The 72,089-nt window shown below is 47.3% G+C and overlaps 1 protein-coding gene across 1 annotated transcript; it reads left to right on the top strand.

Moving 5' to 3' along the window:
- Positions 1–15,613: 15,613 nt before the first annotated feature.
- Positions 15,614–37,517, top strand: LOC135897746 (glutathione S-transferase D7-like). The gene is made up of 7 exons (XM_065426461.2): positions 15,614–15,635; positions 16,737–16,882; positions 19,934–20,030; positions 23,072–23,130; positions 24,778–24,919; positions 36,230–36,400; positions 37,286–37,517. Exons 2-7 carry the CDS (start codon positions 16,839–16,841, stop codon positions 37,418–37,420), a joined length of 648 nt encoding a protein of 215 aa, XP_065282533.2. The 5' UTR covers positions 15,614–15,635; positions 16,737–16,838; the 3' UTR covers positions 37,421–37,517.
- Positions 37,518–72,089: the final 34,572 nt, after the last annotated feature.

The following is a 72,089-nucleotide window of genomic DNA, read 5'->3' on the forward strand; positions in this document are numbered from 1 at the left end:
CTGTATGCGTTCGGACGGGCAGCCCGAGGGCTCTCTTGAAGAATTTTCTAATGAGGGCATTAAGCTTTTCCCGCTCGGCTCTGAGCCAGTTGTGCATGGCCACCGTGTAGGTGAAGTGACACAGCACAAAGGCGTTGATGAGCCGAAGCAGGTTGTCCTCCTTGAGGCCACGATGTCTGTTCGTGACCCTTCGGACAAGGCGAAAAGCATTGTCGGTTTTCGCAATTATCTTGCGTAACGCAGTGCCGTTGCCGCCGCGTGATTCTATAAACATACCCAGGACTCTGATGGTGTCGACCCGGGGTATCGGGTCACCGCTCCGAGTGAACAGGTGAATGTCACTTTCCGAGACCGGTTTCCAGCCCTTGGGTCTGCGCCCTTTTTCTTTTCTATAAAGGAGAAGCTCAGATTTGGTCGGGGAGCATCTGAGTCCGGTGCGTAGCAGGTACTGCTCCGTGACGTCTACCGCCTCTTGCATGGCGCTTTCCACTTGCCCTTCGCTGCCGCCGGTGCACCAGATGGTGATGTCGTCTGCGTAGATGGTGTGTTTGACACCTTCAACTTGGGCCAGATTCCTCGAGAGGCCGATCATGCAGATGTTGAAGAGTGCAGGAGAAATGACTGAGCCTTGCGGCGTGCCCCGTGGGCCCAGGAGCAACTCGTCGGAGACAAAGTCGCCGATCCGCAGCTTCGCTTTCCTCCCCGTCAGGAACGAACGGACGTAGTTATATAGTCTGGGGCCCAGCTCGAGGTCTGCCACGGAGGCCAGAATGTATTTGTGGAGAACGTTGTCAAAGGCTTTCTCGAGGTCGAGTCCGAGCAGGGCCCTGGTGTCTCTGGAACTGCCGTCGATGATTTGAGGTTTGATCATCTTCATGGCGTCCTGCGACGAGAGGCCGGCACGAAAGCCAATCATGTTGTGAGTATAGATGTTGTTCTCTTCGAGATATCTGTTTAGTCTGTTGAGGACGACATGCTCCGCCACTTTCCCAACGCAGGAGGTGAGAGAGATCGGTCGGAGGTTGTCCACGTTCGGAGCCTTGCCGGGTTTGGGGATCAGGACGACGTTGGCGGTCTTCCATTGCTCTGGGACGCTGCCGTTTTTCCAGGTCTCGTTGATCTTCTCGGTGAGGTATGCGATCGAACCGTCGTCAAGATTCCGCAGCATCTTGTTGGTGATTCTGTCGGCACCTGGCGCACACTTCCCCTTGAGCGCGAAAATGGCTTGCCTAATTTCCCCCACGGTAAAGTCTTCGTCCACTTCCGGACGGCTTGGGCCGAGGTAGTCAGGAAACCGGTCTTCCTCGTTTCCACGCTTTATGGGAAGGTATTTCTCCATGAGCTTGGCAACCAGCTCGTCCCCGGAACAGGATGTGGTAGCTTCGTGCAGGGCTCTGGCGAGCGTGTGTCTCTGACTGGATCTGGTGCTGCCCTCGTCGAGGAGATGTTTAAGCATGCCCCAGGACTTGCCGTTACGCATCTGCCCGTCTATCGAGTCACAGACCTCGTCCCATTGCTGCTTGCCGAGGGTCCGACAGTGATCTTCGATGGCCTTGTTAAGCTCGGAGATCTTTTTCCTCAATCTTCGGTTAAACCTTTGTCCCTTCCATCTTAGAAGCAGCGCCTGCTTGGCGTCGATCAGATGGGCCAGCCTACTGTCCATCTTTTCTACCTCCAGGTCGCTGATGATCTTCTTAGTGGATGACTCGGCGTCACTCTTGATTCGCTCGCACCAATCTTCCAGGTCTTTGGGGACGGGTGCGCTGTCGTTGCCGCGGAGCTTGCGAAAAAGGTCCCAGTCCGTGACAGTGAATTCCCTGGATTTACTTCGGGTGACTTCGAAGCGGGTCTCGAGCACATAATGGTCGCTGCCAAAATTTATTGCGGTGTTGCTCCACTCGGCTCCCTCGACGTTCTTCACGAACGCCAGATCGGGGGTGGTGTCCCGGCTCACCGAGTTGCCGATTCGGGTGGGGAACGCCTTGTCCGTGATGAGCGTGAGGTCCATTTCGTTGGCGTTCTGCCACAGACCCCGGCCCTTGCTCGTGTCGTAGACGTACCCCCACACGCCGTACGGTGCGTTGAAATCTCCGACGACGCCCAAGGGATGGGTGCCGGCCAGGTCGACGGACTTCTTGAGTATCGTTTTGAACTGCTGTTGCGAGTGCCTGGGATTGCTCTAGATGTTGAGAATAAAGACGCTGTTTCTTCGCTGGTTGCGTTGTCTCGTGTTGAGCAGAACCTCCGACATGACGTATTCGACCTTGCAACTCGCCAGCTTCAGGTCGTGAGACAAGTGTGCAAGCCTCCTGTCAATTAACGTGCACACTCCCCGACCTTCGCCCTGCACGGAGACGGCACGATAACCAGACAGGGATGCGGCAGAGACGAGGGTTTCCTGTAATGCTATTACTTGCGGTTTGTTAGGTAGCGATCTTAAATATTGCTGCAAAGGAGCCCTCTTATTGGAGTACCCCCTGCAGTTCCACTGCCAAATTTTGAACTCCTCTTTGGAACTATCCATGATTAGATAAAGTGTCCGGGGTACCCGCTGTAAGCACAGGTGCACGCAAGAAGTTCCCCCCACTCTGACGTGCCAATGTGCTCGTAGCCCTGATCTGAGTCCCCGACGCGTTCGGAACAACAACCTGCATCGGAGTTACGGACGTATTATTATTCGGGATCACCAGACGCTCGAGGGCGTCCATGCGATCGGCCAGCGCGCCTAGGCCTCTCCGCGGGTCTCCAAGGGCGACTTGCACCTGTGCTAAGCCTTGTTGTAACTGTTGCACACTCTTAGTGAGCGTAGCCAGCATGCCTTTGATCTCATATGTTTGCGAGTTTGAATCGTCCTTACTGGAAACTGCCCTACGCTTGGCGGCGCCGGCCGAGTCGCAGGCCGGAACTGGTGCTTCTGTGGCGGTCGGCGCCGACGCGTTGGATGTAGCACTCTGACTGATTACCAATTTCTTAATCTCTATCATTTCACTAGCCATCTTTCTGATCATTTCTTTTAAGTCCGCGTTTTCCTTCATAAGGCGCGCTACCTCGGCGTCCCTGGATTGCTCTGGAAGCGGGTCGCGTGGGCCCCGGTAGGATCTCGCGTGGGCGCCGCCAGCAACCATATCTGCCCACGATAGCGTCGACTTTCTCTTCCTCTGCTGGCCGGCACTGGACTCATACCGGGCGCTCGAGACAGAGCGGCTCCTGGAGCGGCTTCCGGATCTGCCCCTGGACATAGATCTGCCCCTGGACCGGGATCTTCCCCTGGACCTGGAACGGCGTCCGGAAGGCGGAGAGGGGCTCCTGGATCTAGAGCTCCCGCGAGCCGCGGAGCGACCGGCGGCGGCCGGGAGTTGTCGCTCGCCTATGGCGAGGGCCGGAGACTTGCTTCTATTGGCTCGGGATCGGTCCCCGCGCCTGCGTCTGACGAGGTACGGCGTCTGGTACCTCTGCTTGCATTCCTTGGCAGCGGTGAAGTGTCGGCCTCCGCACAGCCTGCATTTGGGGTCGCACTTGTGTTGTTAGTCCGGGTTGGCGATGCCGCATCCCCTGCACATAGTTTCGTCCGGCGAGGGGCAGACGTCCGCTCGATGCCCGAGGCGGCCACAGGCGTAGCGCACCTCCAATTGCTTCCTATATAATGCACACCTGACAAGTGTTCCGCCGTACGACACGTAGTTTGGCACCTTGTAGCCGTCGAAGACCACAACCACGGTGCCCGTGCTCTTGATTCGTTTGGCTCCCAAGGCCAGCGGGTTCTTCGAGTTGACAATCTTGCGATCGAGCTCCTCCGGGCCTTCACTCGGTGCGATGCCGCGGATGACGCCTTTGCACGTAGAGTTGGGCGCTGCCTCGTACGCATTCACCTCGTGCTGCTGGCCGCCAACAGCGATGCACTCGACCCTGACGTAGAGGGTCGCATTTTCTCTGCTGGGGGTGCTGATGACCATGATATTTTGTTGGAAATTCGGGCACATCGTGTCCCAGTCCCGCTTCGCCTGGTCGAAACCGACTGCGTTCCATATGGCCTCGGCCACAACTGTCGGCCCCACCTTGCTGATGTTCAGACCTCCCTTCGGCCTGACGATGATCTTCGCGTCTTCTTTGGGCACCGGAGGCATCCTTCCACCCCGAATAATTTTGGCTTTAGCGCTGCTGCGGTCTCGGTGACCCTTTGCGGTCGCGTTGTCATTTGGTTTAGCGCTGGTAGAAATGGCACTAACTCGCTCGACGGGCGCCGGTTTGGCTCCGGAGCGCCTGGCAGCAACTGTTTGCCATCCGAGATCCTTGGAAAATTCCTCGGGAGTCAGAAGCTCCCCTTCCACTTCGCATTCCATCACGGCAGACACTGACGAGAAGAGCTGGCGCCGCAGCAGCACTTCGCCGCGCTAACACAAGCGCGGCAAGGGTTAGCGTCGCAGCGGCGTAGCCTGGACGGAAAAGGCCGATAATATCGCAACAAGGCCACCCACCTTCAAGAGTCGGGTGTCTACGGGATCGCCACAACTTAAAGAGTCCGTTGGCACTAAAATAGTCGAACTGGGCTCAAATTAAATCACCGAAATCATTTCAGAAGCGGGAGCTGGTCTTCGCCGCCTACTGGCACGTTCGTCGTCGTCGTCTTCGTCGTCGTGCGACAGTGCGTATTCGTCTTTCAGCATGCATGCCTGCGGACAAAAGTGCGTGTTTGTGCGCGCATGGATATATGTGCGTGCGATGGAGAGAGCGTGCGAGTGCTTGTGAGGAAGAGAGTGTGTGCTTGTGCGAGGGAGAGAGAGTGCGTATGTGTGCGTGCAAGGGTGTTTGTATGTTTTCGGGTGTGAGTGAACATTTTCCTGCTTACACCTACTCTTGGAAACAAACGCGGTGTGGAGAGCATTAAAACCTGTGTTTAAATCCTCGAGACAAGAACGAATGACACTACATTTGTAGCATTATCTCTTTGTTAAAGCGAAACCGACAAAAAAAATGCGCCTGTGACGTCAGTATTGCCGCCCTTGGCTGGCGCGGCCCCGTAAGAAGCAGCCAAGCAGTTCAACTTCGTTATCTTGCTTCCGTTGGCGGCAGTGCAATGCCTTGAGAGCAATGACGCACTAATTCTGCACTATCATTCAATCGTGCATCGTTTCTGCGACCAAGCACGCTTTCGGCAGCGCGCGTTCGTTTCTATATTGACATTTCAACTTTAAACGGCTTGCCTTCGGAAAAACGATGTGAATAAATATCGACAGTCGCCTGGCCGCAAGGAACATGCTCACGGAGCCGCGTCATTCATCGCAATATATCGAAAGGCTGGAAGCGGTCAGGTCGATGCTACCCACGATCGTTTTCCGCGTCAGTTAGACTTTCAGAGAACGCTTAATTACAAAATATTTGTTCTTAGTTCTTACAGAAGCATGATTATTAAGCATATATTCGCTCAACTACAATATGTCGATTACAGGCTCCAGACTGCTAATTTGCTTTAGCCACCCAAAACAATTATTTAAATGGTAATTAACATACATTCGTAAATTCCGCACACAACTGCTCAACTTGATCCGTATCCGGAGGTTACTATCTGAACACTCGAATGATAACAATAATGTCAGGAAGATTTACATTGATCTATTCCTTAATATTGGGTGCCGTTAAAGCAGACCGCCTGTATATTGTTGGTGCAGTAGGCACCTAATAAAGCAGGTGCGAATACTCGGACAGGTTTTCTTGACGCAATTCAAGTTGAACTTAGAACAGATGCACCCAACCGTGCACCTCTGTCTTTACAATGTTTTCTCCTACATTGTACAAGAAACGCCTCCGCGCCATGGTACATCAAAAAAGGTGTGCGAGAGCATTATTTGCGCTAATAGATTTCTGAGCATTGGTGGCATCAGGCTTGGTTCCCTTGCGTCATCAGGAATGAAAGGATCACATAGCTAGGGGCCCAAGCAGGTAGACTACTTCCGCCACTGGGTCGGCGTAAGATTACAGACAGACAGATGGACGGACGGACGGACAGATATGTTCGAAATGGCTGAATAAAGGCAAATAATGCTATTTACCTTAATAGCAACTCTCTGGGGGAAAGCATTGAATAATGTTTTTCCGTAATTCGTAACAGATGGGGCAGTGCGGACGCGATTATATCTGGGTTGGGACGGAAAATATCGGAATCTTAAGTTGAGTGCTTTGCCGCGAATAGATTGATTGTTTAAAGTGAATTATAATAAATCCTTCGGTTTTACGAGCAAAAACGACGATATAATTATCAGGCACATCGTAGTCGCAGACTCCCGATTAATTTTGCCTACCTGGGCGTTCTTTCAACTTCCACACAATGCATGGTACGCTACACTTCTTGCATTTCGTTGCCGTGGAAATGCGCTTGCCTCGGCAGGCATTCCAACCCACACCCTCTGACTTAGCGGCGCGACGCCGAAGTCACAGCTTTAGGGTGGCTGGAAATGGGAGGCGTGAAAACCGACCTCGCCAAGCTTGTCGCTATGCGCGATCACTTCAATGTGGCACTGTTGTCGGGGGCGGGGGGGGGGGGCGACTGGAAAACAGTTATTTAGGGTCTGATTTATCTTGCATGCGTAATAGACAAATCGCGCAACAGAAGGTCCCTGGACTGATGTAGGATGACGACATTCTGCCACTAACGGACAACGCATGTGATTTAGACACTTGTGAATATTTGTGGCAAGGCAGCGACGAACCTAGACCTTAAGTTTACACAGAGAAATCGGGACTTATAATCTGTAATGAAAGGACGAATAATTACATGGTGTCAATTCAACAGCAAGTCATACGCACAGTCAAGCACGGTATATACCTGTGCGTATATACAGGGTGTCCCACGTAACTTGAGAGAAACATTTAAAATATGCAAATGCAACGTAGCTTAACAGACTCAAGGTAATGTTGTTTGCCATCGCTTGGAGATACTCAGATTATGTTTTTTATTTGGCGTAATTAAATAACTAGCCCTAATTAATTATTCAACTTCTCAAATATTATAATTCGGTTAAAGTGTCAATGAAAAAACTGTATAGCAACACGAATACTCCCAATCAAACAAAAAATGAAATGCCTCATAGCCCCCTAAGACAGAGGCTACGAGCCCTCATTAAAGTCAAGCGAACAGTACTTAAATTCTTTCTAATCACGCATACAACATACAAAGCAGCATGTCGAAGAATGTCATAATCAATGGCTCATACCCCAGTAAGCAAGCAAAAAATGCAATGACTCACAGTCCCGCAAGTTTCATGGCTACTCACTTTGCGTGAATTAGCTGCGATGACACTATCTCTGTTGTTGTCGGTGATTTCAATGTGTATGTGTGGGTATCGAAAAGGGAGCGGTTTACGCGTTCCGTGTTGCAGACATACCCCTTGCGATGCCACACTGATCCGGCCCAACCGTCCATCCAGCGGCGTACGTGCATCGATTTGAAATTCTAAGAATGTGATTGCAGTTGCGAGTGAAATAATGACGACCCTCAGGACAATAAATGAGTTTGTACCTTTTATTCAAAATTATGTGTCACCTCCGAGTCATGTGCTAAATAGCTTCGCTCGTCAACCACCTTCACGGAGTGGAATGGCTCATGATTTTTTTTTACTTTCTCTTTGTCTTTCTTTTTTCGTTTCTTTCTTTGTTCTCTCTTTCATTCTTTTGTTCCTTCTTTCTTTCCTTCGTTCTTTTTTTCCTTTGGTTTCTTCATTCATATTCAGCCACTGCATCTTTGCTTCCTTACGAAGGTATCAGCCATTCCTGATTATGTCGTTCTTTTTTCGGGAAGGAGCCATTGCTGCTGGTATTTTTTGTACCATTCCTCTACTTTTCTTGTATCACTCTTCTTTTTTGTATCATTGGACTAGACACCGCTTATTGGGGGAGGGGGTGGGTGTATGAGCAATTGCTACGAGCCACTTGAGCTCTTCGCCTTAATAAACCGTGTGCCAATGTAGCCGTGCGGTTTGGGGCTGCTTCCACCTCGGGCACTAGGCTCGGAACTCATGTTTCCCTTGACTAGCATACTTATGTCAACATTAATTCTTTAAAAAATCCGGTATTTTCTTTGTTTATATGTTCACAATAGACACTTAAAATATATTCCGCAAGGAACTCACCCCAATACTTCAGTACTTTTTGTTCTAACACACACGTGCGCGCTACACACATATGTGCACAGTTACAGGGGTCCCACAAGGGTCAGTACTAGGGCCAATATTTTTTTCTTTATTTGTAAACGATCTTCCTGATACCTTAGGAAACTTCTCTGCTGTGATGTATGCAGACGACACTGTTCTACTTTGTGCGCTAGACTCCTTGGACAAAACATTTCAAATGGCTAATAATGAACTTCGGAGTGTTAACCAGTGGTTCGCGTCAAATAAGCTAACTCTGAATATCAAGAAAACTAAATATATTCTCTTTACTTCTTCGTGGAAAGCACCACTAAAAGACTGTCATTCGCTTTCTCTAAACCATAATATCCTTGAGCGGGTGAGTTCAATTCTATACTTGGGTGTCACACTAGACGAGCATCTTCATTGGAAGCCTCACATTGCATTGCTGTGTAAAAAGTTGAGCAAGGCTTGTTTTATGCTGTATAAATGCCGTTATTACTTCGACACTGCCACTCTGAGAACAATTTACTTTAGCATATTCCATAGCCATCTATCCTACTGTATTGCATCTTGGGGTAATACGTACGTTTCATACGTTGAACCTATCATACTTCTTCAAAAAAGGGCCTTGCGATTTATAACTTTTTCGGACTACAATGCTAAATCAATGCGCTGTTTCAAAGTTTAAATATACTGCCTTTTAATTTATTACTGAATCTTAAAACTATATTGCATACTCATAACAGCATAACCACTAACTGTCCTTTGAGCGTATCACATTTTTTACATTCCAGAAGCAATACACGCAGCGCACTTAAGGGAAATTTTCTCTTGCCAAAAATGCATAATGTATATGGTAGGCGAAGGTTAAGCAACACTGGAGCACTCCTATGGAACAGCTTGCCAACAGAAGTAAAACAAACAAAAAGTTTTTCACTATCAGTGAAAACCCATTATCACTCATTACTATTATCTGCATAGTTTTCATCTGGATTGTGTACACATGTTTACCCTTTTCACTTGCAGTGTATAATTTACTAAATACAAATTCCTTTCTGTCGATTTCTCGTAGCTAATACACGTACCCTGCCTTGTGTTCTAATTGAATGTTTATGTATATATGACTTACTTATACTTCTTCGTATTGATGTTAAGATTGTGAATTATTAACTAGCATGGATCCCAACTAGCCTTGAGCTAGGGATCCAGATGTCCTGTACAACATTTCCTGTGTAATTTCCATTTTTGAATAAACTTCAATTTCTTTCAATTTCTTTCTTACTCTATTTGATACAATGTACTAAAAATTATCCGTTGCTCTCCACCCGGCAGCTTAATGACGCCAGAAAACCGACCCTGATGCCACCAACGCTTATATAGTAATCGGGAGCACGCACAATGTTCTCACACACCTTGTGTGATATACCGTAGCGCTGAAGTGTTTCTTGTATAGCGTAGGAGCAGAAGCAGACGTGCACTGTTGGGCACAGGTGCTTAAGTTGATGAAGTTGAATTGCGCCAAGAAGACCCATCGAAGCAATCGCACCTGCTTTTAAGAAGCCTACTGCAACATGAATATCAAGGCAGGTATTTTTTAACGGCGCCAAACTTTAATAGAGCAATATAAATCTTGCTGACATTATTGTTATCATTCGAGTGTTGAAATTGCTAGCCTCTAGATACGGTGTAAGTTGATTGGTTGTTTGCGTAATAAACGAAGGTACGATAATTAAATTGTCAATAATTGATCTTAGGCAGCTAACGGACATGATTAGCTTGGAGCCAGTCCTCGAGATTATCTAGCTGAGCGAATAATTATTAAACGTGCGTCTGTATTGCACAAATATTTTAGAAGTAATCTATTTGAAAGCATAACTGATGCTGAAAAAGAACGTTTATAAGAGCGACCTGACCGAGCCCAGTCTTTTGTGATAATCTGATCAATGGCATCGCTCCGTGAGTACTGTACATTCCTTGCGGCCCATCCGCTTTCGATGTACATTCGTTTTTTCTCTCGAAATCCAGCAGTTTAAAGCTTTAAGGTGCGATCTTGTACGCGTTCCAAAATAGAACGGAGGCGGTCCGGTCTTTCCGTCGCGAAAGTGGCGGTCCGTTCCGTTGCGTTCGTCCGATAGCAGACAACACGGAATGATTGACAGCAGATATCACTTCACAATTGACGTCATGGCGTTCTTCACCGTTCAAACTGACCAAGCGTGTGCGGCTCGGTGGAACGGACCGCCTCCGTTCTATTTTGGAACGCGTACAAGATCGCACCCCTAGGGTGCGATCTTGTACGCGTTCCAAACTCGAACGGAGGCGGTCCGTTCTTTCCGTCGCGAAATTGGCGGTCCGTTCCGTTGCGTTCGTCCGATAGCAGACAACACGGAATGATTGATAGCAGATATCACTTCACAATTGACGTCATGGCGTTATTCACCGTTCAAACTGACCAACCGTGTGCGGCTCGGTGGAACGGACCGCCTCCGTTCTATTTTGGAACGCCTACAAGATCGCACCCCTAATGTCAATACAAAAGCGAACGTGTGCCACCGAAAACTTGCTTTGTCGAAGGAGGGATGCACGACGCAATGATGGTGCAGATTTAGCGCGTCATCGCCGTCAAGAGGCAAGGAAGAAAATGAACGCGAACCGCTAGCAGCTCCTCGCGAGACCGTGCCGATGGTGATAGTACCATCGAGACAAAATACAGGGCGGCAGTACTAACTGCACAGGCGCGTTCACAGCGAAGCTATGTACCTTTGGCCCGAAATGCATTTGTCGTGTCAGGGAGCAAAAATGCCGGCCGATCCCGGAGGTTGCGGAGTATCGGACTGTCGTGCGGCGGAGGTGAAGCAGGCTTCGAGTGCTCCGCCAATAATAATAATAATAATAATAATAATAATAATAATAATAATAATAATAATAATAATAATAATAATAATAATAATAATAATAATAATAATAATGAAGATGCATTGTTTTCCGTCGATGGGTATGCTGGAATCGCACATGGCTTCACGCGCAGAAGGCATTGCCATATATGCAGAGGAGGAAATGTATGTATACTACCATACAACCTTAACTCGTAAGAGGAGAGGGGCACCGACTGTGGAGTTGTGTTTGCTGTACGAACGAAAGACGGAATTATGATATCCACTGTCTATATATATACAGGCACACCCAACTGTGGTATTAAGAAGTTCATGACCACGCACTTTGCATTGGTTAGCCGCGATGACACTACCCTTGTGATCACCATTGGAGGCTTCAATGTGGGCATTTCAAAACCAGAAAAGAAATGGTTCACTGAGCTTGTGCATTAAGAATTCGGTTTGAAGTGCTTGACCAATCGAAGTAACTCAATTAGGTAGCAACGGTCGTGCATAGATACTACTTTGGCCTAGATTCTCTCTAAGGTTGTAACCGGGCCAACCCGCATATATCACAGTAACCACAAGGCTATCGTCACTACCATTACCAAATGGTGAAAATAAATACATGACCCCTTGTCTAATCCTGTCTGATGTGCTACAGCTTAACTGGTCATCCATCTCCACAGAGTGGAATTGCTCCTAATATATATTTTTTTCTTTGTGCGTTGGTTTCGCTTTCAGAAAGTGATAATGGTATAAAGGCAGTGCCATTCAATCTTGTCTCTGTGGATATAAATAAGATTCAAGTAAACTCTATATCCGCGCCGTGCTTGCTTAGTGTGTGTGGTGTTGCGCTGCTAACCCTTACAAAAATGACTTTAGAGTGTCTATAGAAAGTCTATAGACTTTTTATAGACGACCTTGCCTTTAATATAGAATCTATAGATTTGGACTTTTGTTGATACAAAGTCTATAGACTGTCTATAGACAATAGTCGATAAAGTTTCTATTTCTTTTTGTCTATGCGCAGTCTATACACAGTGTATAGAAAAAAGTCGGTATGGTGTTTGTTTCTTTTTTGTCTGCTTTCCCACAACAGACACCTATAGACAAAAGTCGATACTGCCTCTATTTATTTTTCTCTATCATTTGTCTATAGACTTTCTATAGACAAAAGTCAATAAGATTTTTATTTCGTTTTGTCTATTCGCAGTCTATAGACAGTCTATAGAAAAAAGTTGATACGGTGTTCCTTCTTTTTTTGTCTACTTCCTCTCTATACACTACATATAGACGAAAGTCTATACAGCCTCTATTTATTTTTCTCTGTTATTTGTCTATAGACATTCAATAGACGGATGTCGATAAGAATTCTATTTCTTTTTATTTATTCGCAGTCTATAGACAGTCTATAGAAAAAAGTCGATACAGTCTCTCTTTATTGTTGTTCATTCTTCGTCTTTAGACTGTCTATAGACGAGAGTCAATAAGGTGTATATTCCTTCGTGTCTATTCCCACTCTACGTAGTTCTTCAAACATGCACATGCACACACACACACACACACGCACACACATACACATACACACATATACACACATACATACACACATACACATACATGCACACACATACATACACACACATACATACATACATATATACACACGCATACATACACACATACACACATACATACACACACATACACATACACACACATAAACATACACACACATTCACACACACATACACACACACACACACATATATATATATATATATATATATATATATAATGCTGCGCGACCAGCTGCTTGAGTCACATTCCTTATTACGTCCTTATTCTACCAAGCACAAATTTACTAATGCATGTCATCCGCAGACCAATGGTCTTACGGAGCGGCTTCATCGAATAATAACAGACATGCTCTTCATATATGTTTCTGATGACTATCGTGACTGGGATACTGCTCGCCCGTTTCTCATATTAAAGTACAATTCATCACGCCACGACACTGCACGTTACTCGCCGTTTCATTTGTTGTGCGGCCGAGATTCAGTATTGCTTTTTAATACAATACTGTCTACCCCTCAAGAGTCCGTGTCTTAGTATGCAAGCGATGTCATTGCTCGAGCCCAAGAAACACGCCAAGTTGCTCACCGTCGCCTTTGTGCTTCTCAGAACAAGAGTAAAATCATTTGCGACAGTAGTCACCGGGACGCCGATTATATTCTCGGGGATCTTGTCCCTCTTCGATCTCCCACCCGCCGTTTCGGCCTCTCGGAAAAACTAATATCCCGCTACTCCGGCGCTTACCGGCTCCTCTATCAGGTAACCTACGTAACCTACGATATGTCTCCGGTCACACCTACTACTCGCTTCATCCAGACTTCCCATGACGTCTTTCAGGTCAGCCGCCTAAAACGCTACCAGTACTTTTCTGCCTAAAAAGCAGCGGGACGGCGCTTCCACGCCAAGTGGAAATATGTTACGCAGCTCTGCACAAATCTGAGGAACATGAGCACGAGCTTAGGTCTGAAGAAGTGAACGGTTTAATGACTAGCCTGCTTTGTCAATTACTGTAAAAAACTGTACATTCTGTAAATAAAAAAATATGCGGTATTACGTGACAAGACCATGATCTGATTGTGAGGCATGGCGCAGTTGGGGAATCTGGAAAATTTAGACCACCTGGGCATCCTTAGCGTACACCTAAATCTAAGTACACGTGTGTCTTCGCATTTCGCCCCCATCGAACTGCGGCCGCCACAATGTTTATGCGCTACTCGTCTTGCTTCTCTACAAATACAAGTTTAGACTAATACAAAAGTATTAGTCTAAACCTAACTTAACGGGAAGCTTTAGCTCCTACCTGGGAAATCATCAATCCTTTCTTCTTACGACCACTGCACCGCAATTCATGAGTATGTTGAACTTAAAAGAAACAGTTAAAATTACATTTCAGAAACCCAATTTTTATTTACCTTCCAGTTTTCTAAATTCAAAAAAATTGCGAAATCTCAAGAAACAATACTCGAAGTATATGACTCTGTACCTCAGCAACTAAAGATGATGTCGGAATTCGCTAAGCTGCACCTAATATTTCATTTATTTGCAGACAAAAATGATATATCATATGCCACCCTGAAATACACCACCAACTCCTGAATATGGTATTCGCAAAATCTTAACAGGCACTGTAACTTCACATAAGTTATAAATTCATACATTGAATTTGTCCGATTGAAATGCTCCAAAGGATGCAGTTTAGAGGGATGCGATATCAGTTTTCATCCGCACTAACGGATTTGTAAATTTCGTACTTCTTTTTCAACTTTGCCGATTTCCGATAATTCTTGTCAGTAATGCCATGGCCTAGATCAAAATTACTATTGCAGCGATCACTGTGATGTAACGTTCTCTCTTGAATGCAACAATTCTCATTCATATCGGTTGAGCGATTTTCTCATAAAATCATTTATGCGTTTTACATGTAATTGAGCAGCCGGCATCGAAGAAGGGCCCGGGCTAAAGCTTCCTCTTATTGAATCACACTGGTTCTTAGAAAACACAAGAAAAATAACGCTGACTATACCGAAGCCCGCGGCCGCAGTTGTGCACAAATAAACAGAAAAACAACGAAGAAAGGGAACCCAACGCAAGCTTTGCGGGAGCTGTTATCTCGGCCAGACATCTCACCCGGAATGTCGACGAACTGTCTGGCAAGGTGACTAGAAAATCGTGGATTCATTGCAAGTCGAGCAAGTAGCAGGTTGTCTTCAAGATAACGCTGATACATAAGCGCGCTCGTTTCCAAGTGCCGAGGGGAAGCAACAGTCTCAGGGTGTGCTTCTTTTTATTGTGTTTTCTTTAGTTGTGCGTCATTGCATACGTCACGGCGCGAATTTCAAATCTTTAAGGTTGATACGCCACGTGGTGGCGAAAAAAGAAACTAAACGCATGTCCAGAATTCCTGGGTATGTCTCTCTCGCGGCCCATTCTGTTCATGAGACAAGTTAAGTTTGGAGTGTGGTGTGTAAACTTGAAACTTGTGTTTTTAGCGGGTGAATCTGATTGTCAACCTGCAACAGAGACACTCAAGTAATCACGATGCCCGTCTTCGTCGTTTTCTTAAGAGCGCGTCTGCTTCACCAAAACTGTTGCACAAGTTTCGTAGGCTTTGTTCTGACGCGCGTCCGCCGCACACACTTCCGGCGGCTCGAAGCAATGAAAGTTGAGAGCTCGAGCCCATCTGCTCCGGCGAGCTTATTAGAGGCGCGAAGTCAAATGGCACACCAACATGGTTATATTTCAGGCTTCGAAAACGTGACGTCAGGGCCTCTCGTATTTAGCTTTTTTTACATCCACAATAAAGGCAGGCAAAGCGTAATAAACGAAGTTGCAAGACCACCTGAAGCCACAAGCACGAAGATCAGACATATCCGTGCACTTCCCATCAGTCCTGCGGTGGCTGAACAATCGCAGCCCCAGAGTTCCCTCTATTAGTTATGGTAGAAAACTCTTGGGGCCGCCACAGCGCGACGCCTTCGCGGTGTTACGGGACGAGCGCCGGCGTCTCCGCTAACTCCTACGGAGTTTGTTTGAGGACGCTGCTTTTTCATGCGGGCAGACGGTTAGTCAGGCGATGTTTCCCGTTTCTTTCCGGGCTTTCTTTGTCAGACGGAGAAAAAAATACGAGCAAAAGGTTCCTTGCTGAAAATATGCTGGCTATGAGTTTCTTTCAATTCCTTAGCAATCTTCACTTACAGCACGGCATTCAGAGCTGTAACTAAATATTAGCTATGTGCAAATAAATATAAAATTCAATGATATCAACAAAAGATGACTGACGCCTGCTCTGTTCGATTGTGAACAATATGCACTTGGTTATCTTCGCGTAGAATAGCCCGTCTATTTTCATAATGCGATGCAGAATAGCTGGGGCACATTGAACGTATACAGCATTCCTACTATACAAGCAACGCCTCGTGTACGACGGTGCGTACGTGCTTTCCCTAGCTGGTCTTTATATTATTCGTGTTATACCATGGGAATAATGGACTACGCGTAGGAAAAGCACAAAGGAGCCGCACACACATAGCCAGAGCGAGGCTTTGTGTGGTCTGGCTATGTGAAGTCTGGGTATTCACAGACCATGACCAAAGCGGAACGAGGTATTCCGGTTCAGAACAAATCTTGTTTTGGATCACACGTTTCCGAAAGCACCTGCGGATATATTTGCATATCGGTAAATGGCAGAGGGCTCCTGCCACTCATCATGGACATCTTCTCGCACAATAAATTTCCATATCTCGTCGTTGCACTCCGTATTCACGCTGTTTCTTTTGTTCTCTTTGAATGAAAGAAAACTCGACGCCAAGGATACGTAATGGCCAAAACGCGACTTCTAAAATAAATGAAAAGGGCATGCATCCCTTCCCAGTAGAAATCTGTCACTCGAACCGACGTTCGCGAAACGCCGTGAGGGCCCCCTCAGCGACTTCAATGCCAAAAATCACAGTGGCAGCGCCATTCATACTTGGGAGCCTTTCCACTGCGCGCCCCACGGCCGCGCGAGACAGCTTTTGCCTGCAAAGCAGATCGCTGACGATACGAGAGTCGCGTGGTCCCCTCGCTATCGCCGACATGCCCGGATGCCACTGCCGAGAGAAGGCGAATGTAACATCCTGTTCCGGGCCCCGTGTTCTCCACATGATACGTCGCTTCGTCGCAGGGGCACGCGCGGTGCAACTCGAGGCCGCCGCAGTTCTCCTGCCACCGCCATAACCAAAACCAGTCTACGCGTGAGCGAAAAGGTTGTGGCCATTGACCAACCATGTCTATCGTGCTGTACCAGCTGAACGCTAGTCCGCCATGCAGGTAAGCACATGATCAAACTAGCGACGCCGCGAAATTGACTGCTTAAGGTTTTGGGAAGTAAGGAAAAAAACTGTCACAGATCATGAAATTGAAAACATGGGTAGCCTACTAAGAAGCGAAATACAGGTATTGATGTTCGGATAAGAGTATAAACGTTGTTGTTGCTTGTGAAATGATGTTGGAATGGGAAAATGAACTATCGTAGAGGTGGCTATCTGTATCATAACAATAAACTGAAGCGAGTAAGAAATGTAGAAAAAATAAATATACAGTACTAAAAGAATGTTCCATGTTAAAAGAGGAATAAAGAAAAGAAGAACACATGAGTAGTCATTATTCAAAAGACTAGCGCAAAATAGCAGGGACAAACACAGAGAAGACGACAGGTCGAGCACTAAATTGCCTTGGTCACATGAATAGACCATAACCTTAACTGAGCGATCACCTTCTATACAGTATACATAGTATAGAGCGAACTGTATGAGGTCGTGCTGTGAAAACATGTAGCAGCGCATTAAAAAACCATTCAGAAAGCGGAATATAGCTACACAAAATGCCACAATATACGTATCATCAGTTGTGATTAAAAGTGGGCAACCATGAGAAGCCTAAAATCCACGTGACGACAAAGGGAGACGATTTCTCTCGAAGCACTGGCGGGCCTTGTTTCACCACTGTTGATGATTTAACATCTAGGCGTTCATGCGAACTGTTGGTCTTGTTTAGACATCAGTGGTAAATATTACATATATATGTGTAAACGGGAGGCACGTTTGCGCCAGCAGGCCCCGCTGATCACTCTTTCTGCCGCAGAAGTGATTTTTCTCGACGTCTCCCTCGCACTTGCGTTGCGTGGGAACTACTTCATTCCCTGGCATCGCTCACCACCAGACAGCACACACGTAATGTCATTGAGTGCGTATGACCAACTGTGCTACCTCTGCAGATTCGCCGATTGCGAGCTTGTTCACTACGCAATTAGGCAACTCAAGAACAAACACTACCTAAATATCATCACTGCAACATGTGTGCGCTTTCAAGAACATGATTCTTTAATAAACCGAAGTCATTTCTTTGACTCTTTCTACCATTGTAAAGTGAATAGCTTTCTTCGATTTGTTTTCGACAATTTTTCTACCCGTACCGGGGCGTTTGTGACCGAACACCAGCTAGCATTTTTGAGACGCAGGGTCTGTCGTGTGAGAACTCTGTGCGGCGATTCCAGAGGGCTAGACACCATGGGCGGTGCTAGCAGTGCGTCACACTTGTCCACAGAGAAAAATTTTCTTCCCTCCTTTGGGACTCGGCGCGAAGAGCTTCTGCGGTAACCCAAGTTGGTTCAGAAATCGTACTGCTAAAATTTTGCAATGCTTAGTAGCAGAGTCGAACCAACGTTCAATGCGCATAATTACATTATCTTCGCTCATTTATTGGTGCGGTAAATCTTAATTTATGGAGACCCTGAAGCCCCCTTCCTCTTCGTGACAATCGTATGGTTTATGCTGTAGCTACTTAAAGTATTCTTGAGCTATTACCGAGAGACTAATGTGGAAAGCTTGAAGTCTAATATAATAGAGGCAACAAAGTGGAATGAGCAATATTGCTATTTTCTCATGCCGCCTTGCTTTTAGGGCACATGAATTTTGGCATCAGGCAACTATAATAGGAATAAAGAACTTCTTATTGCAGTATTCTTGCACAAGGGCGTTTTAAGTTCCTGCTGTGGGAAAAATCCAAGAAGGAAAGTATACATTTTGACGGGTGTGCCACATCTGAGTTATCCTTTCTGGTAGTGCAAACAGAAGAACCTGGTATGTAGCAACGTCACCACAGTGTGTTGTTATGCAATGTAAACAAGACGTCGATTATCAGCAGACTGTTAGCGGAGAGCACGTAGCCGAACCTTGTGGCAGACTTGGACGACTCATAGGAGCCCTAAAAAAATATTACCAGATTTCAAAGTCCTAAACGAGAGCGATAAACGGACATCTGTGGAACACTCAGGTTCGATGTAGCTACAATTGAGCGATGAATGTTGATAGTAAATATCTTGAACTAGCTGCAATGTCAATGATTAAAAATGGTAATGCATTAGAATGTGACAGCTTCAGCACCATGTTTACAATGTGGTCATGTATTGTGGAATGCAAAAATCACAAACTTTGAAAAAAAAATGCTACATAACTAGCCGCAAGGTCCCTGTAAAATTATTAATTACGACAATTTCTTAATTCTCTTGCGAAAGAAGCATGTCCGCTTTCCACAGCAACTCTCAAAGACATCGCGTTCGGAACGCGGATAGCATTTTTTATAAAAATTTGTATCCTTAAAGAAAAACCTAGGTTATCAGTGTCCAAATGAAAGCGTGCAGGTGTGAGTGAGCATTATCGCAAGCTCTTGAGCCACTTGGTGCATGATGAACTTGAAAAACAAGGGGGTACCAGCGAAACACAAAGGACGCGTGCACAAGGAAAAGGCGTTAGACACGGACGGACGCTGGACTTTCAACTGTACAGTTCAGTTAAAAGTCCAGCGTCCGCCCGTGTCTAACACCTTTTCCTTGTGCGCGCGTCCTTTGTATTTCGCTGGTACCCCCTTGTTTTTCAAGTTCATGTGAGCAAACACTCTGCGCTTGATGTTCAGTTACAAACTTTAGTTTCAGGCGACGCTAGCTACTGCGTTCATCGAAGGCACGACAAGTGTGTTTTGTTTTCCGTATTTTCCTTCTCCTGTGTTGGTTTGCCGAAAAGCAGGAGGAGGCGGAATGCGCGCAGTCCTTTCCCCTCGGCGAGCCTGACAGGTGGGCATAGGGTGGTCTCATTCGAACACGCTGAGAAGTCGGTGCGATGCGTCATTTTGTGTCTTACGGAGACATGAACGCAAACAGGGTGTTGAGCTGTGCTGCGAATGCAGCTTCGAAAATTTAGAACACATGAGGATTACGAAAATTTGCACTTGTATGCCACGCTTTTGATTAACACCAACGCCGCCGAAACGAGCGTTGGTGTCAAGGGCAAATATCTCATGCAAACGATGTTTATGAGTTTTCAGGGCTGTTAGAATCGTCGCCAGGTTGGTTGGTATCGTGCTTGAACTGAAAGACGTCAATGTCCTGGCCAAAGAACAGATGGAAGATTATTTTTTAAAGGTAAGCTGGCTTAGTCTTGCCGTTCTTTGATAAACGCTCACGACTTTTCACTAATGAACATGAGCAGTGGCACGCCTCTTGAAATTAATTAAAGTGCCAATCGCCACATTACAAAAAAAAGAATGTGTGTTATTTTGCACATGTGCTGGTTATAGTGACATTTTCAACTTCATTTGTGGAGGCGATGTACTACATTTCCTTCTCGCTTTTAGTATCGCGGTAATTATTATGTTGAAATATAGGCAATTTAGAACACATTTCACGTTTGAAGAGAAGGAGTAACTTATTATTTTAAGAAAACGATGCACGTTTTGCAAAAGCACACCCCAATTACACTTTCTTTTCGCTTGCCAGAAGTACATGGATTGAAATCAGCATTGGCTGTTAGCACGTCCTGTGTGGCATGCCTTCCAGCGCCTGAAGTGTCATAAAACAGCAGAGAACGGAAGAAAAGCAACGTGAAACCAGCAGTACAAGGTGGAACGCAGGTGCGACAGTAACAATAACAAGTGTATCACAAAGGTGGTGAGCACTAGTGTGAAAGCCGACATGTACTTGTTCTCACAGGGGCCAATCTTCTCACCAGCAATGACGACAGCCACAGGTATCACCTGTCGGTTGACAGGTCCCGTGCACATCGCACAAATATTCAGCAGCAGTACTTACAACACCCAGGTAGCCATGAAGTGCAGAACCTGCAAAGCCGCTACAGGAAATTCGACGTTTAGTCAAAAGGGAACAGAAAAAAAAAATGTCAGTCCTTCCACTCTGTGAAGAAGGACGACCAGCGAAGCTGTGGTTTGTTTTACCTCAATCGAAGCACCTATGTATATATAGGTAGTACTATTGCGACTATAATTATTATTATGATTATTATTGAAAAACCACAGCCGATAATTACACGTGTTGTTTGTAGAGTGATTTAGTCTTATTCTTTTAAGAGTAGTGACGTGTGCAAATAACACTGCATGGCAGATGGGAATTCCAGAATATTTAAAACTTCACTATGAACTACGTTATTAAAAACAATAGATGAAACTCAGCGTAAACTTAGGGTCGTCTTAGAGGCTAGTTGCCATATATATTTTTTCGGAATATTGTTGATATAACAAGAGTTACAGCCGTTTTTTAAAACCATACTCCCTCCGTACACGGCCATATATTGACAGCAGATGGGAATTCTGCAACGTTGACAACTTCAATGTGAACTCATTAATCATGACAAGTAAATGAAACTCGGCGCAGTGATAAAGACGTCTTAGCGGCCAACATCAGTATAACTTTTGAGAGCTACAGAGCATTAGCGAGAAACTGGAAACGAAAATTTATCGTGTTGACGCGACGCGTAGGCGGACGGACATCGACCACCGCCGGAGGGTAGCTATATACGGTACATGCAGGGTGTCATGGCTAACTTTAGCCAGAGTTTAAAAATATGCGAATGCCAGGTAGCTGGACAGAACAATGGTAATGTTGTTTGCCTTCGCTTGGAGATACTCAAATTACTTTTTGTCGTTCCGCCTAATTAGATAATTAGTTATAATTCATGGGCAGGACATTTAATGAAGAGGGAAGATAACCGATGGTCATTAAGGGTTACGGACTGGATCCCAAGGGAAGGGAAGCGTCGCAGGGGGCGGCAGAAAGTTAAGTGGGCGGCTGAGATTAAGAAGTTTGCAGGGACAACATGGCCTCAATTAGTACATGACAGGGGTTGTTGGAGAAGTATGGAAGAGGCCTTTGCCTGGCAGCGGGCGTAAGCAGGCTAATGATGATGATCATGAATTATTCAATTTATCAATTAGTGTAATTAGATGACAAGTGTCCATAAAAAAATTGTAGAGCGACATAAAAAACTCCTGATACAGCTTTGTGTTGCTCAATACGTGCCATACATAAAAGTCTTTTTCCGAGCTTCAAAGAAGTCTGGTAGTTACGCAACATTACGGCGCAACTGGCCGCTCGAGACCTTTTGCATCTACTCACGGGTTTCTTTAACGCTCTGAACATACTTTTGTGTAGCACATATGGAGCGACAGAAAGCCGTATCGGGAGTTTTTGATGTTGCTCTGCAATATCCTCTACAATTTCTGAGGGCAGCACAGAAAAATGAAAAAGGTGGATAACAGCCTTGCCACTCTTCGCTCGCAGTTTTCATATAAGAGGTGGGGAGGGAAGGGATAGGGAAAAGGTTACGTGAGTAGGCAAGTAAACGCTGCTACTATAGACACGACTGCGGTTGCGGGCAAACAGGATAACATTAAGTTGAAGGTACGGTACGGTACGTTTCTCCTGTTTCTGAAAATTAAACACCATGCACATTTGTTAAGCGGGCAACTTACGCAGGGCATGCAGAAGCAGAGCCGCCATAAAGCACGCCTTAGGGTCAAGGCGACACTACGGGAACGATCACATGTCCAATCAACACTTCTCTGCCCGCGACGGTAGCTTTGCTGCTATGGCGTTGCTCAAGCTCGCGGCTTTGATCCTGATCGCGGCAGCCGTATTTTCACATTGTGAAATAAAAAAAAAACGCTTGCGCACTTAGATTTAGAGACACATCAAAAACACGACGTTGTCAGAATTAATCTGGAGTCCGCCACTAGGGCATGTCTCATAATCTGATTGTGGTTTTGGCTTGCACAGCCTCATGATCCAATTCGAGTTGAATACTTGTGCCACGATGCGATGTGCCATGTGAGGCAATGACAATGTCCAACGCTCTCAGCGGTTATGAAATATGGAGCACAACAATGCCTCAAGCGAACATTACCATGTATGTTCTGTGTACTAGGCAAACAAACAGCAGTGGTGCACCCAAGGTAACGTTTAACATCAATTCATCACTCTAATGTAGGATTAAACATCGAAGAAACATTCGCCGTCAACATCACCGCTTATTATTGTGAATCAACGCAAACAGCACAGAAACCTTCGCTTACATCGATTCCCACAGTGCTTGTGATCTGCATATTTTTTTTTCAGTCGTAACGCTTCATGACTACCTGTGTCGTTTTTTTGTTTTTTGTTTTACTTTGCAGCTAAACCCTATGCACACTATACCAACATTGCAAGACGACAACTTCGTGCTGTGGGAAAGGTGAGATGATCACATTTAAGTTCAGGAGGCCCGATGGTAGACATAAATATTTAAAATAAATACTGTTTTTGGAGTGAAAGAAATAAGACGTTCGGCTTACATTGACATAGCTTGAAATGCAATGAAGCGGTTCAAATCGAATTACAGCAGGTACGTATGCCGACAAGCGCTTCTAGCCCGAAAACCGGGCTACTAAAATTTTGCAACGCATATAATTATTTTGCAACCTGCGTTGCATGATTTTTCAACGTGCGTTGCATAATTTCGCAACGCACGGAAGTGTAGCATGTTCAATGAGCTATGCAACGTTCCAGCATAGAGAAAACGAACGAGCTAGGAAAAGACAACGTGTAGTTCCAGCAAATGTAGTGGCGTGTCGCTAGTGGGATAGAAATCGCGAAATTCGAGCGGAATATGCAAGAACAAGTGAATGAAGGGATTCGGCAATGTGTACACGATGGCAGTCTTGAATCTTTGGCACACACTGGATGCATCTGCCAAGATGAAACGAGCCTTACCCCACATACCCCCACATACCCCACACATAACGAGTGTTATGTGGGGTAATGCTGTAGATGGGGGTTGTGATCATACAGTATGCAATATTTATTTATATGTGCATGTGGAGTACGAGCAGACAAATAGATTTATTTACACTGCCTAACGCCTATTTTTCAAGGTTCCCATTGAGGGAGCTACCGCCTAATTCATTTGCGCGAAACGCGGCGCAGCCTAATCAACGCGTTATTTTTTATTTACTGTTTTATTTTTTAATACTGCAGGCCAATTATATGGCCCAAGCAGCCGTGAGCCCGACAATAATGAGTACAGTTAGTAAAATTTCGTAGAGGCTCAACAAAAAGATTGATACTAGTTAGAGAAAACACCTATTCACAGTGTGTAAAACAAATAATTGTAATTTTGAAATTATGCATCTACAACAATAACCAATAACACTGAATGCCGACAAAGCAGCGGAGGGGGATAGCGGCGCGTGCATGCATAATTAATACACAAGCGGTGTATCCTCTCGTTTTGGGTCGCCTTTAGTCACCTTCCAACCCCCTGGCCGGGCTTTCAGCAGTGCGTCCTATAGTGCTTGCTATCCCCATTTTCTTGCCTAGGCATTTCTGGCCTAGGCTTAACGCCTCGTTTCTACGTACGGCCTTTGGCGAACAGCGAAAGCAGGTAGGCTCGTAGGGATGTGTTGCGCTGGCACGCCTGCTGTTATCGCGGGCAAGGACTCGTTCGTCACTGTACTCCAGATGGCAGCTCACAACCACGCACGCAGTGGACTTAAACTTCGCAATCTGGCTTTGTATTGAGAAAGAGGTTTTCTGGCTTCATATGGAATTTTGACCGACACGCTAGAGTCGGTCAATACATTAACCTGGTTATTTACAGCTCATCGACGTCTGCTCTACAGGTATATTGTTTATTGCTGCTTGGCCGTGAAAGAAGAAATTTTCGGACTAACGCAGGGGAGGACGAAATGATTGTCCTATAGCAGGGGACGCTAGAGCACACTGATCCAATACTACGAGCCCATTATTAATAACGGCAGAGCAGGCTACTCGTGGTCATTCATTTCCTATATACGCTCAGCGCTGTTACCACCTGACCGGATCGTGGTTCAATTCTTTCCAGCCGCGCAATCATGCGGTACCTGGTGGACATGTATGCACCTGACCACTCGCTCTACCCCAAGGACATCCGGAAGAGAGCCCTGATTGACCAGTTCCTCGACTACGACCTTGGGACATTTTATCGCACAGTTGCCGATTACTTTGTGAGTGTTCATTGGACTGGTTCTACTTCCATCACACGATCCGTACACATGCTTAAGCAGGTGAAGCTTTGACAGGCAGCAATGAATAACTGAGGGGAGGTGAGGAGCCTACAGCAAGTGCATTTCTCAGTTTCACAAGGTGTGTTGAAAGTGAGCATGCATACCACAAGAAACAGAAAGTGAATGCAATTATATACGGGAGTTGAAGGCAAGCGCACCTGACTTGTGAGCCGACGATTCCAAACCACACGCGTATTTTCTAACCTCTTGGCAAAAACAAGGAACAATTGTTAAACAAGCAGTAAGGTCACCCAATATTGTTTTTTTTAGCTTCTAGTGTTAGCGCATATTTGTGCAATTCTTTTTTTTTCTCTTAGCTCCCCAGCCACCAACACTAACATTTGTGCAGTTATTCTAATGCAGGGTTAATAACACTCTGTAAAGGCGAACAAGGTTTTCATTTCACCTTGTCTTTTACGAGAGGCGCAGTTATGTACATGTCATATCGCTCATTTTGAATATTACTTATCGATGGCTGTGGCAAGGATGGCTACGGTGCAATGAGAGTGCTGCGTTTTGATATTGTAACTTCCAAACTGATTACGATAAAGGCGCTTAGTTCAGTATCTCTACCGAAGCGCTTCGGTACGAAGATCATTCACTCCCTTTGTTTTGCAAGTATTCTTAAAGCGAAAAATGAAGGTCACTTACGAAAACCTAATTATAGTCCACAAAGCATGTGCAATTATTGAAGCGCATGGAGAAAGTTTCAAGGCGTTATTTCTGTGAAGGACTATTCTTGTTAAGCTAGGGTGCCATGAAAGGTTCTTGTTTACGCTGTATAGTTTGCAACATTGCCAGTATAATAACATAAATTCACTGTGGTTATGTAGAACTTTTTACACTCGTGAATACGTACGTTCCCCCACCGAATATATATATATGTATATATATATATATATATATATATATATATATATATATGTGTGTGTGTGTGTGTGTGTGCGTGTGTGTGTGTGTGTGTGTGTGTGTGTGTGTGTGTGTGTGTGTGTGTGTGTGTGTGTGTGTGTACACACATAGGGGTGTTTCTTCAAAGTTCGGCGCGCAAGACCTGACGTAACATACGCAGGAAGGAGACGATGAACCTTTTGGAACACGTATTTACTTAACGTTTTCGGCTGCTTGACCAGCCTTCGTCAGAGTACCGTAACGCATGCACAACACATACACAGCTTTAAAGGCCCCGCATCAAGAGCAGAGGGCACCCTAACTGCGCTGACTAGAACTTACACTGTAGATTATAAATCATTATCAATGACATGCAGTTTGGAATACAAAAAAATCAAATTTAGATGTGTTCAGCACACAATATATATAAAAATGACTCTCAGGTAACTGCCAGCGGTTACCATGATTATACGTGGTGAAAACAAAATTACGTACAGTCACCAGCAAAATTTTGCGGGGCGCGGGTCTAATGACAAATTCGGATTTCTGCTCTGTTATTGCGTAGCGCTTCTAATTTATTGGATCACAGTGTAGTGTGCAAGAAATGCTACGGATCAAAGCGTCTAATTAGAGGCTTCTTGCACAGGCTTCGCGGAAATTTGACTCTCTCGCAAATCCCGCGTCTAGTAAACTTTTGCGGGTGACTGTACATATGGAGATGCAAAGGCGTGATGTTTAGTACATGGCATCTCTAAATGCAACCTCGAAATTAAAAATACAATGAGCTGTTCTGCGTAAAACTTCAAGCCACATACGTCAAAAAACTATTTGTAAAAAAGCCTTGAAATCCTGCATGTACACTGTGTGGGAAGTGTATATTTATGCTCAATCTAAAGTTAGACAGATAAGTTTTCCTTTGTTTTCATTTATTTCGGACGAGATAGTGTTAAAATTATGAGAGAGAGAGAGAAACGTTTATTAGACGAAACAGTGTCCCGAGCGAGGCCGGGTATCACCCTAAGGTGGGAGGGCTCCTTAGTCCAGGAACCCTCTGGCTTCGACTGCCCTCTTAGCCCTGGCGACGAGTTGTCGTTGGTCTTCCAGGTCCCCGAGGGTTAGCTTGGCCTCCCACGTTTCGAACAGGTCGTTTGCCTGCGTTTCTGGTTGCATTTCGCTGCCTTCCTGCCACGGGCATTCCAGGAGCAAGTGTGCCAGAGTGTCGGGTACGTTGCACAGTGGGCAGAGGTAGCCGTGGAGTGTCGGGTAGAGGCGATGCATCATCATTCCGTGCGTGTATGTGTTACTTTGCAGGCGTCCAAGGATTAGGCTTTCTTCTCTGTCGAGTTTAGGGTGCGGTGGAGGGTACACTCGACGCTCGAGCCTGTAATGCTGCAATATGGCCGAATAGTTGGTGGGTACGGCCTCCGCCTCTTCTGTCACGGGTCCGAGAGCGCGTGGGGAGTGGGGAGCCCGGCTGACGTGCTCGCGGGCAGCGGCGTGGGCCGCTTCGTTCCCCTCTAGTCCCTCGTGTCCGGGTACCCACGTTACGCAGGTGTACGGGAGCGGAGTGCTTCGTCTTTTTAGTATCTTGAGTGCATCGGCCGAGATGCGGCCCCTCAAGAAGTTTCTGCAGGCGGCCTGAGAGTCGGTGAATATAATTGCTGCGTCTGTGCATGTGGTGGTGGCGAGAGCGATTGCCGCTTCTTCAGCCGTTTCCGGGTTGCGTGCCTTGATGGTTGCCGATGCAAGCTCGGAGCCTTGGGAGTCGACGACGCTCAGAGCGTACGCGTTTCGATGCGGATACTTGGCCGCATCGGTGTAGCGGGCATTCGGGTCATGCTTGAAACTTCTTTTGATGGCGTTGGCTCTAGCCTGTCTTCTACTCTTGTGATATATGGGATGCATGTTACGCGGGACACGTGCGATGGAAATGCACTCTCGAACGTCCGGTGGTATTCGCTCTTTCTTGTCCGTGTCTGCGACATACGTCTCGCTGTAGTTTAGGTTTCGGAGTACTGATCTCCCTGTGGGCGTGAGCTTGAGTCGTTCCAGCTGGCTGTTCTTGTGCGCTTCGGCGAGCTCTTGCCACGTGTTGTGGACGCCCATCTTAAGGAGACGTGATGTAGAGGCCATGGCGGGGAGTCCCAGGGCGGCTTTGATTGCCTTCCTTATCATGATGTTCAGTTTTTCTATTTCAGCATTCTTTAAAGCCAGGTACGGCGTGCCGTATGTGATGCGGCTGGTGAGGAGCGCTTGTACTATTCTTAGAGTGTCTTGCTCCTTGAGCCCGCTTCTTTGGCTTGAGATCCGTTTGATGAGGTGCGTTAGTTGCGAAAGGGTGCGTTCTAGTCTCGGTAGGCTGGCAGCTCCCGATCCGTCTTTGTGGATGTGGAGTCCAAGTATTCGCACGCTGTCGACTTTCGGGATTGTTGTCCCGTTGAGTGTGATGCTGGGGTCGGGCTCTTCGTAGTTGGGTGGTCGGCCTCTCGTTCTTGCTTTCAGGACGAGGTGTTCAGACTTCTCCGGGGCGCAGCGGAGGCCGCAGTTTCGGAGATAGCTTTCGATGGTGTCGACAGCTTCTTGTAAGCTACTTTCTTGCCTTCCAACGTTCGTAGCTCTGGTCCAGAGCGTGATGTCATCAGCATACATCGCGTGACGCAGATCTGGTATGGTCTCGAGTAGTGGGGGTAGCTTGATCATAGCTACGTTAAAGAGTAGCGGTGAAATGACCGACCCTTGCGGGGTGCCTCTGTTTGGAAGTAGGAAGCTTTCACTGCGGATGTTGCAGATTCCGACTGTTGCCGTGCGGTCCATCAGAAAGTTTCTGACGTATGCGTAGGTCCTAGTGCCGCAGCCGGTGCTTTCGAGATTGTTGAGGATCGCGTCGTGGCTAACGTTATCAAAGGCTCCCTTGACGTCTATTGCCACTATGGAGTATTTGCTTCGATTGTTTAGGTGATCTAGAAGGCCTTCTTTTAGTTGTAAGAGTACATCCTGCGTTGAGAGGTGCTGCCTGAAACCGAACATGGTGTCTGGTAGGTGGTCGTTGTCTTCTAGGTACTGGGTAATGCGGTCATGCACCATATGTTCGAAAAGCTTTCCCGCGCACGAGGTGAGGGAGATCGGGCGTAGGTTCTCCAAGCTGAGAGGTTTGTTGGCCTTGGGGATCATGGTGATGTCCGAGTGTTTCCACACAGCAGGCAGTTCTCCTTTCTCCCAGCACTCATTGTAGTAACAGAGGAGAGCCTCGGTGGCCTGCTGCGGTAGGTTGCGTAGGTGTTTGTTAACGATCCTGTCTTTACCTGGGCTGGTATTTCTAGTCAGCTTGGATAGGGCTACGTGGATTTCGGCCTCCGTGAAGGGTCGGTCGAGTTCTGGGTTCGGTTTTCCAGAGTATTCTTTGCAGCGAGTTGACGCGGTAGAGGGTGCATCTCCGCATAGTTTCTTTTGTAGTTCTCGCAGGAGGTGTTCTTCTGATCCGGCGTGGTTGTGGATAAGACTGTGAAGATGTTGCTTCTGTTTCGTTTTGGTGGGTTCAGTGGCGAGGAGTGCGCGTAGGAGGTGCCAGGTCCTCTTCGTGCTCAAAGTCCCCTGTAGCTTGTCACAGAAAGCGTGCCAGTTCTGCCTGACGAGGTGTTCCGCATAGTCTTGAGCCTGCTTGGTAAGGAGAGCGATGCGTGTTTTTAGCTTTCTGTTAAGCTTTTGTCGCTTCCATCTCTTCAGGAGGCCACTTCTTGCCTCCCAGAGATGTAGGAGGTGCGCGTCGACCACGGGTGTATCGGCATCGAGTCGTATGATCTTGGTGTGACGTTCTGCTGCGTCTAATACATTTTTGAGCCACTCGTCAATGTCACTTATGCTTGCTCCGGAATCTAGCTTGTCCCTGAAGGATTTCCAATCGGTTAGCCGTGCAATTCCGGTCTTGGTCTGTTTACGGGTGTGTGCTACATCTAATTGGAGGATATGGTGATCGTTGCCTAAGGTTTCCAGGAGTCGACTCCACTCTGCCCAGGGGACGTCCGCAGTAAAGGTAAGATCGGGGTTTGTGTCCCTGGAGACGCTGTTTCCAATTCTCGTGGTCTGGAAGGGATCATTCCAGAGGGTGAGTCTGTGTTGCTGTGCGGTAAGATTCGCGAAGCTCGCGGTCATGGCTGGTGCGGAATCCAGATTCGAGTATGATTACCTTGAGATTGTTAAATGAGTGGCCCGGCATATTGACATGTTTCGATAGTGGTAGCTTTGGTTGGAATTTCGCATGCGATCTGTGGTTGTTAAAGGGATCCTGAAAGGTGCTTCAGTATGGCCGATGTATTGCAAGTGGCAAGTGTAATCGAGCAAGTACACTACATTACATGAATCACAGTTGAAACAGTCTTTAATTGTGAACATGAATTGGCTGGCTATTCTGGGGGCAGTCAATGTAGGTATTATATGAGGGTAGACGTTGCAACGTGGTTTATTGCAGCGGTTGCAACCAGTCGGGTTAAAAGTGGCAATTTTTGAAGACGTTAGTATGTTACCCATGTTTTTCGAACGCCTATACACGACACGAGGTGGCTCAGGAAATACGGCCTTTAACCTGTCGCTTTCCTAGAGAATGCTGTAGTGTTTGCGGAGTATGCCTGAGACCTTAGGGTTAGACGCGGAATGTGTGAGCATCAAATTAGCCGACTGGGAGCCAGTGGGTTTGTTTCTGCCCTTTAGAAAGCCCATCCTGTCATGTCCTGCCACTCGGTGTATCGCGTCATCCGTCAACTTTTCTGGATATTTACGGTTCAGAGGTTTCTCTTTGAGTTCCTTCGTCTTCTTCGAAATCGTCTTTTTCGGAACATATGCGCTTAAAGCGCTGTGCCTGGCTGTGTGGAACGCAGCCTTGAAATGACGCACGTGGCTGCTTTGAAAATGAAAAAATTGATGATTATCAGTTGACTTGTTGTAGAGTTTGATGGTCAGGCGTCCGTTGGAAATAGCAATAGTGACAAGTCTACAAACGATGGTGAGTAATGATATGTGAATTTGATAACGGGGTGTGCCTGGTTGAATGCCGCAATGAAGCTTAAAAGTCCGGTTTGGCTATCTGGTCCAAACACAATGTATATTGACCCGTGAAGTTATCTTTATCGGGCGACCACGTTTCGCCGCTTACCAACTGTAATCGCACAGCGAGTGACGCGCCTGCATGTATACGACGTTTCTGGAAAGTTATCGATGCTTCTACCCGGCTGTCTGTTGTCGCCGAACCTTGTGTTATCTGATTTCATCGCGTAACGCGAATGGTGTAGAACTTTGTGGAAGGCACGCGGGCACGCGGGTCCGAACGATTAGTCTGGAACATTCGACGACTGCTCTATAAAAGCCGACGCGCTTGACCCGCTGATCAGATTTACGACGATCGCCGAATGTGTTCGCCGCTCCCGTTGTGCTTTAAGTGTAGCCTGTTTTGTGGGCACAGGTTCGCCCAATAAAAGCTAGTTTTTGCCTTTCACAGTATTGCTACTGTGTTCTTTGACGTCACGACCCCGTGACAATATCGTCGATGTAACGTTTAAAGTAAATAGGTTTTAATCGTACACTCTTGAGGAATACGTCTTCATGCACTGCCATGAAGACGTTTGCGTAGTTAGGGCCTATTTTCGTTCCCATCGATGTTTCACTAATTGGTACATAATGTGAATTTAGGGCCTATTTTCGTTGCTATCGACGTTCCACTAATTTGTAAATAATTAATTTATAATTCTCATTATGTACAAATTAGTGAAACGTCGATGGGAACGAAAATAGGCCCTAACTACGCAAACGTCTTCATGGGAGCGCTCGAAGGCGCGTTCATTAAGAGCGTACGATTAAAACCTATCTACTTTAAACGCTACACCGACGATATGTATTTGGACACATCACATCACGCCTTTGCATCTGCATGTGTACGTCATTTTGTATTCACTAAGGACAATCACAGTAACCGCTGGCACTTACCTGAGAGTTATATTTGTAGATATTGTATCCTGAACACATCTGCATGTCATTTCTTGTATTCCAAAATGCGTGTCATTGATAATCATTTATGATGCGCAGTGTAAGCTTTAGTCAGCTCAGATAGTGCACCCACTGCTCTTGATACGGTGCTTTTAAAGTTGTGTGTATGTTGTCGATGCGTTACTATAATGCATGTGTGTGTGTGTGTGTGTGTGTGTGTGTGTTGGCACGCGGTATATTACAGTTATTTAGGTTTATACCAATGCGCACACGAAACCTACATACATGTTTATTGCGTATGTTGCATTTTTCTTTTACTTTGACACATCAAATTTATTGGTGTTAACTTGTTTATTGTGAGACACGTATAAAGAAACAACTTACAAGGCACGGTGGCGTACTCGTGGTATAGTTTTATCTCACGCCAGAAATGTCAACTGCATTAAGAATTGTCGTTATGGATAAAGAGTGCTTTTGGAAGTTTGCAGATAATAATGACAAGCCTGTTTAACCGCAACGTAGACGTACCTTTTACTGCGCTGAGACAGGCTGTGTGTCTCTGACTGCTGATGCCAAAGTTTATTTAATAAGGTAATTAGTTTCACGTCATCAGGAGTTTCAGCCAACGTGGTCGGTCGACTGGTCTTTCTCCATATTGTGGCCCACATCTTACAATATATCGGAAGCTTTAACCCACCAATTTAGCTGACGGTGACGAGAACCCTCACAAAGGCTAACACCCCCCTAAAGCAGCACTTGCATGTAGGCCCCTACTCGTGACCACCATGTTGGTTGTTACTGTGGCTGACGAAGAGAGGCGCTCTTTTGTTGTGAGGCGTCGCCGTTCGTACCGCCATGGCGCTACGTGCGCTACCAACGTAGGGAACCTACATGCAAGCCCTGTGAATAGCATTTGCAAGTGGGCTCCCTGTACCAAAGTGGACGCACCGCCGTGACGCTGCTGCTGCAGGCGCTGGCTTTAAAATGTGCCGCACAGATGCTATGCGGCGACGGTGGCAATGCTAAGATATGCCATGGCGGAGTGCTCAAATAGTGTTGTGGCTCTTGGCCGCAGCACTGCAACATTCCGGGAGAGGCAGTGAAACTATATGGCAAGATTAAGAAATGAGATGTTAGTAAGAAATTATTCACACGTAGTAGGCACGGACAACTAAAGAAACAGACGGGACACTGCGCTTCGTCGTCCGTGTGCGTCTGCACTACTGTGTAAACAATGCCATAGCAGCTTGCCCACCAGTCTGTGTTTTTGAGTAATAATTTGTGTGGAAGTAGCGTTTGGCGTGACTCAAGTAACCAAGCCCAAGAATGGATAGACTTAAAACAAAACCTGAGTGAGAATCGATGTCGTTTCACTGCTGCGGAGAAAACAGCTTGCCAATGTCTCGGACCGCACCATGTACTCGTGCGAAATGATTTTCATCAACATGAGTGCCACTAAACCCGTACGTTACGACATACAGCGCTTTATACGTACAGCGAGAGACAGCACTCAGAGCAAGGAACGCTGCGAACGCGAACAAGCCTATCGTAAGATGCCTGGATGCTAATCGGTCGATACAGCGAGCGCCGCTCCAGTTTTATGCAAACGCAAAGTGCGCCGCACCGTGGATGGAGAGACAGAGCTACAAAGGAAAGGGTATAAAGGATAGAGATATTCATGATGACGTGGGGGGGGAGGGGGAAGGTGGGGCTAAGCGCCATGCGGTTACTGTCTCTCAATAGAGGACACCGCAACCGCACTGCACAAGGGGCAAGGGAGAAAAAGGTGGGGTGGCAGCAACAACGACAACAGAGGAAGAAACCCGAGAGATGCGTTACATAGAGGAGGGAGACCAGATCATCTACGACTTCACTACCGGAATGGCAGCGGCGAGCGCTCAGGCGCATGTGCGACGCATTAGGGTTGGTAGCATCGATGAACGAATAATGGATTATTTGAATGAATATATCCCACAACAGAATTAATCTTCATCAATTTCCACCTTCCATTGAATCGACTTAATCTATTAGGCCTGTTCAAATAATCGTTTTCGAGAGTTGGACAAGAGTGGCACGAAAATTTTGGGATTGTACTGGAATGGCGGCGCACCAGTAGTGGCGGTGCGGCTGTAGTACAGCGACTGTCGGCTGTATTTCTGAGTCTCCAGTGATGCCGAGCCGAGCGCTTCCCCTCTTTTCCCCGAGACACCACCCGAAGTCAGAGGCTTGAAATGTCCTCGCAATTCAAGGCGTACTATAGCGAGCCAGGCGTTGATCGTCATTGCCACACCCAGTCCACTCAAGACATGGCATAGCAACGCGCCAGTTTGGAGCACTTAATTTTTTTTTTTGCAAGTGCAAGGGGTTTATTTTTTTTCACACAATCATGATTATACTCACATCATCATTATTTGATATTGAAATGGAGTTCGTGTCGATTCCAGCATATGTATAGCGTGCGGGCATCTATTCTCGCACGCTGCTTGGGTGGCCATTCAAAGAAGGTGCCGGTTTCGCCCAAACATCCCGCCTGTTGGCATTCCTTCGCTATGTAGAAAAGAGCGTGTGGTTTAAAAACCTAAACCAGTAATTTTCTCTTATCCAGTGCATATTGCCATTTCTGGCAGGGTGTGGTTCTTAGTACTTTGTTCAACCTTCCAATCCGTGGACTGACCGACGTTCTACCACATAGAGTCAACCTGTCCATATAGGGTAACGACAAATGCATATGCGCCTCGGCAGTTACACGTCTCTAGGTGCGTGCACAGCTCCAAAAAGCAGTGACACTAACACCATCGTACCTGCCTGCTCAAGGCCTCAGCATTTTGACCGAGAAGTGCGCTTTAGTCGCCTTTACCCGCAAGCCCATGACCTGGTACCCCATTTCGATCGAACACCAAACATTTTTATACGCAAAATCTCACCATTTCCTAGGCGTTATTATCGACAGAGACCTTTCATGGAGCCTCCACATCTCATACTTGCAGAAGAGGCTTACCTCTATTGCACATATACTGAGGTTTCTTGCCGGTAAAATGTGGGGCACGTCCATGGCACCTATGCTTCAACTATACAGGACGCTCTTACTAGGATAGTTGCGATATAGCACACCAGTGCTGTCCAATGCTAACAAAACTAACGTCTATCTCCTACAGAGCACTCAAGGCCAAGCCCTTCGAACATGTCTGGGGCAACATCGAAGTGCTTCAACCGTAGCAACAATTGGCATCGCGAGAGGCCAGGCAATAATGACGTATATAGTTATGGACGCATCCCGGGCGCATGATCGCCATATATTCAGTGTCGTTAACCACCATCTCGCTCGCTTGCCTGAGAAAAGACCCACGGCAGTGTTTTCCAGATCAGTTGCGGCTAACCAGTACTATTTCTCATTGAGGCACTCGCCCGCAACAAGAACGCCATCCCCTCTGTGGTGCTTGAAAAAGCCCCTTGTGTAATTTGCTGTTCCAGGAATAATGAAGAAAGCTATCCTGACCACCGCGGCTCTCAAGCACATCACATTGGAACTCGTGCATTGTTCGTACGCTAACCGAATCCGTGCTAACCGAATCCTCGATCATTGAACTCGTTTAAGGGGAAGGTCACGCCATCTATGATTGGTGCAGCGAAGAAGTAGCTTACAAGCCCAAATAAGTAACACAAAGAGGCACCAGCGTTTAACTTGAAGACAGTAGAACCGCCGCTTACTGCGCGTGGCTCTTGTGAACTGCCCCCGAGAAATGCACCCTACGTATGCCTTCTTCCAATATCTACACGCGCCCGCTGGTCAGTGTATGTGACAGGATCGCTTCGGTTCTCTTTCATGTCACGCCGATGCCTCGACTGAAGAAAGTGCTCACTGCTGCTGAGCTTGCAGAATGCTGGCGCAAGCAGGCCGAAGTCGAACGTAGTCCTTACGCCGCCAAGACAGTCTAAGCTCGTACCGCTGTCTTAGAGCAGACGAGGTTAGCCGCCCGCAAAGAACGCTCCACCCAGACGAAGGAACACAGGGAGGCCATCTTGGAGCAGTGACGCACCTCTGCTATTCAACAGCGAGTGACGGCCAAGACGGCTGAATGATTACTGTCGGTTTTTCATACTGAAAATATTAATTATTTAGACAAGGTGAAAAGGAAACATATTGCAATTGTGCAACTGAGGCCAGCCACTGAGTCGCATGCTGTGCAACTCCAGCGGTGCTAACATTTTCAGCTTATCGGGTCAGTGCCTACCAATGTAGTGCAAACTAGAGGTATCTGTTTGCACCAACCACTTTCTACGACAATAAAATTATACCTACACAACAACCAAACGTACCCCCTTTCTGACTTAGTATGTTCCTTTTATGTTTTCAAACATCGCAGCTGGTGACTCGTAAATTCTTTGCAGTACTCTTACCTGCTCAAGGGTGAACCTAAGTGTGAGAAGAAGGAAGGGGCCTTCCGCAACAGCCTGCGTTCTGTGGAGCATTTGCTCGGAGACAAGCCGAGGCGCTTCCTCACTGGGTCGCAAATGACCCTTGCAGATGTGGCACTCATGGAGTCCCTCACAGTTCCTGAGGTATGAAAATTGTCTGGCCGGATTACATAACGCAAAAAGCTGGAAATCTGGGATGAGTAATATGATTGGGATAGGTCTGGTAGAAACAAAGGGCTTATGTTAACCTTTGGCGTGCGAAAACGTTCAGCTGCTAGTTGCAGGTTTGACTCTTCTTGTTCTACATATTTGTGTGCTGTGCTTACTGTGTAATAATGCAGAGTCGGACCGTGCGGATTTGTCTTGCCATAACCGTGACTGGGCGCGGCTGGTGGTGAAAGCAGTGAAAACGGTGTCGATAATTATCATAAAGCCCAAATTATTAGGGAATTACCGCATCATGAAAACAAAGCAGAAAATGCAATAGCGGAGAAGGTAATTTTATTAAGCAGTGGACGGAACGTAAAAGAAGCCCTATTGTTGAAACTTTAATTGCGACACTGTTTCAAACAGGGAGTGAAACATTAGTCAGTATGTCATTTGTCATGACATGTTTGTACCATGGTAATTCACCTATAAACGAATTTGTGTGCTCTCTCAGTGCACTAACTAACGGTATAAAAGTTGTACTTATGGTTGTGATGGTCCAGACGTGTCTTACTTCAGGAACATTCCGGATGTTGTGAAAATCTTACGGCTGCTATTCATATATTTTAACGTTGAATTACCATGTCCATGCAAATCTAAACATTAATTGCGAGAAACTGCCTTATTGGCAAAGCGGCAGTCAACATTTCTTTGTTGGGCACTAATCCCCACGCCATCTGCGTATTTCGTGCTCAAGATGTTTCATTAACAAAGCCATCGGCTCGCGTGGCTAGACCTCCTAGACTTACTCAAATATTGGCTCAAAATTGTCTTCAAGATATATTTTACTTTCTGTGTTTAATTGTAATGTTTTCCCGACAGACGATGAACTACGACCTGTCGTCCTTTCCAAGCGTTAAAGCATGGTATGATTGGATGCAATCTAAACTGTGCACCGTCAATGAAGTCAACGTGGAAGGCATAGCACAGTTCCGGGCTTGCATCGGCATGCAGTGACAACATGGTCTTGCGCGTGCCCTTCTGCAAGTATGCTGCTTCCTGTTCCAGCAAGTGTGGTTCAATAAAATTTCTCCGACTTTATGTACATAACAGACGATGGTTGTTCAACTTCCTGATTGGCAAGGAATGCTTGGCAGCGCTGCTGTATGATTACCAAAGCAGCACAAGTCACGTGCTATTGTCGTGCGAATGGAAAGCAAGCATTACAGAGGCTGGAAAATAAATACATGCTCAAGACATAGACACCAAGCGTGCTTGGTGCTTCAAGACATGTGCCCTTGGGACTATGACCCCGTACAGCTTCACTGGAATGACAGTCACTGAGATTGGCACGATGGCAATGCTTCAGTTATGTTTTGTCAAAAGACTCAACATGCCAAACCACTGCCTCAGTAGTATTGATTCTGCGAATACTGAGGACCAATGGAGGACGGGAAACAGTGGGCGTATGATCCAATAGGAACGTAGCAAGAGCATGAATCAGCTGTGAACGTCTGACGTTGTACAAATGCACGCTGTCATTAGAAGAGCGCCAGTTAAAGATCCTCAGGTGGTCAAATTTTCAGCACTTCCTAACTACGACTCGCCTCATAATCAGATCGTGGTTGTCGCATTTAAAACTCCAAAATTTGTCTTTCACTAATTTGGAAAGGTTAAGTATGAATTTGGGAAGCGACGTACTGTCACTTGTGGTGCACGAGCGCAACACAGCCTATAAAGTGAGGAACTATTTGAAAGATGTAACCATTAACACGGCAAGCTTGCTGCAGCGTACCAAAAGTGCAGCTTGGTAGCAGTGGCATCGGTAATTCCAGCAAGATGGGCGGTGGTCGAACGAAAGACGGGGTTTACAATATGTGCATTGCAAAATGTCCCTCCACTCAGCACACAGCACTTCCGCAGCAGTTCTCTTAGAAGGACAGTCAAGGAGTGGCGCTGTGCTTGGAGCTGATGATGTTTGTGGTAAACAGACGTGTTTTGCCAGGGCCTCGTGGAGCCAGAAAATGAAAACAAGGTTTTACTACATGCTTTGAGCTTGCTTCTGTTTTTGATTTGCTGATTTTTTAAGCCTTTAATTATTATTTGGCTAGTCTTCTTTTTTTGGTTCGCTCGGGTGTGTTTTCTGTATATTCGGTTTTGCAGGATAGTCACAGGGTCTTCTCGCGCCACGTCTTTCTACACGTGTGGACCGTTATGTCTTTAAAGCCTTTATATCCAAGTTTGCAAGTGGCAAGACTATTAGATATTAATAATTTTATTGTGTGTGTGAGCATTGCTATAGGGAATATTGCATTGGTGGGACAGTGAGAGCCTGAATGCGTGTTTGAACACGTGCGAACACGTGTCATAACTTAAGTCAGTGCGGCATTTATTGCTTCTAAAGCATTGCTGATAATTACTTTGCGGCATTTGAAGAATTTAGATTCTGTGCCGATCCGCCTTTGCTAGAAGGCAAGTGCTCTGAAAGCTTGTGCGTTTGCTTTAGAGAAACCTAATTGCAACGCATGGCAAGAAAGACGGTTAAGCGTGCAGTGTGCGGAGCTTCCCTCAAAGTAGACGAGGGGACGGATGAGAATGGAGAGGAAATCGAGTCAATCGGCAGGGACTGTGATGTCGATGCTAGGCTAAAGAAAATGTTGTTGCACAAAAATAATTGTTGCGCACATTGCCATTTTTTTCATTCCCTGTAGAAAGTATGTACCGCGGCCCACCTACAAGAAGCGAATTTTTATAGCGGTGTTGTAGAATGAAAACTACGCTTTCTATACCGCAGTTTCGATGAATGTAGGTAGCACACGACAGACAAACAAGCTAGCGTTGCAAATGCGTGGTGCCATTTCGTCTGCGATTTTCGGCGCTGATACGGCAATGCTTGTGAAGGTGCGCTGTGGGGACGGCAGCGAAGTGCTGGCGTGACCACGTGTCACAGAGGAAGGTGACGTAATCTTCCAAGCAGGTAAAATTATGTTATTCACGGATGGTGCATGCTGGTTGACACTCCGCGCTTTGTTATGTGTATCGAGATGCTGTCTTCGTGCGCTGTGTATTCGCAATCTATTTACCTGCACTTTATCTAGATTTGTTGCTGAAAGGCATCTCGTACATTACGTTTTAGCTTCAGGCAAGGGCATATAGCTAGAGAGTAAGTGCGAACTCAGGCGGAGTCGGAGTCGGGCTTTTAGGACGATCGGAGGAACTTGGGGCGACAGGAGAAGGCGAGCAGGGCTTATTTACATTATTTACATCTTAGACAAGAGATACATTTACACAGTCTAGCGTGACTCCCAAATGGAGACCGCGAAACGAAGCCTACAGCAAATGAGCACACAGCTCACGAGTATATTGACGAGCACAGAGCACGACGACGAGCACACACTAGCAGCCGACAACAGCCGCTTATAACCACTCCTTTCGACGTCATCGTTCGACGTCATCATAGAAAGTCCTCGTGGTCGCCTGTGTGAGAAGGGGGTAGGTTTTTTACACACACACACACTTGGCGCACAGTTTTCAGTGCTCTCTCCGAGGGCCGACGACCTTTGTAGCCCAGTCGTCATGGTATCCATTGTCTTGCGTCCCCGTAGTCAGGTGGTCACGCCCGACACCAGCCGGTGCCGCTAAATTCCAGAGCTACCTTTTCCCTGTAGTCGCCACGTGTGTCAGCAGACTGTGACGAATCCTGGGGCCCCCGTACCGCAAAGCACCCTTTTGCCAGGGGGGGGGGGGGGGGGGGGGCTCCCCCTGCCGCAGAGAGACCATGATGACCCGGCAAATTAACCAACAATGCACGGGTGCCAAACGTGGCCAGCCCTGCTGTCGTCAGCGATCCTCCAAACGCGGCGCATGGTCGGTTAGCGTTGTCGTTCTCGCCCGTTCTCTGAAGGGCGCCGCCACCGCGGGTCGGTCGAAGCACGTGCAGTGGGCTGAAATAGTTGGCACGTTGCTACCCCGGCCGGCCATTCCTAACATTGGCTACAGCCCAGTCAGCCAAGTGTAGTACGCAACGTCTTGGCGTCTGCCCGGAACACACTCGTCTGCACGAGCCTTCACAATGTATAAGTAAAAAACAAATAACCCTAGCGACGATGCATTCACAGAACAAAATGATTTCCCTAAGCATTTACGCATTTTTCATCAACATGCTCGTACATTTGGAAGATCTATAAATTTGAGTACGCCTGTGGAATAGCGGAGGACTGCGCTAACATAGTGAAATACCTAAGTTAGGTTGCACATACTTTGTGCGACGTCAACTCGTGTTCGCTTGATTGATTTGGTCTCCCTACAAAAAATACTTAATACATACATTGCAAACAATTCAAAACAGGGTCGCGCAAATAATTATCGTTCATATACTGATAACTCAAGCATAAAAGGAATCAAATATGAGCTGTCACTACAACCAGTAAGTACGCATTGCGACATCTGCGTCATAACCTTATTATGTAAATATGTTCCCAATAAGAAGCCTTCAGCTTTCCGTCTTGATGTCAGCTTTCGACATCAAGAAAGCTGTATAGCTCTCTATAATTCACTTGCATCTATGGAGGGACACATTCATTTATTTCCTCGCATCTTCCATAAGTCATGAGGATGTGTAAGGACCTTCCTATCATAATTGTTTCTGTCGCCAACCATAATATTCCACTGCTGCCTACCTGGTGCCACAACGTTGGGTGAATGCACAAAAACCCGCAACGAGCATTTATAAAGAATAAACATTTCCTCATTACACAAGGCGTCTTGCGTCTTTAAGAAATTGCACGTGGCACATATAAGATGGCGGCTTGTGATGATCGTTCGCAATCAATTTTAATAAAAAATTGGAAGCTCATCAAGGTTAAGCCCAGTGGATGCGAAGCATCCACTGGGCTTAACCTTAGCGTATCCTTAGCGTTTGGAGGCATCTTGACCGCATACACGCCCGGCGCAAAGACGCTGGCGCGGTTGCGGGCACAGAGACTGACGCGACGGCGGGCGCGCGCCGCTTCATCCCTGGCGTGACGTCACATATCACGTGATGCAGCGATGGTGGCGCCGCCGCCGCGTCGCGCGCGACGGCGTGAACCGAAGCGTGGAGGCCTCCGCCGGGCGACGTCCGACGGCGCGATATGAGGCCCCATCTGCAGCCGGTGTGACATCATCACGTGACGTCACATCATGTGATCTCACTTCAGGGTCAATGGTGGCCACCGCTGGGAGGCGACCGACGGCGCGATATGAGGCCCCATCTGCAGCTGGTGTGACGTCATCACGTGACGTCATGTCACGTGACCCCACTTCAGGGTCAATGGTGGCCACCGCCGGGCGTCGCGCGAAGGCCCGAATCCTACGTTAATATGCTCCGCACAAAACGATTCCGCGTGAAGAGCGCGCGCGGTTGAGCTCTAAAAAAAAAAAAGCAGCGGAGCCGGCGTGACACGTATACCAGCTAGTATTCAAAACGCGCGCGCACAAAACCGAAACCGGATGTCTGGTTGAGGTATCGCCAACGGCTTGGTACGTTGCAGTCAACTGGGCCGCTGGGCTCCGTGGGAGTGTCCGCTCTTGTAGTCCTTTCTCTGCGACGCAAGTGACAGCCCGACTCGGCTGTCTGACAAAGAGCTGAATATCCCCGATACCGTTGCGAGCGCCAGAGGTGTCCGCATGACCGGCGCACGTGCCGGCACTGCCACCCTCTTGTTCAGGGGCGAGAATACATTCCGAGAGTAAAAAAACAGTTACTTTTGCTAATGACCAATATGTTTAACGAGGAATTATAACGACTACAATTGATTAGGAATGACCAAACATGCTTACTAGTGAGGCGAATGATAAGAGGAGGAGGAGCAGGCTTTCGCCGTTCACCTCTTACGAGAGCTCTCAAGGAACCCTGTAATTTTTTAGATCCGGAAATCTTTGTTGTTTCATTTCAACATCCTTACCCGTATCCCATACCCCTGTATGTCCTCAGGCATTAATCCTCGCATAAAAAAAGAAAGTCCAAACGTCAGCTATGCAAAGTCCCAAAGTTCATTAGCGCTGGTAGAACGGCTTAAATCGCGCAACATGGACTATTTCACGTCGTGAGCGGCACCACCGTGATAGCGAAATGCCGTCTCGCACGACGTCATAATCGAGTGCACCAATGCATGGGATGATCCTGTAGGTTCCGAAATAGTGGCGTAAAAGCTTCTCTCTAAGTTTTCGTCAGCGTATTCGGGTCCAAACACAAACACTGTCGCCGGGCTGGTACTCGACAAGGCGTCATCGAAGGCTGTAGTGTCGGCTGTTGGTCCTCTGCTGTTTCTTGATCCGCAGGCAGGCGCGCCGTCGGCGCGCTGGAGATAGTTGGCGACGTGAAGATCATCTTCGCCGGTGATGTGCGGCAGCATGGCATTGAGAGCCGTCATCGGGCTCCTGCCGTAAACCAGCCGGAACAGTGTAATCTGCGTTGTTCCTTCACCGCCGTGTTGTAAGTGAAGGTTACGTATCGCAGGACGGCATCCCACGTCTTGGGTTCGACGTTGACGTACATTGCTAGCATGTCAGCGAAGGTCTTTTTCAGGTGTTCAGTAAGACTATTCGTCTGTGGGTGGTAGGCAGTTGTCCTCCTGTGGCTTGTCTGAGTGTATTGCAGAATGGCATGAGTGAGCTCCGTTGTAAAGACCCTTCCTCGGTCGGTGATGAGGACTTCTTGGGCGCCATGTGGCAGCAGTATGTTCTCGAGAAGGAATTTTGCCACTTCGGCTGCGCTATCCTTTCAGCAGAACTATTATTTCAGCGAAGCGGGTGAGGAAGTGCTTCGCCACGGCGATCCACTTATTTCCAGATGTTGACGTCGGAAAGGCTCCCAACAAATCCCTCCTGATCTGCTGAAATGGTGGGCGAACGCTCTATCGGCTGTAGTAATCTTGCTCGCCTTGTCGGTGACGTCTACCGTCGCTGACACTCTCGGCATGTCTTAACGTAACGGGCGGCGTGGGTGGTCAGGCGCGGCCAGTAATACTTTTCCTGTGTCCTCAATAGCCTCCGGTTGAATGCGAGATGTCCAGCAGTGGGATCATCACGTAGGGCTTGCAGTACTTGTGGACGCAGCACTGAGGGAACAACAAGAATGTAGTTGGCGCGGACTGGTGAAAAGTTCTTTACGATTAGGTTGTTTTGAATCGAGAACGAAAATAATTCTTGCTTAAATGCCCTAGAGACAGGATCGGTATCCCCTTTCAAATGCTCAACGAGGCTTTTCACCTCCAGGTCTGCACGTCGCTCTTCAGAGAAGTTGCTTCGTTGCTCTTGGGCGCATTGTGCGGCAAACCCTCGCAGTCCCATGTCGCGGTATGGGCATCGGCGGTGCACATGGCGGGCTTCTCTGCAGTGATAGCAAAGCGGCCGGTGGTCGGCGGCTCGCCAAATGTCCGTCTTCCTGGCGTAGCTGCACTGGGCGCCAGTTGGGCGTGCTGGTGGTGGCGGCGGTGGACGACGGCATTGCGGCGTTACACGGCCCTGGCGCGGGCGCAGAGGGGGACGTTGATGGCGGGCGACGGCTGTGTAGATCATCGCTTCTGGAATGGGAAGCGGTGATTTGCGCTGCACTTTGGAAACACCCAGTGACCGTTGAACTTCGTCCTTGACCATGTCGGTGACTAAGGATACCTGAGGTTGCGACGAAGGAAGCATCGTATGCAGTTCTTCGCGCACAATGACCCTGATGGTCTCTTATAGGTCACCGGAGCCCAGTTCCTGGGTTGCGCAATGCGGCGTGAGCGCTTGGTGGTTATATTGCCTAGTGCGAATTTCGAGAGTTTTCTCAATCGTCGTTGCACCTGTCAAGAACTCAGCTGCGGTCGTCGGAGGGCTGCGGATCAGTCCGGCGAAATGTGCTTAACACCTCGCATCCCGAGCTAGTCCCGAGCTGCCAGGTGGTCTGCTTTCAGATTTTCGACTTCTACAAGCCCGAACATCAGCGAAAACCTGCGGCAGGTCGCGAGTTTGCCCCACGGCATCACGGTGGCTGCGTCTCACTAATAACCTACGCTGTCGGTGCTGCCTGGTACATCCCTCTCGCATGGCGTGGACCCGACACTGCCGACGACGCCACCATTTGCCCGATTTACCTGGACTCCTTTACCGGAACCTTACTATTCAACCTTATTACAATTGCGATTCGCGCTTGCTGGGGGCACCTGTGGGGGTGTGACTATCGCCACCAGAGCCGGTGAAGATGGCTCGGGTGCATGCAGTGCGATAATAGCACATGCTAGCGCGCTCAACTTGAGCCTCAGCGGCCGCGGCGTCACCCGCTCCTGCGATCGCGCGGTACCGTATTTAGCCGGCCTAAATAAACCAGGGCACGGCGGCGACTTCTAGCCGCCTCACCACGGTATTTATTCTCTTGTGAGTGGGTGAGCCAGCCATATGAGAGGGGGCATGTAATTGGCCTTACGATAACTACATCAGTGTTTCTAAGAATATCGCGCTCCTTGAGGCCGGATCGACGATCACTAACAACTGATATAATGGCTATAATTTGCCCTTCTAGTTGTTCTAGCAGGAGAGCTGTGCAATTCGCCTCGTCGCGCATTTGTAACTTGAGCCCAAGCACTGGCAAGCTTTGCACTGTGAGTATTGGGGTGCCGTTAAGGTTGACGTTGGTGCCACTTGGTGGCGTTTGGTATGTGCGTCGTATTACTGGCAGCTCAAGATTTTGAGGGGATTTTGCGTGGATGGCCACCACCACGCACCTATGCTTGGACTACGTCAACATACCTTTGGAGCCGCTTCTGAATCTCCCCGTCTTACCCTTTAGCGGCCGAGCGGGGGACATTTTCCGCATACAGTGCACGCTTGAAGTCCGCGAAAGTTTCTAGCTTGACGGGGAGCTTGAGTAGCGGCAGAATGGGAGACAGCACCGAGCCCCTGGCATGTGCCTATTTATGTAAGTTGGGACTGGGACGTGTTAACTGTGCCCATCCCAACGCTCGCATATTACTATGTACGTGCTCTCCACCGTGGCATGTTTCAGGATTGTTCAGAATGAATTCAAACCAGACATTGTCAAAGGCTCCGATGTCGAGTTCTCGTAATGCATTTGTCTGTACCCTTCTTGGGTAGTAAAATATTTCTTCTTTGAGTTCTAACAGGACGTCTTGAGTAGAACGATGGGCGCGCAAATCGAATTGCATGTGTGGGAAAAATCCCAGGGATTTGATTGTAGCCGGCAAAGGGTGGCATGCTCAAATAGTGTGCAGGTACATGAGGTGAGCGAAAGTCGTCTCACATTATCAGGGGACATGGGTTTGCCTGGTTCGATGTTAGAGTGATTGTGGCTTGGTGCCACTCTGCAGGAAAGGTGCTGGCTTTGCAACGTGTGTTAAAATATATTTGTGAGGGTTCTGAGGTCGTTATCGTTTAGATTTCGCAGGCCCTTCTACTTTCTTTGATTCTTCCCGGAGGCCAAGTTTTTCTTTATATGCAGGAGCATGATTATAATTACTTGGGCGGTGATTGCGGCCTCAGGGGTCGGGCGTTTGTTGTGGTGAGGGGAATCAATGTTTCGGGCGGGGACCTGTCGTGATTTCACCTCACTTGCAGATAACATAGCAATCGCCCCTCGTCACCTCCATATCTGCGTAGGAGGGGCTTTAGCTGTTTTTTTGTGTGTGTGTTTCGGTGTGCCTAAGGCCTAGCACGTTGGGGCCTTGTTTAGGCCTCAGTATTGCACGTCCTCGCAATGCTTGGTTACCCAAGAGTTTGCCGCGGAGCCAATTGTTTCCAGTCAGTTGAGTTACGTATTCCTGCGTCTCCTCTGTAATTTTAGCAGCACGAGCTTTGAGCTTGTGGTTTAACTTGCGTTTTTTATATCACTGCACTAATGTGTACAATAGGAATTGAAATTTTCCACTAAAAGAAAAGGCTCAGGCAATCGTTGTAATACATTTTTCAGTTCTCTAATTGTGGCGCGTGTATGAGGCGGAACGTAAATTGAACAGATGGTGACAGTGTTTTACGATAAAACAGTGATGGCGACGACTTATCAAGTAGTGTTTAAGTGAACGTGATGGGTAGGGTAGCGACTCCTCCTGACAAACGGCTGGAATGTTCGCAGTTCCTTTGGAGAACACTAAAACCTTGGAGCCATTGACTATTTCAGGGGCTAGATCTGTTTCTTGTGGGCATAATGCTGCAAGTGAGAAGCTGTTTATTAAGTCTTTATAGTCGCTTAAATTATGACTCAAGCCTCTAATATTTCACAGAATGATAAAAACCATATTGAAGTAATTGAGAAGGCTAGTTTATGTGTATGCGCTGAAAATTTGTGGGCGACATGCGCTAAAGGAGTCACACTATGTGCAAGAGCGGTATACATTCAGGTTAGTGCTCACTTTTTTTGGCACAATTACTAAGAGTTTGTCTTTCTGATCATGCACAAGAGAGCGCTGATTTTTTGCGTCGATGACGCCTGACCTTTGGGTCGACCTCCATAGCCTTCTCTGAGGCACTGGAGGATCTAGAACTCGGCGCTGAGACGCGCGTCTCAGGAATTGCAGATCGATGTAGCCTAAGGCCCTGAGAAACCGCGGTCTGCACACGCGTCTTTGATGATGGTAGAGCACCACTGGCCACTTCCACCTAGGGGGAAGATGGAGATTCCACAGGACCACTGACTGTAACCTTTGTGGATCCCTGAGACTAAAGTGATGCTGCCTCCTGCCGCACCACACTAGCACAGGTTGTTTGACGTAAGTGAGATAGTTTTTTCCTTGTTTTATAAAAGGAGGTCTTCTCTTTCATAGTGCCTTCATTTACCTCCTTCTCCTCCTTCCAGAAAGGACAAGGTCATGAATAAGCTAAAGCATCACATTTGCATCTTCTAGAATATGGTGGAGCATTGCAGTTGTCCAATAGGGGATCATTGCCACTAGATTTTGCTCATGTAGATGTACCTCTGCAAGATTGGGGAGCATGCCCGAACCTCTGGCCTTTGAAGCATCGCCTCGGATTTGAGATATGTGGTTTAACTTTGATTTTTACACATTCTGGGTCGAGTGAACAAGCCAAAATACTGGTACCAAGAGTAGGTATCACCTGTTTTGTGGGGAAACGTAACTAAGTTTTGCCCTTGGAACCCTTAAAGGTGTTCTTCATCCCTAATGTTTAGGAAATATGATATTACGCCTCTGGTTGTGTACTGCGAACAGTGTGCAGAAATCTTATTTATTTATTTATTCATTTATTTGTCTACTTATTTATTTATTTATTTATTTATTTATTTATTTATCTATTTATGTATATATGTATGAATGAATGAATGAATATTTCATCTTGAGTACAATTTCAAGAAAGCTGCAGGGGCAAAAGACGCACAGCACCTCACAGGGGCCCCTGTACCCGCAATATACGCGTTCATTATGCATTACTTAGTGGTAGTTCATTGGCAGTGAGCGGACACACATAACGTTACATATTTTAACACAATTGTACACGAGCTTACGCAAACTGAGAACAGAATTGACAAAATTATTGGGTTACAGTTTGTTTACTAATATAGACGGTGAAATAATAAAATGTTCCCATTAACCCCTCTTCCCCTTTCCTCTCCCGGTCCACAAACAATGAAGTACAGGGTATACAAGTAAATTACCATAGTACACTAAAGTGCAGCATATGACCATGAACATGTATGTATCCACGTAAAACAGAAAAAAGGAAAAAAGCGGGTTAAAATATATTTATGTTGCAACAATCACCCTCTGAAACGCTGTGTTAGTAACGATTCCTTAACTTGGTTTTTGAAGGCGTTTCTAGTCATACTGAAATCAATGTTATCTTCTAACTTATTTAAGATTTTTAGTACTTGGTACCTGGTTGTTTGTTTACCGGAATTGGTCCTTATGTTTAGGGTCTGTTTTCTTTTTAGTCTCATATCGTAAGGAACTTCATTAATGTTTTCGTGTATATATATAGTGCATTCTTATATATATACTGTAGTAGTTTAATATCATAAACGTTGTTAGGTTTAAGCATTCGGTATATAAAAAATAATGGTAGTGTGCTTAATTCATAACATGGTCCCTGATAATTTTCATAAATGCGCAATATTTTCTTTTGTAGAATAATGAGCCTGTTGTAGTTAGCTTTTGTTGTGGTACCCCAACCAATAAGCCGTACGATAATCTGGAGTAGAACAGTGAAGTATATAAGTTTTGTTTGAGCCAAATAGGTATTAAGTGTGCAATTTTATACAAGCATCCAACAGACCGGGAGAGTTCGATAGCTAAATTATTAATGTGTACATTCCATGAAAGGTGCTCTTGGAACCAAACACCAAGAAACTTTTGCTCCTTAACCCTGGTTATCTGTCGTCCTTCAAAAGTTAAAACTATTTCCCTACTTAGTACCTCCAGAACCCCATTTGGGGATTTACACGAGGGGTGGGCATATCTAGGTCATATTTTCAATGAATGCCTTTAAGGATGAATGACTGGAGTGGTGCACCAGTTCAGCAGGTAGATGGTTCTAGTCTTTCGCTGTTTGAACGAAGAAAGAGCTACGATGAGCGGTGGAGTGAGTTGGAAGGCGATAAACAACCTTTGAATGGCTATGACGGGATGGAGACCGACATGCGCAGTCGTGATGTCGGTCTGGTGGAGCAGCGAGCGATAAAACGTGTAAAAGAGACACAGTCTTGCTATTTTGTGGCGGTGCTCGAGGGTTGGAAGGTACAGATATGGCTTAACTATAGTGACGCTAGTCTGGTAAGACTAGGCAGAATGGATGAGCCTGGCTGCACGATTCTGTATGGATTACAGTGCTGTTGCCAGGCTAGATTTGTATGCGTCCCGCAGTGAGCATGCGTGTTCCAGTTTGAGTCGAACAAGTGTTAAATATGCGAGTAGTTTTACTGAAAGGGGAACAAGACATAGATTACGGCTCAATTGGCATAGAAACGCGATTGGTGTCATTGATAATGCGGCAAATGTGTGAGGACCAACTGAGGTTACTGGACAAGTTATGATTCTGACATCACTGATATTTGCGAGATGAGCGAGCTTTTGCACTTTGTCTTTGTTTTTAAGTTCAAGAACGAGGTCCCCGCCTGACATCATTGAGGCACGGCAGTCCTTTCTCATCTTCTTCTGCGAGGCATTGAGCCACCGAGAACGAGACATCTTTATTACTGATCAGATTCCTTCACTGCGCAAGACAGGTTAACGTGTAAATGTTTCTGAAGTGCTTCAGCAACTGAATTCAAAAGTTGCTCCAGCGTACCTTCTTTTTATAGACAGATATCGAGGGGGAGGATGAATAATTGCCCTCACGTCGTGCGAATATTCGGCGGCGAGGGAATGGTAGCCACCCACTACAAAACCGAACAAGGGGACTCTACAAGGCTTGGAAAATACCTGTAGACGCCAGCCATGCAACTTTGTCATAACCTTATAACCGAGGCTGGGTATAATTCACGTGGTTAACCCCTGTTGCCTGGACAACAAGAAGTAAACGGAAGCTAGTAGAAGACAGAAAAGATTGAAATTGAGAAAGACGAAGACTGAAGAGGAGGGCATGAAAATGCAACTACCCATTGCCTCCGCATTGGTCAGACCGGGGGTGCCGTCTACGTAAAGCACAGGCGAAAGAGGTCCGTTGCCTCCGTCGAGGGGCCATAAAGGTCCAACCAGCTGGCATTGAATCAATCCCCAGCACCACCTTTTTCCTGGACACGGCTAAGCCACGCAAGGTTTAGCGTGCCGAGGGAGAGTCCGACCTACATGTGTTCCCGTACGTTGTGCCGCAACACATCAAACGCCTGCTGACGTAGACGCCCGTGCAGAGATTGTCATGTATCATGCATTACGTGGCTAATCCGATAACGCATGATTACTCGAATGTGCCATATTTGGGCTCGATCTCTACAGCACTACGCCGCTGTGAAGAAAAGTGTACCCATGATTAATTAGAAAAGTGCACCCATCATAATACACAGAAGCATTGCCTATAAAAGATTGCAAGTAGAACACATGTCGGTTTACTAGTGGTCACAGAGCACGTCTTGTCATTCGCCCTAACTGAGCATATTGCTGCTGGAGAGGGCCGTTTCATGACACAATTTACATCACCTTCAGTACACGGCAGATTTGTTGTCAGGGGAGAGAGTTCAACGAGCCGTAACAATTTTTTGTTGTGAAAATTAGTACGCTATAAGATTCATTCCTGGCCTCGTCTAAACTACTCAAATAGTACCACTATATTCAAAATATTGCCAACGCTACACTGGGACTTTACCTTAAGTTGTGCAATCCTGTTTCCCCAAGAAGGGAACCATGGATAGCGGGCTGAAAAAGTTGGGCAACTAGACGACGTTCCTAGTTTTATCGGCCATACTAATTGCAGTAAATGTTTCCTTACTAATGAATTGCCAACCATGATGTTACGCGTGCACAGGCAATTATGAACCGATCACATACCAAGCCAGTTAAAGTGCATTGTCATAATACTGCCGTGATGATAAGCGCAGACGATCGAACACTTCTGCTGCCTCATTGTAAAACGCATTTTCGAAACTTGAGATTACGTAGCCCCCACACTCAAGGCATGAGGAAAGACAGCGCATATTCAGCCAGCCGCCATCTTGGTTCCTCTTCCTTTCCAAACACTGGAGGTTACCTCCTCGACTGGGCGCCTGCGGTATATGCCCTCATCCGCATGCGTCGCCAAGGCCGGGATAGCGGAGGATTCGCGCGCTTATTGCTGCCGCTCCCCACACAGCGCACGCTTGTTCACAGTACCGCTCACACACATCCCTTGCCCCGCATTACGCAGGCTGTATTGCGTGTCCTCCAACACTGCGCGCACATCACGCCCCCATGTGTTTCGGCTCATCCTAGCATGCTCTCCCTAGTACCCATCATATGCTGTGGGTCTAACCGTACACCCACAGTATGAGAGGACCTAATCGCACTCGGACCTTGTACGGGACTTCACGCCATCGCCAACGCCGACATTGACGGTAAAAAAAAGTTGCCTGAAGGGCCCATATAATTGTTATTGCAATAAATGCAATGAAATGTATTTGTACTACGCAGGGTTCTGCGTTGCGCTGTGAGACGTGGCCGACGCTCTTCAGACCTTCCCGCCATGCTGCGGATGTTTATCACTTGAGCGCAATGTTTGTTCAAAAGTTTCGCAAAGAATCAGGGATTCTTCCTTACAATTCAACAAGCCTGGCTTATCGCTGCTTGAGTAGAACTTTGTGCCTTTGCTTTCATGGCCTAGTTCCTGTAGAACCAAATGGACAACTAATCGTAAAGCGCTAATTGTTCTGTAGACAAAACGTCACGTTAAAACGCTTATAATTACTTTGCGAATCTCCTTTCCTGAGAACAGCGTCACCCCTACACGCTGGCAATGAATACACTCTTAACTCAGAACACGGCAACCTCTATCCTAAGTTGTCAAGTTTTTCCTTTATTATAGGGCCCGAATCATCATCGTAAGCTTCCTATAGCATTCGTGGACTCCAGGTTGTTCGAGAAGAACTCCTATCGCAAGCCTTTGTTCCACAGTGAGACAGATTTTGCCGTGTTCAACAAGCCCTTGCACGACTATCTTCTGGTCTGCTTCGGAGGCAGCCTAATCTCAATTTGTCTGGGGAGGCGGCCTATACATGATAGCGAGCTATAAGAAAGAAGCGCCAGCGACTACGGCGTACTCTCATTGCACCAGCTAACACCGCTCCCGAACGAGAAAAAGAAGTCACTTCATCTGTGGGGAGCACACGCGCCCATCTTCCCGTGCGCCGTCGCGTCGAGAGCCGGCATAGACAGGGGAGAGGCGCACTATGCCCTCTCCCGATTCCCCTCGCTCTCGCGACGCGCGCGCGCCCTTCCTCCTCGACTCGCGGGCAGGTAGCTAACGGGCGAGGAGGACATTCCCCTCGCCCAGGTACAAAGGTACAAAACAGCGCGACCGAGAGAGACCCTCTCTCTCTTAGGCCGGACCCCTAACCTGCCGGACTGGAGTACCTGCCGCATCCCGTGAGTGACCACGTTGCCTGACTATCCCGGGCAACGAGGCCGGCCTATTTATTACTATTAGAGAGAGGACATCCCTCTGCCAGTGTTCTTTATTGCCGGTAGCAATAAACGTTCTTACAGTTGACGCCGCTGGTTGCCTTATTCGTTCGAACCCGACGTAGCCGCGATTCCCGCGCTACGGGTTGGGGAGTAACACAAAGCGACTGCATGGGGCTAGAACCGGAGCTCGCCTTCAGCCCTAGCCGCAGGCAGAGTGGAAACCCCACACATCTTATCCTGACGGTCAATGGCACATTAGTTCTGGTAGTACACCATCGCTGAAAAAAATGCAGCAGTTTCGCCTTAAGTACAAATCACAGCCAAAAATGGCAAGGTTCAGGAGCACTCAACCCTTTATTAAGATATAACCCTTCGAAAAGGAGTAGCACGAAAGAAGCATTGAATTTTAGAGCGCAGCTCTTTGGCGTCCGTTCCTGGGTTTCGCGTCGTCGTCGGCGTTGTCGTCGGCCTCGTAACCAGCTCCGCCCCCCTTTAATCCCCCCAGCGCTAGCAGCGACCGACTGATACCGCTGGATGCCGCTGACGCCGCTAGAGAGTCAAGATAACGTGACTGCATAGAACACCGTCGCCGCCATGCAGAAAGAGGAGGAAAGGGTCCCCCCCCCCCCCTGTTCTTGTGTGGCGGATAGGGTGCTCTTCAGTTGCCGACGCGCCGGTTATTTCACGTAGGCCCCGGCACGTCGACGAATACGTGACCACCTTCCCACGGCTAGACCTGGTTCTTAGCGCTGCGGAAGCGAGGGTATCATATTGTTTGTGTCGGCATCGGCGGCGTTGTCCCTGAAACCAACTCCGCAGCTGGGGTTGACTCACTATCGGCGTCAGCGGCATCAGTCAGTCGCTGCTATCTCTTCCCTCCTCCCTTTATCGTGTTGTCCGCTTGCTGCGCGCGCTTCTGCCCCCATCGTTTGCCGCTGGGTGTCCACGCCGCCCCCCTCCCCCCTCTTCCTGCGAGTCTCCGGTTGTCAAAGCGCCGGCTCGAACTTAATTCCTTTCTTCGCTCCTCCTCCAATGCAACCCCTGTGCGGTGGCAATCAGAGAGCCAGATCGGTGGCGGCGGATCTGTATATGTGCACCGCCCGAGCCGAAATTGCCGCTGCCGTTCGCCCTGTGCGGTGGCAATCAGAGAGCCAGATCGGTGGCGGCGGATCTGTATATGTGCGCCGCCCGAGCCGAAATTGCCGCTGCCGTTCGCCACTGCGAAATTATCTGCCAGTTCTTTCTGAGCCATGAGCGAGACGACCGATGGAAGTCCTCCGTCTGCTGCTGCTGCTGCTGCTGCTAAACGAGCTGCCAGAGCAGAGGCCCAGCGCCGTCGCCGTCAGAATCCAGAGGTGCGTGCCGCCGAAGCAGAAGCTTACCGTCGCCGCCGTCGAGATGATCCAGGAGTACGCGTCGCCGAAGCAGAGGCTAAGCGCCGCCGCCGAGAAGACCCTGCCGTTCGCGCCGCCGAAGCGGAGGCTCATCGCCGCCGTCGAGAGCAACCAGCAGTAAGCGAGGCTGAAGCAGAAGCTCATCGCCGCCGCCGAGAAGACCCTGCAGTTCGCGCCGCCGAAGCGGAGGCTCATCGCCGCCGTCGACAGCAACCAGCAGTAAGCGAGGCTGAAGCAGAAGCTCATCGCCGTCGCAGAGAAGACTCTACCGTTCGCGCGGCCGAGGCCGAGGCCAAACGCAAACAAAGGCTCGTATTTGCTGCGCTCAAATTTCGCATTAGGAAGTAACGTAATCGTCGGTAATTTTTTTTCTGGACAACAACAAGACGTTTACGAAACTTCATGACATACACAGCGAGAAAGCAGACTAGAAGAGGAAAATGCTTTCACCGTTCATTATTTGAAACTGTTTTACTGAGACCAATGGTAGTGGCTACAAAGGTAACCAGATGGCCTGTGGCAACGCACTACTGTAAGTCTGAGACAACGCGCAGTACCACAAACTAACGAAACCTGTTGCATTTGGAGATAACCCTAATTTTGTAAGCGTGCACCGAATCATGAACACTGGAAAGGGTGTAATTTCCCAAGAAGTATTGATGGACTTTCGTGGTGAGGAGCTCCTGAACGAATGGACCAGATGAAAATGTCATCAAAGTACAACATATGAAAATCGGATTCGAGCAAACTGCTATCTGCCTGCATACGTACCTGTGACACAAGCACAATACCCGGGAGACTATAAAAAAGGTACCAAAATCAGAGGGTCAGCGTACATTGTACACTAACGGCGTAGTTTTAGGTTTCATACATTCGGCCATGATTGTGAGAGCTGTTACGTAGGTAAAGTGCGCAAATATAGATCACTATGCTGATAAGCGTAATCATCATCAGCGTCATCTTTACCATCTTCATCACCGTATCTTTATGTACATTACAGGAATAACGCCTCTCCCAGCGATGTTGAAATACACCAGTTTTCCGAAAGCTGATTCAAACGTGTGCCTGCCAACTTCCTGATTTCTACTAAGCTTCCCATCCCTTGGCACTACCGCTTATCTGCACTACCCATTACATCGCCTGCCCACCTGCAAGTTTTCTTGTGTGAACTGCGATGGTGCAAACATCTATAGGCTAGATTGTATGTAACCTTGAAAGAAATAAAAATAAATATTTGGAATCAAAGACAAGGATAACATAACATTTTGAGGGACACAGCAGCGTTCTTCACCTTCACACCAACAGTTCGCACCTGTCGCTGAAACGCTGCATTGGTGGCAAGCCGCGCTGGGCGTGCGCCCACCACGCGCAGCAAGACAGCTTCACCACCACCAGCTCCCACGGTGGGAGCAGGCAAGGTTGCTCTACCTTCCCTGAACTCGACCAGACCGGAGGCCTCTGCTAGCATTAGTAGAAGCCAGCACAGTTTACAGACTAAGGCAAGCCCATTCAACTACGCGCTGGTGGGCTGCAATGCCTCGTCTTTCGAGGTGAGTCTCACGGCAAACGCGCCACTTGCAAGAGCACATGTCGAGCCCCTAGTAGGAGGCGGCGGAGATAGCAGCCTATCAACAGCCCATAATGAGCGGGGCGATTCAATCTAGCACTCCGAAAAAAGACAAACCCCGAATTACTACGAAGAGAATGCCCGAAGACATCAGTCTTTTAAAAGTTCTGTCACCCAAAACTTCCGGTAGTCGTCGAGAATTTCTCCAGAAGTTGTATAAAGGTCTTGGCCACTTTAGTCTTGATTACGGAGCTACAATTCGTATTTCTGCAGTGCAAGTACCATATATTTCCCAGAAAATGTTCACTATATATGTATCCGTCTCACAACTGGTGCCTTCAGGTCAAGTACTATCCAGAGACTCTGCAAAGAGGCAAATGAGTGGTGTCTTCATGTACTGGAGTCACATGTCAGTTTTGCATGTTTTCTGAGTGAACACTGGGACAATGAGCATCCTGCTGATTAAATCATAAAGGATATGATCGCTGCCATGCTCTTTCATAACCGACCTGCAGCGAGAGAAGCGTTATCTCTGCGTGCGAAGATTCGTAGGAAAAAAATGGGTGTTCCACCGCTTCAACATTTTCTTTTGGCTCCAGCAAGCCGATGCCACCGTGGCAGAGGCAGTTCATAGAATATGACGTATTGTTTGAAGAGGTCACCAAACATGCTCCAGAGATGCACATTAGAATGCATTTTCTAGAAATTCAGGGAATATATTCGCGCACGGAATTTTCTACAGATGCATGAAAATCGCACGCCGCCGTGTCTTGTGCAGTAGTCGGTCTATCCTTTTCAAAATGCACCGCTTTACAACCTGAAACAAGCCTATTCGCGGCAGACGCCTGCGCATTATTGTAGGCCGTGAATTGCTTCAGCAAATAAAAGCTACAAAAAGCAGTTGCATACATATAATCTTTAGCTGTCACTAAAGCCTTAAGATCCTTGAAAAAGTGCAGCGCGAAAACCCCTAATCAATTATCTTTATTCGCTGTCATGTGCTACTTATACTTCTAACGACTAACATGCTATTTTATGTTGGGTGCTTGGGCATAGAGGCATAGAAGGCAACATGCTTGCAGATGAAATTCGGACGTCCGTAGCAATATAATCTATGAACACTTCCAACATTGGGCGCGCATCAAGCCACAACTCTTTCCAGCGCACCCTCTCGCGCTTTTGGAAGCACTCACAAAGCACAGCGCGCCAGACGATCAGTCACATGTGGACTTTTTACTGAAGCCTACGCCTTCGCCAAGGCCTACAGGGACGGAAAAATTTGGCTTAGTGCCCATAGAATTGTTGTCGCACTAAAAGCAGTTAAAAGTATTTTTGCTATATGCTGTTCTGCGTGGCGCTTGTAAACATCGCCAACGCGGTTCAGACATTTTGGCCATGCTGTGGCTGTTCACCTCTTCAGCAAAAAAATTTGCTGTAGACTTTTTCGGACCACTGATTCGTCCTCCCTGTTGAAGAAAGCTAGCACAGGGTTACCTGAATCAGACTTTGTGTCATTGCTTCCATACCTTACTTCAGAAGCCCGAGGAAGAGAAAGAAGTGCCTAGGGCTCCCCGGTGCTCTGGGCCTCTCGCTGTTATACTTTCACATGCTGGACTGCAGCTTAGTTTGAAAATGTGCCACTTGGCCGCCCACCGGCTTATCATATTTGGCCACGTTGTCAGTAAGGACAGTGCCCTTTTCGACCCTGCAAAGCTTCTCGCCATCGCCGAGTTCCCCAGGCCGTCTACGCTGAAATACCGCCATGGCTTTATAGGCCTGTATTCATACTTTCGCCAATTCGTGCGTAATTTCGCCTCCATAATCGTCCCCTTAATCGCCTCCAAATGTCCCCTTAACGCAGCTGCTTGCTAACTGCCAAGGCGTCTCGGCATGGCCTACCGCTTGTGAAGACGCGTTCACCACATTACGCCATCTTTTGATATCCCCACCTATTCCACGCCACTTTGACCGGGATGCTCATACCGAAATTTACACGGACGCTAGTGGAGTAGGCCTCGGTGCTATTCTTGCACAGCGTGAGTCTGGCTTCGACCAGTAGGCCGTCTCTTACGCCAGCCGCACTCTCACCAAAGCGGAAACGAACTATTCCGTCACCGAAAAATATCTTGCAATCGTTTGGGCAATCACCAAACTAGGACCTTACGTATATGGCCGTCCATTTGGCCTCGTGACCGATCACCATGCCCTGTGCTGGTTGTCGTCATTAAAATGCCCATCTGGTCGCCTAGCTTATTGGGCGCTTCGTCTACAGGACTATGCCATCCATGTTGTCTACTGGTAAGGTGGTAAGCATTCGGATGCCGACGCTCTTTCGCGCTCACCACTGGCGGATGAGCGTGGAACTCCTTTTGTCTTCAGCTGCGCTTCTTCGTCTCTTACATTCACCGACATGCCAGCACAGCATCGCCGGGACCCTTGCACAGCCTCTCTTCTCCGTTGTAGCGGTCTCGTTTCACTGGGGGAACATGGCAAAGCGTGGTGAAACATGTAAAAAGCATGCGTATGCGTCCGGGGGTGAAAACTTTCTTCTTTAAGTTACATGCAGGCGTTGGGCCAATTTTGACATGGCTTTGTGAAAAGGGCTTCTTCGTTACCGGGGTGATCCCTGTTTCTTGTGCCGCAAACCAGAAATGATTGAACGTGTGTTCCTGGAGTTCTGGTATGGCGTATTCTTCTGGAATTTCCTGCAAAGGACCCTAAAAAGGACTTCCCTTTGGATGCACAGGGAATAAGGTACCTAATGGTTCACAACCAGGCTGGTTTTCCTTAGGATACTACAGTTTTGTTGGCTTTGCATAGTATTTGGACGTCACGCATGGCTTTTCGCCATGCAGATGTTGATGCTCGTCCTGCTATAGGGTGCTTTCGCGAGTGCCTCATTTCATTTCTGGAAATAGAAAAAGCACAAACGTGTGTACCCGATTGGGCGCGCCGTATGAAATCTTTGTTACATATGAAACAATTGCAACATGTGTATTTCGCCTACGTGGTTCATTAGTATATCCCTGCAGTAAAGAAAAAACGAAAGATCAGTGTTTGCGAGTGTCTTGCGTTTTGTCTTGTGTGGTGCTGCTTTGTATTCCTCTGTTGTGACTTTTGCTGAGTCGTACTCTACAAAAAAAACAACAACATTGGACTTTATGGGTTTTGCTGTCATCTATCGGTTAATGCAGTAACTGGAACAGTTAGTGGTTTTAAGCTAATCCAAGGGGCGGGTAAAGCCACTCGTCATAGGGGATTAATGGTTGGTCTCCCAGGGAATACTGCCGGTTCCTAATTGTTCATCCTCTTACAGTTAGTCCTCTTAAGAGACGAATCGTTTATCCTATTAGAAACAAATGGCTGTGGCAACGCAGTTACTCCCCAAAGGGACGAAGTCCTCTGCAGATTTTAGTCCCATTTGGCTCAGAGTGTATCATAAGTGTGGCTCATAGTGCCTATGACCCATATTTAGAGGGAAACCAAACAACATTTGCTTTGCTTGCTTGTTTGTTTCCTTCATCCCTATACCATGGTGCGTACCCTACGGAGGATTGGCATGAAACCAGCGCTATGCTTTTTTTCTTTATAGAAACCATTTAGGATGAAGAAACCATTTACCATTCGCTCCTTTCTCGCAGCGGTTTCGCCTTCACGCGCAACATTGTGATCAGCCTTCCTCTTCCCCATTTTCAATTATGAACAACTCCTCTAAATTTATTATTATTTTCCATTGTAGAATTTGGCCGCAGCCACGAGTGAAATTTTAACTTACTTTGTAAGTTTGCAGTACCATCGAGTAGGCTACGTTGGTAGGGTAACCGTCTTTCCTGCGATTTTTATCGGCCGTTTCTGGAGTGCACCACATAAGCGCCCGTTCCTGCGGGGAGCGTCGGCGTCCGTCGGAGCCGAACGAATAACTGCAGCGAAGGATTAAAAAGCGAACACGGAGCGCAGCGAAGGATGAAATACGACAAACAGCGGAGAGCGCGAGGAGGAAAGCGGAGGGGGGCATCCAAGAATGCGAGAAGAAAAGCGCAGAGGCGCGCAAGACGTGCTCTGCGGCGACGATGGCTACGAGATGGCGCTAGAGCAGCGCGCGTTGTATGTTCACCAATGACGCCACCGATACCATCATCATCATCAGCCTGGCTAAGCCCACTGCAGGGCAAAGGCCTCCCATACTTCTCCAACTATCCCGGTCATGTGCTAATTGTGGGCGTGTTGTCCCTGCAAACTTCTTAATCTCATCCGTCCACCTAACTTTCTGTCGCCCCTGCTACACTTCCTTCTCTTGGAATCCAGTCCGTAACCCTTAATGACCATCGATTATCTTCCTTCCTCAATACATGCCCTGCCCATGCCCATTTATTTTTCTTGATTTCAACTAAGATGTCATTAGCTCGCGTTTGTTCCCTCACCCAACCTGCTCTCTTCTTATCCCTTAACGTTACACCCACCATTGTTCTGTCCATAGCTCGTTGCGTCGCCCTCAATTTAAGTGTAACCCTTTTAGTAAGCCTCCAGGTTTCTGCCCCGTAGGTGAGTACTGGTAAGAGACAGATGTTATACACTTTTCTCTTGAGGGATAATGGCAATCCGCTGTTCGTTATCTGATAATGTGTGCCAAACGCATCCCAGCCCATTCTTATCCTTCTGATGATTTCAGTCTGATGATCCGGATATGCGGTCACTACCTGCCCTAAGTAGATGTATTCCCTTACCACTTCCCAGTGCCTTGCTATCTATCGTAAACTGCTGTTCTCTTCCGAGGCGGTTAAACATTATTTAGCTTTCTACAGAATAATTTTTTAGACACACCCTTCTGCTTTGCCTGTTCCGGTCAGTGAGCATGCCTTGCCATTGGTCCCCCGAGTTACTAAGCAAAGCAATGTCATCTGTGAATCGCAAGTTACTAAGGTATTTTCCATTAACTCTTATCGCCGTTTCTTCCCAATCCAGGTCTCTGAATACCTCCTGTAAACACGATACCATATATGGTACCGATACCATATATGGAAACAAAACGCAGCATGAGCAGAGGTCTGTCTGAGGCGGCTGCTGCGAATCGCGCCCACGCGTCACCCACGCGCTGCCTCTCGTGATCTCCCGATTAGCGAGGCAGTCGCGCCACCTTTCGTTTCATTTGCCAGTGCCGCATAAGACAGATTGTCCGCACCAGCCAATTAATCGCAAAATGGAAACACGCATGAAACTTCGCTTAACATTTGCCTTAAGTAGTATCCCAATCGTCGATGAATTTTTTTAATAATTAGTTCCAAGTTCTTGTTCGCAAGACTTCATCAAATGCCTTTATTTCTTAGCTTTCTCGATTTTTAAAAATTTATAGCTACTCCTTTTGTCCCCTCAAATATAGCTGTCATGACGAAAGTAATCCACATCGACAACCTAATGGGTCTATGGCATTCCTATAGTCATGATCGTCAGCATCCTATTCGCAATGCTTGTCTTCTGGCGCCTTTGGACGGTGGTCAACTCCCAACAGAAGACAACGCCAGAGATTCTACCCGTCCAAGCATTGTCCGCAGGAAGCAGGGGCCTGCTCTCGGCCTGGGCTGAAGCGGCAGCCTTCGCCGTGGAGTTCCTGGGTCAGATTCCTGCAGGAGACGCCGGCGGCGACGGTGATGACCACGGAAGCGCGGGCGCCTTTTTCTTCGAACTCGCGTCGCGCACGCAAACTGCAGAAGCCCTCGACCTTGTGTACAAGAGGCATCCTAGGCTGCGCAGTTTTCTCGTTTCCGTAATCCTCGTCGGAGTGGCCCTGCTTGCGGTCGCCGCTCCGATCACCGTCGTCACCTGCATCACCACCGGCAGCGTACCGTTCGCCCGAAGAGCCACAGCACCAAAACACTGCCTCGCCTGCTACGTGCTGCTCGGTATGTTCGCCATGCTCGCCTTTGGAGACTTGGCTACCCTGCTAGCCCACTACGTTGCTTTGTCTCACGCCGCACCACGGGTGCCATTGGCGTTCGCGGAGGTTGCGGCCGACCTGCGCCGCTACGTGACCAGTACCGTTATTGAACTCCTTGTCGAACTGTACGACGACGACAACGGAGTGGCAAGCAGCATTCGCTCTTTCCTGTATGAGGTCATCTCGGAAGAAGCGCTCGGTCGCATCATCTCCATCAATTGCCTCATCGCGCTCGCCAACTACTCCTTCATGTCCAAGCTGCGTAACTGCAAAAATGTCTCGGCCCAAATGCTCATGCCAGGAGCACAGCTGCCGAAGGTGGGCGACGTCATCGGAGAGAACCTGCAGCTACAGCTGAACCGCACGCTTGAAGGTGTCGATGAACTGGAGGCCAGATTCCGTGGTTTCGAGCAGCGCACGAGGTTGTGGAGCAGATCCGCTGTAGTTGACCTGGTGGGAGCGCCGATGGTAATTATCCTGCTTTGCGTCATCGTTGCATTGCTAGGATTTGGTATTGGTTCGGGCATTCGAAATTGCGTGAATCTTTCTGGAAGGCCCGCCGAAACATTTAGGTACACGGGAGTGGTCTTCCTCGCGAATGCTGTGCTCGTGATGCTCTTTCACATACTGGCAACAGTCCTTCTGACAAACACAGTTACGACAGGAGTCCTGGCTCACTGCTATGTTTGCTCGCCTTACCGGAGAAAAAGTTTCGTGCATCTCGAGAGGCTCACACAGATGGTCTGGCCCTACTCTGACCGTGGACGACTTTTTACTCTCTTGACGCCACAAGTCGTTCTTTCTCAATGTGCAGGCGAAGGAGCGTCAATCACGGAGTTCCGTGCATTTAACGGGACCACAAATCCTTACCTAGTGGTAAGTATCAAACCGGCGACAACAAAAAGATGGGTGCCTCAGTCGGCAACACGGCGAGTGCCACGAAGCCCAACAGCCGGTGACTGCAAAAGGGTTTACGACGTCTTGAGAAGAGCCATGAACATATTCTGCGACGGTTTTTTGAAGAACCACCTCGGTATGACACTGTCGCTCACAGTAGGCGTTATTGTTTCCACCGCAATTGTGCCTTTAACGCTTGTGGTGTCCCAGTATTTCCTGGCACCCACCAAGCATCCCGCTGCCCAGCAGGACGAGAAAGCCAGATCTCGAGTTGCCAAAAGACGCGAAATGTGGCGTGAGGAGTTAGTCACAAATCCAGTGGTCATTACGAATTCGTCTGTCACGGCGAAGGCCACTTCTGCTGCTAGGGCGAGCACGGTAAAAAAGCCCCGACACCGACGGGGAGAAAAGCATTGCTTGTCGATCCTGAGCAAACCCTTGGGACAGCGGCTGGACAACATCTACGGGGAACAAGGTGTTAATACCTACGACACCCCGGAAAATATCTCAATTCCGAGGGGGCGCTGCTTTTCAGCGACTACAACAAATAACATTACTGCCATGGCAGAGGAAGCCTCGTCTACTGATGAAATCACAAAAACAAGCGACACGACGGCACTACGAAGGAAGCCCCTTCTTTTCTGGCCTACGGCTGTTCCTTGGGTTACTGTTCATAACGCAGCAACCACAGCAAAGAGGTGCGCACACGTCCCTTTCGCTCGCGATGTTCACGCGGCTACAACTGCCAGGGAGGTTAGCCGTCATGGCTTCGTCGAATACCTAAGCGGTTGGAGGTCTCCTCTGGTGACTACGCACGGGGAAAAAGAACAGTCTTTAGACAATGATGTGTGGCATTGCCTCTGCCGACTGACGCATACCAGCAGCGCTTCGCGGTCAGATGGCAGCGAAGCAGCAATTTACCAGAGTGAGTTACAGTGCCCAATTGCCAGACGGCCAGCCAGAGTGACATTCAAGGACGATGTGGACATGCGTGACATCCCAGGCTGCGATCATGACATTTTTTGCACATATCGACCAAGCGCATACGCTCCCGTATATGACAGCGGACATTGTTTGTTTGGTGCGCCTGACATTATCTATCAGGAGCAATAAAACCACAATGGCCAAATAATTGCTACGTTTAAGCCAGCCACAAGATATGGCAGCATAACCTGTCTCACGCTCAATCTGCATTTCATTGTAGACGATCTAAACATAATTTAAAATGGAAGAGGAGGATACGCATAGTCGTCTGCAAAACACCTTTTTCTTTTCTTTGTGATAACGCTTCCACCTGCAAAATAAAAGACCGGATTTCAACGCCTTTTTACTTCTCATAACAGCGAGATAAGCATTCTTTTAGAATTGAGACTGGCGTAGTGTTTTCCTGCTTACCGGTTTTCAAATATTTACAGTGTCTATATACAGGGAAATGGCAATAAAGCCAAGTCTTGTAGGGCGGTTTAGGAATAGGAGGGTGTGTGGTTCAAAAATAATGAAATAAATAAGAGAGAGTTGTTTAGGCAAGTCATGCTGCGACTTTTTTGGTTAGGGTGAAGGCAGCATTGTTTCTGTATGATTTCCTGGTGTAGAATCGGAAGTCCCCAAACCAGCACTCAGATTCCTCACATTTCCGCACATTAGTTTGATTGAGTTGCGATTCCGATATATATCCGAAGCCTCTATGTGCTTTAGGTACCAGTAAGCGTGCTCATTCCATTGTCATAGAATTGAATTCTGGGGCTTTACATGCCAAAACCACTATTTTATTATGAGGCACGCCGTAGTGGGGGTCTTGGGATCAATCTTGACCACCAGGGCATCTTTAACGTGCCCCAAATGCAAGGGTTACGAACCTTCTTGCATTTCGTCCCTATAGAAATGAGGCCGCCGCGGGTGGGGATTTGAACCGCGACTGTGCTTAGCAGTGCAACACCATAACCGTTAAGCAACCACGGTGGGTATCATAACCATTCCATCGTCTCCATTCCATAGTCATCACACTGTCATGTTTACGTAGTCGTCATTTCATCATCATCAAGCCGTCGTCGTCATTGCAGCGTCTCTATACAATCACCGTCACGTCCTCGTGCTCATGCCGTCATGAACGTTCTATCGTCTTCATTCCAGCGTCACCATTCCACATTCGTGAGTTCATCGTCTTTCTTATAGGGTTGTCGTCATACACCGTTGTCATCATCTCATTGTCTACGTGCCGTCGTCGTCATTCCATCATTATCATGTCATCGTCATTTGGCCTTTGTACAGTCATCATGCCAACGTGGGGACGCCGTCGTGGTGCATGGTTCCATCATCGTCATTCTGTTGTCTCAGACTATGCATTCGTATCATACGGTGTTTCTATTTTGGAGTAGCATGGGAGCTGCTGTGGGGTATAATCATTAAATTTTCGTTACATTAAAGTGACGCCCTTTGTTATGTATAAATATAGCATTAGGAGAAGTTACACGTTTCAAAGCATGAATTGTATGGATGGCCGCCAGTTGCATAGCGTTTAATTAATCGCTTCACTACACAGATTTCAACATGTGCCTTGGATCCGCTTCATTTGTTATCACAGGGGGTCCGCTCTTGCACTTATTTTCTTGCGATTTCCTCAGACCATGCTGGTTTTTATGATTTGGTTCAGGGTGCAGGCTCTTAGGCAGGGGTGGGGACGCCATCGAAAGCATCAAGAGAAAACGGGTGCTTACACTTCACACAACGTTCGAACAAAACAAACCAACATACTACAAGGACGCGCTGCACTTCGGCAATTAGAAAAGCATCCTTACAAAGCCTTCATTGTAGTGCAGAGCTCTCCCGATTATTGCGTCGTTGTACGAAGTTGATGTTGTACGAAGTTGGTCGAGGCGCAGTGGCAGGCAAGGTCTCCCAAAGCCTTCAGACGCGTTGTGATGGGTCTCATAAAAAGCGTGCATTATTTAGCACAGTGTCAACACTGTTTGCCTCGGCGCAATTGACTGCGTCGTAGAGTCCTTGTGAGTACAGAAACCTTGGAGTCCCTCAGCCAGCATCAAACGAGAATGTGCTCTACGAAGCTGTCTCACGCCCTCTGCGACTCCAGGCTTCCCAGGATCTCATGATCCAGCTACTGCGATTGAGTGAGTCTACGCCCGGCAAAGCCCTGTTACGACGTATAAGTAACAGGCCGCGCTCACAGTTTTATGCAGCACTGAACACGCTTCGCGTCTTAGGATTGTGCTGTTCGAGATAGAGGGAAAAGAATAGAACCACCCTGGACATTCGAGGGCATCAGATATAACTTAAGTGTACCACGATTGCTGTCAAAGAGCTGCATTTCATCTGCAGAAGCCAAGTCACTAGTCCTGGAACATTTGAACACGACTTACCCCACTGACCTATAAGTATACATAGATGGCTCTGTCAAAACAGACGAATATCGCAGCGCAGCAGCAGTCTATATCCCCTCTCTAAGATATACGTGGTCTGGCCGTCTGAACTGCATAGCTTCGTCGACAGTTGTGGAAGGCGTATACCAATAGCTTCTGCTCTACGCAAACTAAAGACTTTGCCTCCGCAGAATGTGGTTGTTTTTATGGACTCAAAGGCTGCGTTACAAAACCTATAGCGTGGTCTGCCATCCCTCAAGTTCGCATGCAAATCACTAGCCATCCTGAAAGAACTCAACAACAAAGGCTTCACAGTAAAGTTTCAGTGGATTCCCTCCTAGACTGGTATTTCCGGCAAAGAAAAAGCTGATGCGCTTGCATACGCAGCGCTCTACCATCCTCCCAAAGACTACGCTCCAAAGAGTAATCAGGTGAAAAAATCTGACATTCGAAATCACTTTGGCTCGCTTTGTGTTCCACCGCATATGCCCTGCGTAACCAAGAGATTTCACCAAGAGGAAGCCTCATTTCTACATCGAATAAGGACAGGATCTGCTAGTACACAGGCCTGGTCATTTAAGACCCGGCGAATCAATTTTCCGAACTGTACGGCATGCAACGAGACAGGAGACATTGAGGAAGAATCTGCAAAAAAAAATGACCTTCCGCATGCGTGCCTGCACCCCCTTATATATCCCTAGGGATCAGTTATAGCCCGCAAAGAAACTTCACGTCTCCTTATCGAAGTCTTAAGAGAGATTGGCTTGATGGACATGTGGTGAAACCCTTCAGCGGTATTGTAAGATACGCTCGGGCGGAGCAATTGCCGGCCTTAATCGCCAGGCTAAACCCGCTTGTTGCTACAATTCACCGCAACCACCACCACCTACAGAAGACCATTGCCTCATCATAGCCACATACTTCATTTGCTATACAGCCAATTTTGGTCGCCTTTTCCTACTTTTTTAACAATGAAACGCGATCTACAACGTTACTTCGGAAGCAGACCGCAATGCCATAAGGATTGAGGACCCCTCCCTGCGCTGGTTGGATAAATATTATTTCCTCCTCCTCTTCTGAACCAACGTTCTCGACTTCGAAACTCCTCTTACAAAGTCTTCAGTAGGTCGATAGAAATTGTCGCTCGTCGCTAAGAGTAACATTTGTCGCTAAACTGACTAAAAAATTGATAAATCTATTCACAAAAGTGCAAAATGGCGATATTGGTGTATAGGACAACTGTCTATCCTAAGTCGGCAGAAAATGTCCCCAGTTAATCATATTTTTGCTTTTGATGGCGCATTTCCTAGATGCCTCTTAATTAGATGGAACTTCTTATAGGTTTGGATGTCCCACAACCGTCGCAAATGGATCCTCTACATTTGGGTGGAGTAGGTCTGTGGCAGGGACACCAGTGCAAGACTTAATAGATTTAGCAAGTCTTGCAAGATTTAGCAAGATTCAGCTAGATGTAGCGATTTTGTCGGTCGGCAAGCATAATTTCTTCACTGTCTCTGTGCCAAGATAGCCAGCATATTATGACATAAGTTGTGCAATTGTTGCATAGCGCCGAATAAATCTATTTATTTACAGGCTTTTCATGCTTTTCTAGCAAAGCTAGATCTTTACCAGGGTTTATGCAGTCTCTATAAAAAATTGTATTCTGTAGTGTTGTATTCTCTATGCGTTTTACGGCCGAGTATAGCGCATAAGCATCAGCCGCAAATTTACTTGTTTCCGAGAGGCAGAACATCAGAGTCTGAGAGAGAGAATTAACTGTATTGACCGGGATGGATCAGTGGCCTAAGTAGGGGTGAGCGTGAAAATATGAAAGCAACTACATGTTCATAACTTGCCGGTCACGCGGTCCTCGCGCGCTAATTACCAGAAGGTTCGGCGCACGGCTGCATAAGACTCGCCAGCATGTGACCTTTACGTGCCAGTATAAACTTCTGGGCACACATAATTCATTCATTCATTCATTCATTCATTCATTCATTCATTCATTCATTCATTCATTCACTCGTTCATTAAACTTCATTGGCCAAAAATGTCGGAGCCTGTGGTCTGCTGGCCTTTCCTGCCTGTCGGACAAGATATGCGGGCTTGTCGCTCTCCTGGATCCGAGCTGGCCACAGTAATGCCTCCCACTGCTCCTCATTAAGGATGTAGATGTTTAGGTGTTTGCCTGCCTCGACGGGTTTATTGGGACAATTCTATGACGTATGAAACATGGTTGGCTTTCCACCACACCAAGGGCACCCGGCCTTCTACGTTTCGGGGAACATCTTGTAGAGTAAGTTTGGGGAATGCGCTCTTTTGTATTTTGTCGGAGATCGTTGGCTTCCGTACTGATGAGGGATTTGTTAAGTTGACCGAATGTTTGTTCCTCGAGTCACTGACATGTGAGAACGTCTCTGCTAGGAGTGGGGATATTAGCGTGGTAAAGTGCGATCAGCTGCCCCGCTCGATTGGAAAGCTCTATAGCTATAGCCTTGGCTCTCTCGCTGCCCTGATTGCTGTGGGAATCCTCTGGTTCCTAAAGCCCCTCAAATTCCGTAAAGTGGTGACACGCTTTGAAGAATGCGGCCTTCTGTTCGCACGTCCTGGCCTAGGCTGACGCTGCGTAACTATTGGCCTAATAGCACCACGTGGGCCCTCGTGCCATCTTCGATGTTTTACAGTCGCTCTCCCCCGCCATATTCGCTTGAAATGTGCCTACCGACTGGCGAGGAGCGCATGTTGGCGCCGTTGCTCTTCCGTGTTGTTTTGGTAGGCGAAAGCCTTGAACTAAGTTTTGTGGCATGCGACGTCACTTCACGGAATTTTCTATTTCCATGGCCTGCTGCGCGTTCGGATGCCAAAATGGTTTCAGCAAAGGCAAGAATTTCTTCTCGATACCCTGCAGTAAGGGCGGCGAATTATAAAGAAAAACATGCTTTCGTGGAATTGGGAGAGAGAACGTTGAAAAATTTCTCTTTGATCATCCTTACCTACGAAGGATGAAAAATTTTTCTAGATTTCCCTAGATATGTGCCAAATGTGACGTTCCGTTTGAGAATTTGATAAATGTTCGTTTGTGAATTTGATAAATGTTCATTTGTGTTACTCAAATGACTAAAATTCCACAGTTTAGATTGATTTCTGAGCTCGCTTTAGATTCAAATAATGAAGCGACTAGACTCAATATGAAATGATGTAGCAGTGCGAGTTTCGCTAACAACATGCATGTTGGAAAACGAGCATGCCGTGACATTTAGCGGGTGCAAACAGATTTGCTAATTATAGTATATTCAACCGAGCGGAGAAACCTCGTTCAAAATAGGAAGCTTATTTTGTTCATCATCATCAGCCTATTTTATGTCCACTGCAGTACGAAAGCCTCTCCCTGCGATCTCCAATTACCACTATCCTACGCCAACCGATTCCAACTTGCGCCTGCCAATTTTCTAATTTCATCACCCCACCTAGTCTTCCGTCGTCCTCGACTACGCTTCCTTCTTTTGCTACCCATTCTTTAACCCCATACTGTCCACATGTTACCTAAGCTACTCTCAGATGGACTCAATATCTTGCAGGGGGAGCTACAGAAATCTCCGGGGGCCATGGAGCACTTTGTTCAGACCACGACCTACTGGAACTCCAGACCTGCACAGATATCCGGCTTCTATGAGAGCAGCTTGCGCCCACTTTCGTTCAACCGACGGCCGTAGGTGGCGCTTTTATAACCTGTTCGTCTGCAACGCGGTGGGCGGCTGTGCGGCGTTGTAATTAGTACGGCAGCTGTTGTGTTGTGACGAACTGCTTGTCTAGTTGATGATTTTTGCTAACACAGTGACAGTGATGTCACAAGGCTTTGATCGGTCACTTGGCTTCAAAAGTTGACTGCCCGAACTTACAAAATGTCGGAGCGTGTAGTCCGCTGATCTCTAAAATAGCGTTAAATAGCCGCTCCTATTGCCTTTTTCAAGCATATTATTATAAATCACATTGCTTATAGAGTTCGTAAAGTACACAACAGTTTCATTGTATGCGTTGTAAAATTCGTTTCTGCGCTCTTCAGAAACTTGAAGCCACCGTAATGTTCGACGACAGAACGATTACCCCTCATTTTAACTCTTAAAAGTTGTCCGTGAATGCGTCGTGAGTTCATAAAGTGAACTACGCACACAGCTTCACTGCGTACGTATCTTAAGAGGAAGCTTTAGCTCGGGCCCAACTCCGACGCGGCCTATTCAAATACATGTAAAACGCAAAAACGTTTTTATGAGATAACCCCTGGACCGATTTTGATGAAATTTGTTGCATTTGAAAGAAAAAGTTAAATTCTAGTGACTGTTGGAAGCGGAATTTCGATTTAGGGCTTGAATCTTCTTAAAACGATTTTCAAATATTTGACCGTTTGAAAAAAATAGAAGCACGAAGTTTACAAATTGATAGCTCTGCATCAAAAACTGATATGGCGGTTCTGTAAACGGTATCCATTAGATCATACAAAGCGGACAAATTCAATCTGTCATTTTACATCTTACGTGAATTTGTTACGTTGGTTCCAACGGTTTTGCAAAAGTTGCATTTCCGTATGATTAAATTTTTTTTATATTCATGTGTAACATATCAATTTTGTCCGCTTTAGATGTACTATTAGATGCAATTCACAGAATTGTATTATCATCTTTAGTGGTTGAGTTACAGAGTTGTAAACTTGATAGTTTCGTTTTTTGAAAATTTTTGATTTTTGCCCATATTTAATAAAAAATTGACCACCTAACACGAAAATTCGAAATCAACAGTCACTATATTTTAAATTTGTCTTTTAAATGCGACAAACCTCGTCAATTTTGGTGCAGTGGTTGCCGAGAAAAACGAATTCTCCTTTTACATGTATTTAGATAGGAGCACTCGAGCTAAAGCTTCCTCTTAAGCCCCGTTTTATGCATGTATTATCACCGTTATGCTGCCGCTTTACCACGCAGGAAACCTAGCTTTACAGTTTGAAAAGAGTTCCGTGACACGATTTAAGACCTGCAGTGCAGCACGCTTTAAAGCACTGGGATCATTTTTGCAAGCTTTCTACTGAGCTAGATATCCAACGACATTAAAAACAAGATATGCTCACGTACCTTTCCTTGAAACATGAAACAGAATTGATCAACCTATTGCACATATCGGGCGGAGGAAGCTTACTCCTGTATACTTTTACAAGATCATCTTCCTTTCACTACGGCACACAGCAGTAAATCCTAATGTCATCTACGACATTAGGCTGTCTGATGGTTGTCTGTAATCAACTAAAAGAAGCTAGATTATCCTATGAATCTTTTTAAACAATTTTTCCAGTCTCTTAAGGAGGCTAGGAAAGGGAAATTTATGCCGTCGATCTAGCATTGCAGCGGCCACCTATGCTCGTTGTTTACATTTCTTGCACTACTCATCGTCTTCTAGTTTCACTATTCAAACACAAAGCATTCGCAAATATGTCTTCTTTTGTATATTTGTGAATTTATTCATTTACCGCCAATACAAACGCTTTGTGCCTGCCGAAATGGCAAGACAAGCGCTGAACAGATCGCAGAAGCAGACGACAGCGAACAGGTTATAACTAGCGCCACTGTGCTCGTACGTTCTTTCCCTAGCGGCAAAAGGGGCGAACTAGACCAGGCGTGCTGGAGGAGGGAGATCTGTGCAGGTCTGGAGTTCAGTAGGTCGTGGTTCAGACGACCATCGCCAACTTTCATGCTGTAATTGAACCCGGAAAATTCGGCTGATGCGACTAATTTCATTTCAACCAACTTGGCCGTTTTTCATTGCGTATAAAGCTATGCAATAGACGTGTGGTTCGGCATCATTTCAGGTGGCCGACGCCACGGCGGCCTCTACTGCCTTAATTCTTAGTGTTTGAGGAGTGCATTCCTGCCACTTTGTACAACGAGTGAAGCTGCCCGGATTTGATATTGCTGTTATCGTCCAGCGTTTCTGCCAGCTGTCTCGGCCTCGAATTGCGGCGGCGGCCCCTCCCTGTGCCCGGTCCGACACAGCAGCACATGGCAGCCATAATACTGATCTCACGATGACGCGTCCGTGCGAGGTTGCGCGAGGTTGCTCGTGACGGCGCGCGCGCGCCTTCGTTAGAGTCCTGACCCACTGCTCCCGGGTGGACACCGGCTCGCGGACCTTGAGGGCAAGCCGTCTTCAGTCCCCGTCACTGTCAACCACTGCGACAGCCGCCGTATCTTGACGGCCGCAATTCCCTGCCGGAGTTCACCATCGCATATGCCTAGATACTTCGTCACCGCCGTCATTCCTGCAATTTCTCCGCCTTAGGCGAACATTATGGGAAAGAGGAATATGGGTATCCTCAGGCCCCGTGACCGTAACACGCGCGGTGGGCGCGTGCGCCAATCATGTTGGCGAAAGGTGAAAACATACTTTCGCGGACGACACAC

This window comes from Dermacentor albipictus, chromosome 2 (assembly GCF_038994185.2).
Source record: "Dermacentor albipictus isolate Rhodes 1998 colony chromosome 2, USDA_Dalb.pri_finalv2, whole genome shotgun sequence".
Taxonomy (NCBI): domain Eukaryota; kingdom Metazoa; phylum Arthropoda; class Arachnida; order Ixodida; family Ixodidae; genus Dermacentor; species Dermacentor albipictus.

Bases quoted from the DNA above. Each gene is read 5' to 3' on its own strand.
- LOC135897746 (XM_065426461.2), top strand. From the start codon at position 16,839: ATGTCTATCGTGCTGTACCAGCTGAACGCTAGTCCGCCATGCAG. The intron at 20,031-23,071 runs GTAAGCTGGCTT...TTTACTTTGCAG, and splicing joins TGGAAGATTATTTTTTAAAG to CTAAACCCTATGCACACTAT. The intron at 23,131-24,777 runs GTGAGATGATCA...AATTCTTTCCAG, and splicing joins AACTTCGTGCTGTGGGAAAG to CCGCGCAATCATGCGGTACC.